Source organism: Saccostrea cucullata, unplaced genomic scaffold (genome assembly GCF_032062105.1).
Source record: "Saccostrea cucullata isolate Sc308-1 unplaced genomic scaffold, CSIRO_AGI_Scuc_v1 ctg897, whole genome shotgun sequence".
In the NCBI taxonomy this organism is placed as follows: domain Eukaryota; kingdom Metazoa; phylum Mollusca; class Bivalvia; order Ostreida; family Ostreidae; genus Saccostrea; species Saccostrea cuccullata.
In genome coordinates this window covers 210,889-282,977 of record NW_026929693.1, presented here as the reverse complement: position 1 = coordinate 282,977, position 72,089 = coordinate 210,889, and the positions used below count along the sequence as shown (strand labels likewise).

General features: G+C 32.1%; 1 protein-coding gene across 1 annotated transcript; it reads right to left on the bottom strand.

Moving 5' to 3' along the window:
* Positions 1–51,917: 51,917 nt before the first annotated feature.
* Positions 51,918–56,135, bottom strand: LOC134281840 (WAP four-disulfide core domain protein 2-like). Its single transcript, XM_062764279.1, has 3 exons — positions 56,043–56,135; positions 53,402–53,704; positions 51,918–52,349 (listed from the first exon to the last, which is right to left on the bottom strand). Exons 2-3 carry the CDS (start codon positions 53,697–53,699, stop codon positions 52,009–52,011), a joined length of 639 nt encoding a protein of 212 aa, XP_062620263.1. The 5' UTR covers positions 53,700–53,704; positions 56,043–56,135; the 3' UTR covers positions 51,918–52,008.
* Between the last annotated feature and the right edge of the window lie 15,954 nt (positions 56,136–72,089).

The following is a 72,089-nucleotide window of genomic DNA, read 5'->3' as shown; positions in this document are numbered from 1 at the left end:
ATGGGTACTCATTAATTGACATTTTATCTTTTTTTGTGATAGAAATTTATTTTCATGCCTGCTGCACTATATTATAACTTTTCACATAACGGGTATTCTGTTTTCATTTGCATTTTGGATAAAAGATGCAAAAGTTCAGATTTATCTTATTTTAGCATTTTAAAAGTACAAACTAGTGTTTCAGTCCATATACCTATAGACCTAAAATGTATATGTCTTTAATACAAGGTACTACGAACATAAATGTATTTATAGAAGCACAAACGTTTGAAAGCTATATATTTGGTCAGATTTTAAGGCACCGGTTTCATTTACTTTATTCAAACAAATTACCAGGGATGGGGTAATTGAAAAAAAGTAATTGTAATTGACTGTAATTAATTACATTTTTAAAAAGTAATTAGATGTAATTTGTAATTGAACATTACACATTACTTGTAATTGTAATTTGATTAATTACACTGAAAAAATACCATGTTATTTCAATTACATGTTCCATTACATTCTATTACTTAAATTAGATAATACACATGCATGATATACCCGGTATTGTCACCACGACCTCCCCATTATACTGTTTATTATTTTATTGCAAAACGTATCCTCAGTCTTTCAATTATACAGAAGACAGTTTATTTTATAATTATAATGTAGTTTCTTTCTATAATCATTAGATAGAATTTGATTTTTTTGTTTTATGTTTATCTTAATTTTGCACCCCCCGTCTTTAATATATAGGTCTATTCAGCTATGAAACACACATAATTTATTATTTTTCAATCTCTGTTTTTTCATCAATGTAGAGTAGGAATGTGCGTGTCAAGAAAAAAAAAGAAAAGGAATGTGTGTGTCATTAACGAAGTTCTCTCTTGTTGGTATTAAGAGCGGTATTAAGAGATAATTGCCCTCCAGATCATAGCTGTAAATAGCAATCAAAACAAATCACCCCCCCCCCCCCCAAAGATGTATTCATTCCATGATTATGCTGACAAAACCAATTCATGGGAATACTTATTTCAATTAAAACTGCTCCGCTAGTTTGAAAAAAGAAAAACTTTCTATTTGATAATTATGTCAACATCCAAACAGAATTTTATGAATGAATTTTGCATCTGAAAAAGAGATGTTTGTACAAGTACATGTACTATATAAATATGAAATAAAAATGTTCAACATAAGTAGCAATTTAGGATGTTAAGGTTACCTTTAAAAGAAATATTAAATTTGAGGGGTTATAGTTGCGACTTATTTTACTCTATTAAAAACAAATATCATAACCAATGCAATTTGTGTACATGTTGGTTTTGTGTGGAGGCAATTGCATCAAACTGATCTTGAATTTACTGTTTACTGTTTTGTAAATAAAAGTTATGATTTATGATTTAAACCACAAAGATACACAATGCCTGCTAGCATATTATTTCTTGTATTGTTTGTGCAGAGGCTGCGCTCATATACAAGTGAATGATCCCTGTTCTGTATATTCATAAGATTATAAAAATTTCCAAAAATTGATTTATTGCTTTTGTAAAGTAAATGTAATTTAATTAATTACATGTCTTAGAAAGCCTGTGATTTAATTGTAATTTAATTGAAGAAAAAGTCAATGTAATTGTAATTTAATTAGTTACTTTTTAAAGTAATGGACCCCATCCCTGTATTTTACCATATTCGTTAATTGACATTTTCTTTAAAAAAAATTATAATTTTCTTTTATTTTCCGTTCCTTGCCATAACGATTTCAGTTGTAGATATGTTTATTTTTTTTAACTCGTACTATTATTAACGGAAAAGATTTACACATTTTTAATTTTTGTATAATCAGTAATCAAAACGTAAGCCCTTTATATCACTCAAATCAAGATTCAGTTTCATTTAAACGGAAATGAGAGTAGATTTTATAATTAAATTTACAATAACTACTATGCTAGCAGATTCCGGATACTCTTTATTACGGACACAACCTTATACCTATTGTAACTCTAAACGAGAAAGTTTTAACTCTGGTGCAAATATTTTATAGGTTTATTGTTTTATAATTCAAAAGTACAGATCAGGAAAAGAAATGCGTTTATATATAATTTTGTTTGATAGCAAATTATATATATTTTACATCTTTTTACATTAGTTTCAAACACCTGTAGGTTTTTTGCAGTCACAATTAAAAAGAGAAATCTTTATGCATGCGAACAACCTGACTCGATACCCAGATAAATAATAACGAATATTTATTCAGGCATTTTTTCGGTACAAATATTGTAATACATGTAAACCTAATTTAAAAAAAAATTAATCTAAAAAAAGTTTTAGTAATGATTTTTTTTCTGTAGGGCCAAAATATGAGACATGCCCTTGGCCTACATATGCAGACTTTCTACAGATGGGACCTACTTGCAATTCTGACTGGATATGTCACGGGTCACAGAAATGTTGTCAAAATTCTGTCTTTGACCGAAGATGTCAAATTCGAATTGAATATCAAAACCCGGTAGATGCAATTCGTTCCTCATGATGTCCTTTCCAACCAATAAGTAAGGCATGCAATAATGACACCGTTTGCCCTGGGAGCGGGAAATGCTGTAAAAGATTTTCATCTGGTCAAGTGGACACTTGTTCTTTTTTTGCCTCTTTTTCTAGTGATGTAGATGGTTCAAATGGTCCCTTCGGCGGTTCAAATGGTCCTGTACGTAGTTCATATGGTCCTTTAGCCGGTTTATATGGTCCTGTAGGCGGTTCATATGGTCCTGTAGGTGGTTCATAAGATCCTGTAATTGGTTCTAATGGTCCTATAGGTGGTTCGGTTGTAGTTAGTCCTCTTCTCCCAGTACTCCCTCAAGGCTCCTTCAAAAAAAATATTGAATATATGCTCCCCATTTCTGATCTCTGATACATGTAGCATAAAATATCTGTTGCAAATAGATTATTCTCTGTTTTATTTTATGTTATTTTTATATATGACTTACAAAAGCAAGAAGATTTTTAATATGAAGTATAGGTGTTGTTTATCCGTTTATCTGTTTCCAACCTTGTATGTCTTTATGATTTTTTTTTTCTAAAATCAAAAAAAAAACAAAAAAACTCTTGTCTAATTCTAAATATCAAAATTGTGTGTAGAAAAAAATTAATAAATGAAATGCCTGGTCCTCATCAACCAGAAATAAATATTAGAGCGGGGAAATTCGATTAGATAATTTCAAAATCATTTTCATAATTTTTCCTTCTAAATGTTATTAAGAAAAATGGAGGTTATATACGTTGTGCACAAAATTAATTTTTGTAAATATAATTTTTATTTTATATTCTACCTTTTTTACAGTGAAAGACTGCAATCCATCACACTGTGAATTACAACGAACTTTATTCGGTAATAACCAATATTTGCCCCAGAAATCAAACTTTCATGGAGATATATTTAATAAAGTTCTTAAACAGAGGAGTATATGCTGACTTCAAAGCACTGAATATTTTCTTAAGTAATGAAGCCATATGTATGTAATGACGTCACAAACATGACGTAAATTTCAGTTTTTTATGACTTTTACAGAAAAATGTACATATTTCGTCGATATTTTGGGTAATAGTCACCGAGCGCATGTGTGTTCAGGATCAATATTTTGATATAATGTGTAGAATGATAATATCAATAAATTATGTCAATATTGTTCCTGAACAAGCTTGCGCTGTATAAATTTTAAAGCTAAAACAGTTGAAATTTTGTCCATTTTGTCCTCTTTCTGAAAAAGGATATAAAATCGGACTGGTTTGGGACGTCATAAAAACAAAAATTGTGAATACACTGCTTTGACACTACAATATTTTCTGTTAATTTATATTTCTCATACAATTTATTAAATTCAGCACATTTCAGGAAGTTTTCAAAATTTGACTTTGGTGGGGGCAAATATATGCAATATACCGCATATAGTTCTTTTGCTTCCATTTTACTATTTTCCCTGTTTCTCTCCACTGTGCGATCCGACACCCTGTCTATTACAACACAAAGTCCTTCTTCCACTGCATTTCGGATTAGACAGTTTATCGTATTTGCAGAAAAAAAAAAATATACCTTTATAACTGTAATACATATTTTGAATAAGCCATAAACTAAGGACAGCCTTTCCCCATGGATGTAATTACTATGTCGATAGTGTTGGAAATCTCTTCAGTCCACATTGTAACAATTAATGTAAGTGTGATTGGATTATCATTAATTGAATTTTCAGGAACTCATTTATCTTGATAAATGTGTACAAATTATTATATGATACTACAGAGGGGTTTCTAAGATATACAATAAATTGTACAGTCGTTTGTTGAACGAGTTCGACTGACACAACCAATTTTCGTCACAAGTGACCTACATAGTGACGTCATTTTTACATTGTGACGTCACAAACAAGGAGAAAAACTTTATTCGGCATGTGCTATTTATATACATTGTGTATGGCATTGTGTGTACTGCATTCCATTTTAATCTGAATTGTGGTTTTGTAGGTATAGAGATAGTTCGCGAACTTTTTGATCACCCACCCTTCGTACATCTGTCTTTTTGAACAAAATTTTGAAGCAGATTTGTACATTTTAAAATCTTACCTCTGGGCAACCGGATTTCCCTTAACGAACATCTATCTCTATTCCAACAAATTCAATAATCTGTGTAGGAAGAACAGTTTTTTCTGCTGCAAGGGGAATTCCAATGTATGCACAAAGATCAAGGAAACTTTTAAATTTCTCTAAACATAAAGTTTGGGATTGCTCAATAAAAAGAAAATCATCCAGTATAACTACAGCTGTGATCCCTAACCTGTTCTTCGCGATCCATTCTTTTGCAGTACTAAACTGCTCAAAAATTTTACAACATGTTCTGCAACCCATTGGAAAACAACTATCATAGAAATAATTGTCCTTCCACATAAAACCCAATAGCTCATAATCCGTTGCTGAAACAGGTAGAATTCTAAAGGCTGAGCGAATGTCTGTTTTGCAACAGAATGAAGTTTCCCTAATTTGTTTAATATACCCTAAGCGTCATTTATACCTGCATACTGAACGGCAGCTGCCTCATCGGATATACCCGCATTAACCGAACCTTCAATTTTGTTGGGTTAGGATAAGTGATGAATAATTTGATACTCATTTGGTGTTTTCTTAGGTGCTATACCTAGTGAAGAAATTTTCTAAGATTTGAAAAGAGGGTTAGAAAAGGTCCTGTTATGCGGCCAGCACTGAGTTCTCTAGAAATAGTTTGACCAACAATATCTTTCTTTTCAAGAGCTGACTTAAGATTTGGATTGTACTGAAAGCCCCTTTCCCCTTCATATTCTAACTTGAAACCATTTCTGAATTCATCTAAATAAATACAATGTCCTGGATTTATCGTAGCCTACCAAATATTGGGCTAATTTATCAGGGTTCTGGAGTATTCAGGCTTTTTTTGTAGGCTGAGACCCGGTTGACTGTTTATTAGGTGAAGACTTTTTTTCTTTATTTCTCCAACACTGGGTTTTGGGGTGGGATTTAAAGCAGGTTGAACAGATGTAAGGGTATTTACAAAGGCTACTGCAGGACTTTCCTTCATTAAATTTAAAACAATGTGGACGAAAAAACTGGTTCTTAGCATTATTAGCATGATGAGTTACAGGTGCCCCAAATTTTTTCATTAAAGCCCGACTATACAGGACCTGATCTACTTGTCTCCATGATAATGAGATATCCCCTTGCCTGGCCTTTCTAAAAGTAACATCGTAGTGAAACCAGTCCCCCCCATCTTTTTGTATGGACCGGATCAAGTGCATATATACTGTCAGAGCTTCTGGTAGATCTTCATCATTCGGACTGCCCTGCCGTACTAAGGTACCGAAGACACTGAATGCGTCAGTCCATTTTTCAATCGTTATGTACTTTTTTCTTTTTATTGGAACTTAGACCAATCCTTTACAGAGAGATGGAAATCAACAAATTCCAGATCAGTGGGAGGGTATAAAATGTCACTCATCTGGACGAATTCATTGGCTAATATCTTTTCTTTGATTTTGCTCGAAACGTACGTATATAGGAGTCTACCAAGAGGTTTGTATTTAGACGTACTTTCAACTTTACCCTGTAATTGTTGAGTCAGGTTCACAAAAGTAGCTGCTGGTACAGTGGCTGGAACGTTATTGTTGACAACTTACACGAACGATTCCGCACGATTAACGCACGATTAAACCTGATACACGAACGATCCTTCACGTTCACGATTCTACACGTTACACGATCTTACACGATTGCTAACGCAAACGCACGATTCTTCACTCAAAATAGTTCAAAATATTTAGGATTCAATATTTTCAAAACGAAATACGGCTAAATACTTATTTAAAATTTCAAAGAATTAGCAATATTATTTCATAGACTTTGAAGAAAAAAACGGAAAATGATATTTCTGTAACTAAATATATGCAAGACTTAATATTTTAGATTAAAAATAATTATTTCTACGGTAAATCTCCGATAAAAAAAATGGATTTTGTTTGTTCTATTAGACGATGTACATGCATGTCGGTCGTATAATTTGATTGAATTGGATATCATGATATATGCAGAAAGGGGGATAGGATTGAACAAAAATGGCAGCATGGAATGACTTAGATTATAATTACAAATTTTATCCTTATGTTTCCAATGATTCAATGTCTGATAAACTTGCTAATTATTCAACATTTTTATTTGCAGAAATTTAAAATTAATTAATTACAAATAGGCTCAAGAGCTTAACACAGATAATCAAAACTCCCGAAAATCATGCCATGTCCATGTATATTTGTCGACTAACTAGTCATGTAAGCATTGAGAAATGTTTATTTCTTTGTCAAAAAATATATATATATATTTATTTTTAATGTATTGATTTCAAGATTATCTTGACCACAATAAGAAGTAAATAATAAATAAAATCAGATTTTTCAAAGTACGGTTTATCACAATATTGATCACGCTCTTTGACGAGAACTTAATATTGTACGACTTACTTTATTGCTTGTTTACGGGTGATAATTAGTTCGTTCTGCATTCTATTATATAAATTGCGCTTTTTCATTTTATTTGGATTTTAATTAATAAAACAATAACAAAATAAAAACAAACAAGGGAAATGCTCTCTTTACAAATAACAGTCCGATAAAAACTTACAAAACGAAATTTACACGATTCTAAACGCACGATCTCGCACGATTGAAAACGCACACGATTGAGTCTGATACACGAACGATCTTGCACGTTAAACGAACGATCACTCACGATACACGAACGATTCTACACCATTGGCTTGTCAACAATAACGTTCCAGGCACTGTAGTTGCTGTTCACTTGATTCAGGGATAAGGACTGGTGCTGCACTGGTAATCTGTGTTCCACCTTGACTGTGGGGTTGAACATGTAAACGTTGAAGTGATTCAAGTGTTGAACTTGAAGTGGACAGGGTTCATTCACAACTTCTCCTGCGTTTAAATTGTTTCTTTTGGCATGGCGGTTTGCTGTCCACTTAGTGTTTGTGTTGTGATGGTTTCTTGTGGTCCGATCGAACGTAGAACACCAACTTTTTTCAGTTCCGACAAGATGTTTGCTGTTATGGATTGAGTCGAAGTTTGCATAACATTAGAGTCATTTTGCTCTGCGTCATTTGATGTCCTTTGTCTCTTTGCTGCTCTCTGTCCAGTGCTTGATGATGAAGGGTTCTTCTTTTTAGGACCTATTATGTTGTTCTAAAATAACAAAATACAAATAAAGAAAATACATGCTAAGAATATTCATTAGCATGCCAACATACATGCTTTTAACATTAAGCATGCCAATTTTTTTTTAAATAAAATGCCATGATATATTTACCAATCTTGGCACCAGAAAATTTATAACAGGTGTAAACTTCCTGCCTTAAAGATTTTAAATTATTACATGTACCAACATACATGCCAATAAACTTGTGTTATATTCTTAACAACAAATTTGAAATTTGCTTTATACATGCTTTTAAAAGCATGCCAGAGCCTGCATAATTAATTATTCAACCTCACAGGCATAAAATTATAGATGTAAATTTCTAAACAATTAGATAAATATACACATCTTACATGCTGAATATGCAGCATGCCACTGTACCAAAGGAAACATTTTCCTGGTATTGCTAAATAATGTCACCATTCAGTGAAATTACAAAATATATAAAATTATGAAATATAGAACAGACTTACATGCTTCACTAACAAAGCATGCTACTAATAGTTTAATATTTTTAACCTTTAATTAGGCATCAAGTGCTTATATTATAAACAATTTACATTGTTTACATGCTTAATTCTCAGCATGCTACAGCACAAAATGTAGTGTGCACTTGCTCATGTCATAGCTACTATTCACATACAACATGATAATGAAATAGGCCTGTAATCAGAAATGACCAAAAATGTCTAACCAATCTACACGATCTATTTAAAACATAGAATGCAACCTTAAATTGAAATAACACATTAAATGCATCAAGAAAAAGAAGTGCCATCACATTTTATATCTATCAATGATAACAGATAAGCATGAACCAGAAGTAATCCATTATTATTATTATTATTTTTTATAATGGTTTTACAAGGTCCATAATATCATATTGCAAAGCTGGAACCAATGACAAATGTTTTCAAATTTAAACATGTTTTGTTGTACTTAATTACTCTATTATATACAACAATGAACATGCAAACAATACCTTATAGCCTGGAGAATCGCCAGTCTTAGGCTCCTGTAGAACTTCCTATTTTCTATTTCAGACAGATGTACAGCATCTACACTAAGAATGGCCAATGGACTATTCATTAATCGCAAATGTCGCCAATATCCCAATTGCAACTTAGGGTGAATTTCTAACATGTCTTTTAACATTGGATTGACAATATCAAGTCGACAAGAGTACATCTCCACTGTCACACATCGTGGATTTGAACGAATGAAAAGTTCACAAACAACTATTTGCTTAAGGACAGATGATACAAACAAAAAATGGATGTCTGGATTTGTATATATTTTTTGGTGTAATTTCATTGCAAATGATGCAAATAATGAATTTCTAGAAAATAAAGAAATTTTAAACCTTCTCTGATGTTCAAAAGCCCTTCTGAATCCATCCTTATTAATGTAATCAGTGATTTTCACTTTTAATTCCATTTTTGTGCAAATTTGAATAAAAACATTAAAAACTACGCGGTGAAAGTTATTCAATTTGCACATTTAAACATGACCCAACTTGCTATTTTCAAAATCTTTGACAAAAGTTTGTTTGTATCATCTGTCCTTAATGCAACTGTATTAATTTTGTATACCAGCGATTCGACCCATTCCACAAGCCTGCAAGCAAAAACTTCTGGTTTTAACTTTCTTTTGCACAGGTCATTGCCACCCAGTTGAAGCATAATAACACTCGGATGAAAATGCTGGATCTTTTGAAACAACGCATCATCGACACAGAGTTTATCTAAAGTTGCACCGCCCATTCTGTAGAATTTATTGGATCGTGCAAACGTCAAAGTCACTTCCAAAATTATTATTACACCCTGCATACCGTCCTAATGATTGTTCTAAGCGACGGATAAAACTGCGTCCGACCAATAAAACCTTCGCCATTTCACAAATAGAACGCACTGAATGTTTACATAACAATGGCGGTCACACACTATCGAACTCAGGTCAAAACAAACAAAATTGTAAGCATTTATCTGGAAATTAGCTCTCAAAAACCACAAATCGCCTCTCAATTGTTTCAGAAATCAAAAAACTTAAAACACAAGACGAAATCTTCATCAAAATAAATTTAAAAAAAAAACTGGTTAAAATGAATACAAATATCTTTGTTTTCCTCCAGGCAAAGGCAAGTACAGAAAGGACGCTATCTCTTCGCCAATGAAATCTCAGGGAAGTTGGGAGGCTACATACGGGTTACTGATTCAACAAAATATGAGGCCCACCAAGGGTGAGAAATGTAAATCATGGAAATTCGTTGTCATAAAATAATTTATTTACATAAATTGCATTTATCAGAATCATTTTTTTAACTTAATTGGTTAAAAAGCTTCCCATGCAAAGTATAAATTGAATAATTAGTGGATAAAAACTTCCAATTTCACGCCTAATAGCACTGGGCAAAAATATTAGGAATTAAAGACGGTGGACCAATACAAACACATTCCAACCAATGTTGTGGAGAGACTTTGTGACCTTTTGCTTTCCTATAACTATATAAGACACAAAATCTTGGTTGGAAGCATGATTGGCTCTTCACAGAATCGGATAGCAGGTAAGTGCAATTTGAAATTTCAAAATCTATCAATAAAGTTTATTGCTTTACCTTTCCGAATGAGCAGGTAATGAATGTTGAAAAATGTGTTTATGCAAATTGAAAGGGCTTAAGGATCTTTAAAGAATTATTATTGAATCTTAATTTTAAGAATGCAAAGATTCACTGAAAGATTTAAAACAAAAGTATTGGAATTATTAAGAAACAAAACGAAATGATTCTTATCGTTACTAAGAAGATAATCACGTTCAAACATTGTACAAAAATTTCAACCAAATTTGGCATAAAGCATCTATGGGTAAAGGGGAACAAAAATTGTGAATTTCATGATCCCTACCCCCCTGGGGCCTGTGGGGTGGGGCCAAAACCACTAAAATTAGTGCAATCTTTAAAAATCTTCTTCTTTACTTCTGGACATCAAGCAGTCAAACTGTTTGCATGATTGTAATCAGCAATGAGTCCTCTACCAAAATTGTGAAATTCATGGCCCTGGGGTCAGGGGTTCTAGTGCTAGGGCGGGGCTAAATAAGTAGGTAGTGAAAATGCATTATTTCTTTGAAAATCTTCTTCTCTGCTCCTGGGTATTAAATAAACCAACTAAGTACATAGTTATGATGAGCAAGAGTGCCTCTACCAAAATTGTGAATTTTATGGCCCCAGGGTCAGGGGTTCTGGTGTTAGGGCGGGGCTCTATTGATTATATAGTGAAAATACATGAATTCTTTGAAAATCTTCTTCTCTGCTCCTGGATTTTAAATAAACTAACTAAGTACATAGTTATGATGAACAAGAGTGCCTCTACCAAAATTGTGAATTTTATGGCCCCAGGGTCAGGGGTTCTGGTTTTAGGGCGGGGCTCTATTGATTATATAGTGAAAATACATGAATTCTTTGTAAATCTTCTTCTCTGCTCCTGGGTATTAAATAAACTAACTAAGTGCATAGTTATGATGAACAAGAGTGCCTCTACCAAAATTGTGAATTTGTTTGGCCCCAGGATCAGGGGTTCTGGTGTTAGGGCAGGGCTCTATTGATTATATAGTGAAAATACATGAATTCTCTGAAAATCTTCTTCTCTGCTCCTAGGTATTAAATAAACTTACTAAGTGCATAGTTATGATGAGCAAGAGTGCCTCTACCAAAATTGTGAATTTTATAGCCCCAGGGTCAGGGGTTCTGCTGTTAGGGCGGGGCTCTATTGATTATATAGTGAAAATACATGAATTCTTTGGAAATCATCTTTTCTGTTCCTGGGTATTAAATAAACCAACTAAGTACATAGTTATGATGAGCAAGAGTGCCTCTACCAAAATAATGAATTTTATTGCCCCAGGGACAGGGGTTCTGGTGTTAGGGTGGGACTGTATTGATTATATAGTGAAAATACATGAATTCTTTGAAAATCTTCTCCTCTGCTCCTAGGAAAGAAATAAACTAACTAAGTATTTATTAATGATGAGCAAGAATGCCTCTTCCATAATTGTGAATTTTATAGCCCCAGGGTCAGGGGTTCTGGTGTTAGGGCAGGGCTCTATTGATTATATAGTGAAAATACATTAAATCTTTGAAAATTTTCTTCGCTGCTCCAGGGTATTAAGCAGATGAACTACCAATATAGTTATGATGGACAAGGGCCCATATCTTCCACAATTGTGAATTTCAAGGCCCCAGGGTCAGGGGTACCATTGGGGGGGTGGGGGTTGTACTTGTATACTGAAAATGAATGAATGGTTTGAAATCTGCTCCTTGGTATTAATCAAATATCAAGGCCTAAGGGTCAGGGGTTCATGTATGGTAGGGGCACTACTGGTTATTGCTGAATATTACTGATTAGTTGAAATGCATTTTGTGTTCCCTTACCCTGCGTATGGGTATTAAGTAAACAAACTAAGCAACTGCTAAGTGTATTGTTATGATGATCAATGGTGCCTCTTTCAAAATTGTGAATGCCATAGCATCTGGCTTAAAACATGAATCAAATTCAATCACTGGAAAGTTGTTGCATAATGCTCAGGTGACCTATAGGGCCCATGGGCCTCTTGTTCTTTTTTAAATTTGTTGCGAATCTATTTATAAAATCTACCAAGATATTTAAAATCATGATGATGTATTTACAGTCAAAATGAACGCCTTGATTGTGTTAGTCTCTGTTCTGGTCTCCTGTAATGCGGGTTTGGATTCAATAAGAACATCCAATTACGAAGACGGGGAAGATGACGGAGCACATGGATTAGGTTTAGGAGTAAGAGTAGGGGGAGGACAAGTACTAGAAGAACAAGTAATAGGAGGACAAATACTAGGAGGAGGAGTAGTAGGAGGACAAGTAATAGGAGGAGGACTGGAAGGAGTACAAATACTAGAAGAAGGAATAGGAGGAGGACAAGTAATAGGAGAAGGACTGGAAGGAGTACAAATACTAGAAGAAGGAATAGGAGGAGGGCAAATACTAGTAGAAGGAGTTAGAGGAGGACTGGGAGAAGGGCAAATACTAGTAGAAGGAGTTGCAGATAGACAAGTAATAGGAAGAGTACTAGGAGGAGGACGTGTAATAGGACGAGGACTGTTCGATTGAGGTCCTTTTTACCCATCAAGCCAGCCTTCCTTTAATTTATAAATTTTGTCAAATCAATGTTTTTACCATTTTCAATGCATTGCCTATGTAAAATGTTGATGAAATGGGCCTATATTATTTTTAACCATACGTTTTCTCCAAACACCATTCATTTCATAATGTTTATATATCAAATACATTGTTGAAACCTTATTTCCGATGACATGATTATACTTTGTCTGAAAATGCAAATATTATAACAAAACACAGAAATACCAGCACTGTTCTTTAATTTTGAGTTACTTCCCTTAACATCTAATAAATATTCATTATGATCAAGAGACCGGTTGTTTGTTTCTATTCTTTAATTTACTTTATTGGAAGCGGAAGGATAGATATCATCTTATTATGTTTTACTATTTAGAAAATGGATAGTAAAGGGATTTTTGCGACCTTGACCTTGTCAAATGACCTTGCGTCACACCATGACATACGCTGGTGATGAACATATCCCATTTGTGTGCTACTACCGTATTGACAAATTCACACATGTCCTTTCAAACAATGCATCCAGCCAGTACTTATCCTAAATGACCTTGATTCAAGGCCATGATACACTCTGCATGATTTAAGCTATACCCTTTTTTTCAATAGGCCTTGTCACAGCTAACATGTGTAAAACCAGGTATGAAAGAGCTACCGTTTCTCTATAAAAAGTTATGGTCAATTTTTTTATGATATGTTTAAATTTTGGAAAAGCCGGTTAAACTTCAAGGTCAAAGTTCATTATATACATGTACTAGTACGCACAGTCATGTGATTTTTGTGTAATATGAAAGTCCTACCTCTTCTTATTCAAAAGTTATGATCAAGGTTAAAATTGTGAAAAGTGAGCCAAGCCTCAAGGTCACGTTGTCAAAAGTCAGTGTATTTAGAAAAGTGTTGTCTCAGGTAATACACGGGGGTAAAATAAAAGCTCTATCATTTCTCATTCAAAAGGTATGACAATTGTTAATGTTTTTGAAAAGCAGGTCAAACTTCAAGGTCAAATGGTCAAAAATCATAGTGAATATTGAAAGGCGTTGTCACAAGTAATGCATGTTTATAAAATGGAAGCTTTCGAAAGTTATGGTCAATTTAAATTGATATTATTTTTCAAGTCGGACAAGCTCCAAGATCAAGGTCACAGTGTCAAAAATCACAGTATATTTGGAAATCACATGTTACAAATAGTGCACATGTGAAATGTGAAATTCCTATTTCAATTAATTCAATAATTATTATCAAGTTTACAGATCTCGTGACAGATGGACAGACTGGCTGTTGAATAATGTTTAATGTACCCTAAAAAAAATACATGAAATTTAAACATGATGAATTGAGAAATACGAATAATCAAGAAAAAAAATAGAAAATGTTAGAATATAAACGAAGTTTCCTTTATGAGATTTCCTGAAGACATATTAATACACATTATTCAAGTGCATGCATTATATATGTACGTTGGGGATTCAAGACGCGGAGACCGGTCACACAACTCTATCGTTACGAGGTAGGTGGTGTCGTAAAGGATTAAATTCGCCTGGTTCCACCTCTGATTTTTTAAAAAGAAGTCTGTCTTTGCGCTGCTAGTGATTTTTATTGTTTAAACTGTCTTTTGGGCTGAAATATTGTTCATTTTCTGGGTATTTCTGCGTATGCTCAAAGGCCGTCAGTACCACGTGCATCGTACATGTATAAAATTAAATGTCGAGTCTTTCACTTTCACATAAAGGAGTATTCCACTTAAGTATAGTAGCGTGGTCCCTTTTTTCGCTCTTATTTTACAGAATATACTTGAGGATATGGTATTATTTATATTTTCATGGAGTATAACATAGTATTTCTAATTGAAATGTTGTAGAATCATTATTAATGTCTTTGAGTATTAAGAAATATAAGCCAATTTTCAACACCTACCGCACATACAAATTCCGGAACGTTTTCTTTCGAACAGAGTGCGGTTTCTCTATTACATACAAATGGGCGGAGGCATTTAAATTAGGTTCTATATAAAGGATGACATTGTGAGCTGTAGCGTGAAATAAGAAATAATAAACAATACTAGTATATGATGGGTCAAAATAATCTTCAATAAGCTTGAATTTTATTTTGCATTATTCGTATTCTTCTTAACTTGGTGTGAGTGAGGGGTCTTCTTTTTGTTTTTGAGGTAAATTTGGTCAGAGTTTGGAAAAACCCTAATCACGTTAATTTTGTTTTCTCTATCATTGTTGAATAAAATGTCAAAATATTTTAAACACTAGTCTATATTAATTTTCTTTAAAATGATGAAAAAGTACAAGCTATCAAATAATAATTTACGACATTTCCTTTGTAAAGGGGTAGCTTAGAAAAAAATAAAAAAAAGATCGAATAGATACCCAAACAAAAGTTTGATATAGCAAAAGAAAAAGAGGAAACTCTCCCAAACTTGAAAAAAAAATGATTATGTAGGAGTGGGAGTCTAACTATCACTCATTTTGATTTAAAAAATCAAACATTAACATTAATGTGCGTTCATTCGTATCGAAACAGGGTAAAAAAGTTTCTTTGGGGGGGGTGAAAAAAAAGATATTTTTCTCACGCACCCACCCCCTGATACTACCTGCCTGACAAGTATATTTATTTCTTAATTTTGCTCTTAATTCTGCTATAAATATTCCGATTTAGTTATCGATTAATACAAAGCTTGTGCAAATACATGTAATAAAAATGTGTATACAGTTGTTGGAATAATAGAAACAATTGTTATATATGCCTGCTATGAGAAATATCAGCCTGATTGTGTAGTAGAAAATTAAAAAAAAAATACAGGTATATGCAGTTTTGTCGATTTTGTCATTTAATTGAATGACATAAAGTAAAATGTATATAACAAATCATTAAGATTGATTTATTATACTTCACAAGGATTTTCTCTTATAATAAATATTACAAGATTGGTTAATGAAATTTAAACTCAATAGTCATTTTCTTCGTTGCATTAATACATTCGAAGTTTTTCCGAGTTTATATGCACTCTTAAACGTGGCAAGAGTGTAAGATTGCTTTGAATAATGAAGTGGTCAGTATAGTGCATTTGTTCAGACTGAATAAATGTGAAGAAATTGTTACGTCTTAGACATTTTTGGCTTGTTTGTTTCTTTTTTCGCAAGAAAGTGATTCGTGTGCTTTTGCAATGCCCAGGAAAATTGCGATTACATTGATGAGAAATAAAATATGTTCCGGATAATCATCAGACTTTAGCATTAGTGGTAGTCTATAGAGAACCTTGTTTTGAATTTTAAAAAATGAAAGCTGGTGACTGCACTTTTCCAATACGAGCTACAACTGTCGCTTCTTACAGAAAACACGCTTTCCAAAGGTATTCACCTGTGACGGTATGAAATCACGTGACATATTATCTATTCTTAGCAGGTCAACAAGAGGTTAATTAAACAATAAAATGCTTTCTTTGTTTGTTGTTACTGGAATGAACGGAAGCAGCTGTTGCAGAAAAAATACATAACCCGCTTAAGCGGGTTATGTAAATTTTTTCTGCAATAGCTGCGACCGTTCATTCCAGTAATAACAAACAAAGAAAGACATTTTATTGTTTATATTTATATCTGTTTAAATTATCATTTTAAGTAGGATTAAAAATATTAATTATTCTGTTAATGATGCGAACGTCTTTGTACGTTTCATTGATGGAACGGCCACTGATCAAGAAATCTGTACAGGTGATATGCCTAATGTAGTTTATGCAGTGATGAACGCAACGGGTTTTCTTAAGAAATAAAGAAGAAAATATTCATTGGATGTAGATATTCCTATGTAAATGTACTCACCGAACAGATTCAAAATCATGATATTTTTTAGTAGAAAATATAGAGTGCAAGGTTGTTCAACAAAGATATTTTCAGACAAGTTGTATAAATATAATATACACATTCTATTTTGATCTCAACTCTGAACAAATCTGCGCTCGATGTTTACGAAACCTGTGAAGTGGGTACCTGTCACAAATTTCTTTTGATATTCATGAAAATCAAGGGACCCCACCTTCAAAACATAGCTTGGCGTGTTGTCTGTTGCAATTATTTTATATTTCTAAACGTTGGCGCAAATACTACAGACATAAGAGAATAATAAAATTTACTTTTTAAGTGTCCTAATGAAAGTTTAAGTTTTGACGAGTACCCAGGGACCACAGATAATGCCTTATTGAGACTTGTTCTTTAGCTATATTGTCAGGCAGGAGAGCTACAGTGCCACCCATTAAAAACTGTATGTATTAATTGTGCACCAAAGAAATGCGCTGAAGCTATATATTTCAATATATCCGTGTTTTTTCAACTGCAGCACTCTAAAATTATTACTTACCGTGTGTCTCTAGCACACTCCTTCAATATAATTTTTCTACAGCAAAACATTCCTTACAGCATTTTCTAATAGCCCTCCTGAGCCTGAATTTGAGACATCGTAAATATCGTCTAATTGTTCTTCCAATTTGCGTGGATTATATAACATAATTATAGGTTATGGATTAATCATGGAATAATTTCAACATCAGCCCTGACCAGTACGCACCTAAACAAACATGATACCAATTGGCATTCTCGACTCTGAAGGAAATCATTGTATCATTTCAGGGAAATTTCAGGAAATTTAATTATCGCTTTTAGTCCAGTAAACACGAAAGAATGGCTTGGAATATTTGTATGCAACTACACAGCTTTCTCAGCAGCAATTTTGCGTTTTTTAGAAAAAAATTTGATAATTCATTTTTTTCTCTCGTATTCTGAAAACTCGGAATGTATATATTTTGGGCGCTGTTCTGTGTAAAACAGCATGTACTTAGTTACAATCACCCACCCGTAAAATCGTGTTATTGTGATATTCTTTTTATTCGAGGAAATAAAAGAAATATATAAGCATATCATTCGGTACAATACAATTATTAATTCTGTAGCAAATAATGCAAAACTCAAAGTTGCTTAATTTAATTTTCGATTTTCATGAGAATTGAATACGTCACTTCCAATTACAATTTACTGTGTGCATTTCTCATGTTTATTTGTATTTCCTAATTTAAACAACATCGCAATTTTTTCTGATATAAAGCAATTAGAATAACTTGATATAGGCCCATATACACGTAACGCTTGTTATTACTTCAAAGTGCAGAAGGAGACGGGGCCTAGAAAAATCCTCGAACTATATGTGTACCTTTCCAATAATAGAATCATCCGTATCAAAGAAACCTGAGCGGCCGAGAAAAGCGTCAAATCGCAGTAATTCATTCATTCCTCAAAGAATAGAATCCGATATTTAACATCTATAATTCTTTGAATGCACATACATGTTCAAGAAAATCTTTGTGTTTGGGTCTAGAACTACCTTTACGATTTACGCAAATAACATATTTTCTTGATTTTAATCAGTGGGATTCGAAACCGCGACGAAAGGCTCAACTCCGTACTTCACGACTCTATGGCAGCCACTCTAACCACTGCGCCACGGACTACTACAGTATGGGCAATATGAAAAAGAAAGGTTGGTTACATCGAATACGCAAAACGTCAGAAAGACCCAGTTATGGAAATGCAGAATAAAAATATTATTCTTATAAAGACGAGATAAATATCTAAGTATAACAGTGAGATAATTTTTTTACACCAGGTTTTAGCAAATTAGGTTATCGTTATAACAAAGAAAAGAAATTCAATATTTTTATGTTTAGTTAATTTTAAGGTAGATCGCGGGTTTGCTGACGTCACAATAGGATTTGACGTAGAAAGCTTACTATGTTGGCAGTTACTGTAGGAAACTACAAGTAATCAAAATATATCTTGAGCAGTATGCAGTATAAAAATGGACCATACAGTAAGATTTGTTTGGTCTGTATAATACTTATTTATATATGTATATATATAGCATAAAGGATGGATCGATGATTAAATTAAGGGTGTTTCTTATGCTGGGAAATGCAAGATGATTTTTTCAAATAAAACGCAATAATTCACAAGACTTTGTACATAGAATTGCCATTCAATTTTCTGTATGGTGAAATATTAACTATCACGTTAATTAAAAAAAGAAATTGTATATTTGTACCACAATCGAAAAACCGTCAAAACATTTCCGCAAAGAAATTTCAGGAGAAGTTTGTGAATTGGTGGGTATAATAGGAATTGACATCCTTCCTCTACAGAGAATGTCAGAAGTGCACGAAACCAATGGCAAAGGGCCGACCCGTTGTTTTCAAATAATAGTTTTGTACAGTGTATATAATGAAAGGAAAAAGAAACGCATATTAAACTTTTGAATTAAATTAAAACTATTATTTCGATTATGTTTTCCAGTATTGTTATCATACATTTTAATACATTTTTAATCAACAAGTTACCAATTGAAAATCTTGTGTGACTTTGTCTGATAATTCCTGAGTTATTGAAATTGATATGTCGACACCCTCAAAAATTAAAACAAAAATTCTCATAAAGTCCCTTGCGCATCAGTAACATACTTGATTTTCCTATGCACTGAGTTCACCAGAGCATTTATCTTTCTCATAGGATTATTATTCAACTCCTTCCAATTGTAGTCTTAACGGCAGAGAGTAGCTTTATTATTCCAAAGCCAACAAATCCCCCGCCCAGTGAATCCCAAGAATTTACGATTTAGGATAGAATGTACAGAATCCAGCTAGTTTGGTACACATGAATTTTTGAAGACAGTCTCCACAAACACTGGCTACATTTTCCCAGTGTGAACATGCTAAAAACATTATAGTCCAGACAAAATGTCATAAACCTCAAACAAATTGCAACAGATTTTTTTCTCTTTATTTATAATTAGTAAATTGTATTCTTATTAACATAGAAAAATATATAAAGGCAAAAGATGTCTTTTTTATAAAATAAATATTTATTAGTTGGAAAGAATATGTATTGCAGAAATGTGCTAATATATGTAACAAGGGAGACAATTTTAACCACTGTAAACAAACATCTTTTCATTTTAAACAAGCATAATGAAATTAATAATTCAATTTGTAAACATGAATTTATATTTCACTTATTTATTGAAGATATAAGATTTGAGAATTTTATATACGAGGGCTGTTCAATAAATAATGTCCTGAACTGTATGACATGCAATACAGATATCATATGACATTAACCTTGACTTTCTCTCATTATTGAATCTTGAATGAATTTAGAACAGTTTATGTGACCACTCTTCATCACATAGTTTCATCGTGAGAAGCTGGGAAAAAGGGGCTATTCGAGACACTGCAATATAAATGAACGGTAAGGAATCAGTAAACAAGAGTGAAAATAAAAGCTTCATTAAAGCTGCTGTAAAACTTGTTAAAAATCCCAGAAATATGCACTGAAATATGTGACATTTACAGCAACCAATGCCTGTTTTATAGACAAATGAGCAGGTGGATTTCAAAGATGAAAAAATTATATAATGGGCATCAAAAATGGGTTCCGTCCTTGCCAACAAAAATTATAACAACTTATGTACTGTTCGCAAAATTTCAACAAATAATACTTGATGATGTATAATTGACTTAAGACACATAACAAATTTGATAGACATCATATCGGTAGTAGTTTACACTGTTTTTAAGAAACGTTTGACGATAAAAAAAAAAAAAGCTTGGTACTCAGAGGTCACCCTATATTTTGAAAAATGAGTGAAAACGACAGCGTGTACGAAAGTCTTTACAAATATTCTAAAATACCCGGTATCAGTATTTGTCGTTATCTACGTTTGTTTTATATTCAAACAGATATTGGAGCATGAATCTATTGCTTTAAATCCTCAAAATAAAATTTACCATAAGATGTACTTGATCAAAATGGCGAAGGTCTGACAAGAGCAAAGGTATGCAAGAGCACAAAACAGATGTATATGCAGTTTTCTTAAATATTAGTGGTATTGTTGATCAAATTCGTATTCGGGGAGACAGTTTAATTTCTGGAGAAGTCTAGAAAGCATTTTTTTTTTTTTGCAAAAAATTGAAAGGTTTATTAGACGAAGGACCCAGAATCAGAAATCCACTACATTGAATTTCTTCATGACAGCGTCCAAACCCGCATGCCCTGAAGAGTAAAGGGGTTTTCGAGATAAACAGAAAGTGTTTTCATATTAATAATATTCGAAAGATCTTTGACCTTTTGACTTGTTTCTGTTTCCAAATTTAAAAAAAAACACCTCTCAGGAGGAAGAAACAAGTCCAGAAAATCATTGGGTCTGCCATTTTCCAATATACTAAGGGTCATACCCAAAAATGAGTTCTAAAAACAATCAGTGTTCTAATTAAAAGAGATTAATAAGTAATATCATGAAGACTAAATCATTGAAAAGCGTCTTTTGATTCCATCTGAGCACCGAGGACATTATTTATTGAACAGCCCTCGTATGTCTAAATGTAGTGTTAACTTCTCCTTTACCAGAGGGGAAATAATCTATGGAGAGTCGTTAGTGATTTTATTGCAACATAGAAATATTTTGTTATCTAAAAGTTAAACTTTTGTTGTTTGACTTTGTTAAAAGATTTTTTTTTTCTTGTTTAGAATATTGATTCTATTAGTAAGATCTAGTTTACTACATGTAGTAAAAATACATGCAACATAGATTAGAACATCTTTAAAAAAATGTTTGTTCACCCTCTCCCGATCGACTGACTGAAATGGCCCGTCTCAAAACTTATTGTTCTTCATTCCAGGACATGAAACTTTTTTATACCTCTTATCTCATCAACAAATATGTTGAAATTTTCTGGGAAAAGGATTTTACAAATAATTTTACCCTGAGTCTGGAGAAGCATTATTTGTTTATTAAATTGTTTATTTGCATTAAACAAGCATTATTTTAAAGATGGCCTTATTCTTGACCTGTGTGTGTGTGTATTTAGTTTTGCAATGTTGCTTATTATTTAAGGTTATTTTCCTGTATTTGTAATTTGAAAACATATTTCTTAAACATTATAAATCACTTTGATTCACATTTGGCTTCTGGTTATTTCTGAACATAACCCTGGAGCCAAGTAGGGTCACACAAGGGATTTAATTTTGTGGGAAGTCTTTGAAATAGGCCGCGCGCATTGTAAGATGTTCATATATTTTTAAAAAAAACATTTACTATTATGTAATAGAGTGGTGCAATTCAGCTTTTTAAAAACTACGCAATATTTTCTACTTATCCAAATTACAGCAGACTGAGGGATTTTTCGTTTATAGGTCTCATCCAAAGGGCCCAGATCGGTTGATAGTATGTTGTTTCATGCCCCACTCGAGAACTTTTAAATAAAAAAAATTATTCAAATACACATTTATTTCATATATAGGAAACGTTATTAAAAATACAATTTTCCTATCACAATAAGTAGAATCTATGATTTAAAACTGCATAGAAAATTTTATTTGTCCTGAGAAAGACTCAATGCCATAGATAAATAGCGCTAGTTTGTTTGATTGTTGTTTAACATCCCTCTTAAATATTTTTACTACTTTGGAGACGCCACTATGCACTTACAAGTGGAGATTTGCAAATTTTATCCTTTACGCGGACCTCGGTTTATAGGTCTCATCCAAATGACCCAAATTGCTTGATTGTGTGATGTTTTACGCCCCGCTTGAGAACTTTTTACTTAAATAATAAACAATAACTTCACCATGTACCGAAGGGCTTCAAATTTAGACTTTTACTTGGTGCTAAGGGCCATTGAGAATGTCACGACTACATGTAACATGAAACGCTCTCATCCGGAAAACCTTCAACGTTTACCTCAAAGTGCCAAGAGCTTAATTAATAATGTGATATCCCCCCACCACACACACAATTACAAAGTAAATCCAAAAGAATATAAAAACTAGCAATGGACATTATATTGAATACAGTGAGAAGCAATTCGGATACTATATTGAGGTTAACATTTAGGAGAGGAACCAGTTCCAGTTTCAAGATAATTATTAATGCATTTTTTGGGATTCCAGAGTCAGTGGATTTTATAGTTTTTTTTTCTTTTATATCTTTAACGTTTCAAATAAAAGCAATGGGGATCTGTCTTTAATTCTTCGTTCAGGTTTTACTTAACTATAGATATAACATATCTCGAATGAATGTCCCATGCATATGCATTGCTATAAAGGTAGATATGCCGGGGAGAGCCCCCTACCTCTGAAATTTTTAGAGTTAAAAGGTTCCTCCTGTATGTAATGTCCATGAACCCATTCTCAAGGACTCATTGAAATGTAAAGAAGTCATATACCTTATAAAAATAGACCTTCCCATCCTCTGAAAGAGGTTTTGAAATTTGAGGTAATTTTCAATAGGGATAAGTATCGTCAAAAATTTCGTATCACGATATATTACGATTTTTCCCCAAAATATCACGATGATATCTTTACAAGCAATTTTTACAATGATTTTAGATGACATTATTTTTCTTTAAAATGAAAAACAAATTTTCACTTTTTTGAAATTTTTATCTCCATATTTTTATCTTTCAATAGGGATAAGTATCGTCAAAAATTCCGCATCACGATATATTACGATTTTTCCCCAAAATATCACGATAATTTTCACTTTTTTGAAATTTTTATCTCCATAAAAATTATCATGGTTGGATGGTAAGGTGCCGTTTTTGCACCTTTTACAATTTTTTAGGCTTTCCTTAATTCTTATTTGAAAGGTTGAATAAATAATTGAATAATTTCTGGACTTAGTGATATGTACCTAAATACCGGCATTTAGGTCTCCGCATCAAAATACGTATTACACCCCCCCCCCCCAAAAAAAAGAGATATACCGGTATATCCATAAAATCGCATATCCCTTGTAATAAATTCAATTTTATTTATAATCTATTTTAAGTTCTTATCACTTGTTTGTTAATTTATTTTTGCTTGTCAAAAAATTATGAGACTTAACATCCGTGAGATTTTATGCCCCTGCCCCCCACCCCCACCCCCTCCGAAAATAAATGGATGTCTGTGCTTACATTATCACCTATAACTTTTTAAAAACTATCTAAGGTCCTCACTAATACTATACTAATTCATTCACCTACTATAACTACATATTTTTGTACCTGAACAAAGCCGTACTAAGGAATTGGAAAGGTTTTATTTTTCTATTATTTCTGTTGTCATGGGAACAAGAATCCATAGCAACTAATGAAATAATCACCTGTTTCAGTTTGCAGACGCATTTCTGCATAACTGTCAGAAAATTTCAAAATCATATTCTTAGCAAAACTATTTTTATGCATTGATGGAATGTCTATTGAAAAGGAGATTTACTGGCATTTTTAACAAATATTGGGTTTTTTGATAATCGTCGAAAATGAAGTTTGGACAAATATATTCTTCTACAGTTTTGATATATAAAAAGGCAAATTATAAATAACAAAATTCCACTGGTATAATTTCTGTTGTAATTTGTTTGAGGTTTGGGTGTTTTTGAGCTAGATTGACTGGACTATTACGCATACGACGCGAACATGCGCCGGTGAGAGTAAATTCGACGTAAAGTTGCCAAGCTCTCGGATCAAATTAGAGCAGAGGGTTTCTGTAATTTTAGCTTGAAATAAAAATAGCATGATTGTTTGCTGTAAAAATATCGGTTTACGCGACGCTATATATTTCATGGTTGAGTAGTTTTGACCAGCGATTTTAGTACAAAGTAACCAAAATACACATCTGATCAATTTTCATATTTTCGGCCACATAGTCAAACTTTTTTTCCTTTTTTTCGCAAATTATGTTCTTATGCGTTTCTTTTTCCTTTAAAAGTATATATTGTTGTGTTTGTGATGTGTGTGTGTGTAGGGGGGAGGGGGGGGGGGCGAGACAAGAGATTTAAATATGTAAGATTTTATTATACGGATATAACATAGTTTAAAATACATTTCCAAATGTTCTGAAATCCGATTAGTTGATTCTCCCTTGTCTACATGTACAGCTATTGGTTAATTTTTTCTGCACTGCTGGGTTTACTGGTAGAAGAAAAATCAATTGATTTTTCTCTTTTTGTTTTATACCAATAGACAAAAGTATTTGTAAATTATGACACAATGTTTACCTGAACATTATCAATAAAAAATCTTATTCTATTCTTGACCCACAGACTTACGAAAATAATGACGATGTACTGGTGTAATTTTTGTTGGAAAATTACAATGATTGTGCAAGAAATAGACCTAGAGAACCCATTATTATTTCCATAGATTGATTTTCTTAATTTATCATATTATTTGTGTTGAGTAAAATGAAAATTCGTCTGCTTCATTTAAATTTTACAAGTATGAATTTGAAATGCATATGCCGTCCTGAATGGCGCATTTTAGAAATAACGCCACCTGGTCTCATTAGCATATTGACTTTGAAATACGAATTCAGTATAGCCACGCATATAAATCTAAAAAAAAAACAAAAACAGGAAAAAAATCGAAAGGAGTAGATTTAGCAGACAAATTTTCAGAATATATTTTTGGGCAGAAAGTACACCCAAGTAAGAATTCCCGGCACCCGAATAAAAATACGAAAACGCGGCAGAAAGAATACCGTATAAGCAGAATTTTTAGCGAGGATTTAATTTTGGCATTATTAGCGAGGATTTCGAGATCGCTAAAATTGTATATCGCTAAAAATTATTCGCGTTTTATTTGTAATAGGTTCTTTAATGTGCATTTTAAAATCGCTAAAATAACATCTCGCTAAAAATAAATTACCAGTTTTTAATAACAAAACGCTAAACGCTAAATTTGCGTTTCGCTAAAATTTCCATTTATACGGTAACCCTCATTTAAAAAATGTACTGATAGTTTTGCCATGATAACAAGAAATACTCATGACATCACCATTTATTAATTTTGGAAAAAATACATACATACGAGGGTTGTCCAAAAAGTTCGTGGACAATGACGTTCTTGTGAAAATAAATGGTTCTATGTAAATATTTTGTATATAAAAATATTTCTTATGAAAAAACAAATCAGAATGATTAGATTTTTTTTAAGGAACGTAATTTTTTGTAAAAATCGGAGTCTTTGAAGGTCGCGAATAGTGCGCACGGACCAGTCTGACGTTATAATGCTAATTTCATTATATCGTCAAACATTTGGATATTGACTTAACACATGTTCATGGACGCACACTTCATTTTTTTATGGCGCAACACACTTCCAAGTGCTAGCAATAATCTTTAAGTATAGATTATAATTTATTTGATTTTTAAAATTCAAAACAATGCACAAAAATTTACGAGCATCATCTAAATAAACAATTTGTGCACACAAACTGCACAGCCCAGTCCGACACTGCGCTAGATTTATAACAATGTCATGAATAGAATTCTCCATTTTCAGTAAATTACATGTGTTTTTAAATTCTTCTAGTGTCTTCGAATTTGTACACACAGTTGAAAAATCGTATATACCAATCTGAAATTGATACACTTAATATATTTCAATAATTTCGAATTGTTTTAACAGATATTCTGTCTCTTAAGTTGTTTCAACCGTATAGAAACTTATTTTTTGATCGGACGCTGCCCCCTGCGGACGGCCGACGTCGCTTTTTTTGTCGAGTTTTGACACATATCTGTGAAGGTTTTTGTTTAGTATTTGTACTGTCTATTTAGTAAGCGAAACTTAAGATATCATAAAATGATTATAGCCTTTTTATTTGTGTTACATAAATTTTTTGTTAATGTTTGACTTGTCTTATATAGAAAATAATTATTTTAATCCGAACACTTTTTATCAGAGTCTATGTCATTTTTACCTTGGTCCGTGCGCACTATCTGCTACCTTTAAAGACCCCGATTTTTACAAGAATATCACTTTCCATCAACAAAAATTTAATCATTCTGATTTGTTTTTTCATAAGAAATATTTTGATATACAAAAAATTCATATAGAACCATTTATTTTCACAAAAACGTCATTGTCCACGAACTTTTTGGACAACCCTCGTATATGTTTATCACTATATACGCAAACTCTACAACCATCGATAGAAAAATGAGTTTTGTGCTTTTCTTAGGGGGTCAGCTTTATTTCTTGTCTATAAAATAAAATTGGTAGCAAGTTTTGAATAATTAACAAGTTTTGTAGAATGGTTGGTGATACCCTGAATGCATATCAGTGTCAGTTACATGTGTATTGGTTATATTGGTTCTGATTAATTTACTATTATGAGTTTAAGTGCACATTCAATGTCAAAAGAAACTTAATGGATATTTATTTCCGATTGTTTAAAACTTAGAGGATTTGTACTGTTTATATGATTTTTAAATCACTGACTGGTTTTTATCTTCACATCCTTCATATTGAAGATTGCATGATATTATTATTTTGATTAACGAACATCTTGTTTAGAAACATTCAATTGCCAAATGTTATTACTTTCTTAGCTCCACTCGTAATGTGAAAGACATCATATACGACCTCAGTCAGATGTTGTATGCTGTGAAATGACAACTTTTCCTGGGGTCAATACATGTATTTCGTGGTTTGAGGAAAATCTACAAGTTCGTGGGGATTCGATTTCGTGGATGAAGTCTTTTTGAATAGTCATGCCATGCATATGATATTTTGCTTTTCGTTGTGGACATGAATTCTATATATGGTCTCTTCATACCTCGAAAACAACGAAAGTTAAACCCCCACGAAAATGAGTTTTTTCACAGTATTAAACTTCAAAAAGCAAAACATGCTGGCACAATCAAGCCAGGATCTCAGTCAATGTATAAATCCATTTACAATATTACATGGATTAAAAACTACTGAGTTCCAGAAAATCTCATCAAAATAAGTGTATAAGGAAAAAGAAGCGGGCATTGAAAAACAATGACGTTGTCGAACGTCATTAAACTAAACAGCGACAGCGCCGGGTTATCATGTAATGTCATTTTCAAATTACAATACTTTGGCAAATAACGAACGTATCAAGCTAATAGATAAACGTAATGCTATTATATCAGGAAAAACTTAAGATAAAAATTAAGCCGATTTTTCAATAAATACAATGCAACTGAATGATAACTGAAAGGTCACTGAAATGTATCTGCCATTCAGTCGGATGAATGGTAACTGACTGCAGCTGATCACGGAAATGTCAGCGGAACGGATTTTTTCAGTCTCCTCTCAATGACCATTCAGTGGGCATTCTGGTACCATTCCGTCGACCGAATGGTGTAATTTCATTCTGTGGATACAAATTATAGTCCATTTACCTTTGTTTAGATAAAATAGATTTTATTGAGACTTTTGAAAGGTATGAAATAATGTATGTTTTCGCCAAAAAAGATATGAAATAGTTATCTTGTCTCTGACAATGTTCCCATCATATCTAAAAACAAAATGACGTCCCGACACTCTTTTTTCGACAGACTACGCAAAAATTCTTTGGGTTGGTGAGTGGTTTAATTTACAGAATTATATTTCTTTCATAAATCCAGTGCTGTAATATTTTTATTTTGTGCAAATTTTTTCAATAACTAAATGATTTTATGACTAAAGCAGTCCTTAAACTATGGTACATGTAATGGTAAGAACGAAAGCCTATAAACTTTATATTTCAATCTAAATTACAAGTTTTTTCTTTCTTTTTTTTTTTTTTTTTTTGTTTCTTGGAAAGCAGCTTTTAAGAATTTAAATTAAGATAAGCACCTTTTACCAGATTCAACTTCCTTAAAACAAATTGTTTAAACAGCATCCCATGCAAGTTCAAAATTTAATAATTATTTCATAAAAAAAAACTTCCCTTTTAACGCCTAATGATTTTGGGCAAAAAAAAAATATTAAAGAAGTAAAGACAGCAGACAATACAAAACACATCACAACAAATGTACATGTTGTGAAAGGAGTTTGCGACCTTTTGCTATCTTGGATCTATTAAAGACACACGATTTTTGGTTGGAACTATTCTTGTAAATTACGATACAGAATCGGATAACAGGTAAGTTCAATCTCAACTTTGAAGATGGAGAAAAACATTTTAAAGTATATTAATAGAGAAAGAAACAATTAAAACGTTTACAAAAAAAGTTTATCCCTTAACTTTCCGAATGATTATCGTAAATGCTCTCGGATAAGTCGGTCAGCTTATAACATGTATAAATCGGTTGTATTTTTTGAAGGTTTTGGAGAGAATTTCCATGGACCTGTTTTTAAGTTGGTACAACTTTTTGTCAGAATTCTGAAACTTTTAAATCAATGTTCTGATTTTAATCAATATTTTGTTTTAAAATGATGTCGATACTTTAAAATTATTAAAAAAAACAACCTTGTAATGACAATTAAACTATTATAAGCAAAACCAAAGAATTGTTGTCCCCCACTTTTTGTGTCTTTGTCTGTTAGATGTCATTTTTATGGCAAAAGGGAATTCTTTTCTTTACAGATAACAAGGGTCTGGTATTTGTACTGAACAAAAAGTCCTCAAAATCAAACAAAGTCATGGTATTTATGAAATCACTAGTTTTGAACAGTTTGTTAAATAACACATTCCTTAAGGCGCAGCATATTTATGATCAAGAAAATTCTGTAGCAGATGATCTTTCTTGACAGCAGTTCACTCGTTTGAGTGCCTACTTCCAGATTAGCCAGTAGTTCGTAGGGCTGATGCAACTAGAAGTGTAATGTAATCGTAAGATTGAGTGGAGAGTTTTCGCTTGTTATATTTGTTGTTTGGATAATTGTAGTTAATGTAGATATGTTTACATAATACGCTAACAAAATGAGTGTATATAAGTTATATAATGCTCCGGTAAATATCTGTATGATGTACAACTACTCCGTATGAATATATGTTCAAGCATGTTAGGCAGATCTAATCTTCCCATCTGAAGTTTTTTTATAATTGATCTAGAATACTCCTTAACACAAACACCTGCTGCTTTCATTAGCTGCAGCTGGTGTGCTTGAAAAAACTATTTTTAGAATCCAGATTTGCTGTTGAAATCTTTAAACTAATTACTCTATAACACTGACCACCGCAGGTCTGTAGTGCTGCTTTTCATAATAATATGTACGGAAGCCCATTAGTGCAAACCGGTATTTATAAAGGAAAAGCAATATACACTTTATTTTTTAACCGAACATGGAGACATACGAGGGCCGTTCAAAAATTACGCGGACTTGTTGCACAGAAGAAATATTTGACGACATAATCGGGCAAAATTTCATAAGTAATATAAAAGAATCTATACTAATATGGTCTTCAAAATTTCATATCAAAATGTTGTAAATTGGTATTAATTTTGAGTGATTTTTCAGGACATACCATTAAGTCACGGCGCAGGAAAAATCTTCGACGTCACAGGCATTATAAAAAATATGTGATTGAGCTTTCATTTTCTCAACATTTTCCCTTGAGTATCTGTATAGTTTGAGTTACCCTATCTACTCAACATGAAAACACCATTTCTTGTCAAGCCTAAAATCTATTAAACAAGTAAAGAATATTCTTTTTTTTTGTTTTAAAACCAAAAACTACTTATCAGATAAAGTTTGATATTGGTGACTCTCAATCGTTCTTTACAGTCCGGATAAAGTTAACTTTTCGTCTATAATCTTCCCGTCCTCCCATATAGCCTTTTTACAGAGGTCTAACTGTTTAAAATTTCAATTTACTATTTGTGGGCGAATGTCACGAGTAGCCTAGTTTACTACATGCTTTATTATGAATATTTTGGATCTATGTTGCCGATATCTCGAGCATTACACATATTTTAACAAAAGTGTGGTGCGCTGTCAATTCAGGAGACGTCATTTTCACAGTCGTTTTCACGGGAATCGCATCAGAGAAAAATCACTATATTTCTGCTAGTACTTCAAATATTAAGTCCGAAATAAAATACATAATAATAGAACAATTTAAAGGTATATTTCAGAAAATTGTTGAAAAATATCGCGAATTTTAGAAAATCAATGAGTTAAATTTTTACATCCGCATGATTTTGCTTCAAATTTTTGTCGTGCGCCGTACCTCTCCATCAACGATATCAACATACCGATAATTTTAGTAGAATTTTTTTTTTAAATACAGAAATTTTGCCCAAAATTTATTGGAATTGGAAAGGTACATATTTCTGTGAAATTTTATAACTATATGACGTCTGTAAGAGTAAATAATAGCACAGTCCGCGTGATTTTTGAACGGCCCTCGTATAATATTCCATCTTCTCAAAATGCAAAATAAACTGAATATAAGGTATGGTGTCCAAATGTATAGAAAAAAAGCTCAATTAACTTAAGCGAGTCAACTCACATGCCCTTCAGGCCTTTGATGTTTATTTTGTAGGAAAATTTGCGGAAAGAGTATTGTGTTTCTACCAAGTTCATCATGGCTGCATAACGTATGGCTATCAATAGCCATGGATGGTCAGTTGGACAGAACCGACAGAGCTTTCATTCGAACCAATAAAGCAGTTTTTCAGTTGCACCAGTATCACCAGTATCACCAGAGGAACTGTGGTATCATTTTATGAGTGAGCATAATCAGTTTGTAGAAATGTTCAGATTATGAATTATTAATCATTTTGTCATCATTTTTTTTTTGTTTACCGGTCACGGTAGCCTAGTGGTAGTGCATTCGCTTTGTGAACGGGTGGCCCGGGTTCGATTCTCATTCGGGGCACTGATTCAAATCTACGTCGTTAACATAGGTAGTGACTGTTCCTTCGCCAATTGCTCGGCATTAGGAGTACAATCCATGGGTCTTTCGGATATAACCTTGTCATGGTAGGCGTTGGCACAATAAAGAACCCTCACTGCTCCATGAGTGCCGAGTATAGGTCTAAATGTGAAGCCTTCACCGGTATACGGTGACATCTCTATATGATTGTTTCTATTTATAGATACATGTACCTTTTTCGATTCAAAATCAAACTACATGTATGTAATCATTTTTGGACCACTGTTATATTTTCATAGTTGCAAGTTTGTTGCATGACAATATTTTATTTGTTCAATACTTTTATTCTAAACAAGATTGTCAGAAAATTTTAAAAATAAAACAAGCTAGCAGAGTTAAAGACTGTTTTTTCCCGAGATACTTTCAAGGTGTAATGTTGTAAGATATATCTCTTACATAATTTATACATGTATTATAAAATCATTAAAAAAACATAGGAAAAATGCACAGAGAAAAAATAATAAAATCGTAGACAAGAAACACGCACTGTGAGACTCGAACTCACGATCATTATGAGTTCAATCCAGCAATTTTTTTTTCTCTCTTTTATTGATCAATCAAACAAATAGTACAATACATATTATATCACAGTCAATATCCACTATATGTTATCAATACATCGTTAACAACAAATTAAAAAATGAATAACAAGGTTCCTTCTGTTTCTTTTAAAATAGGATTTTTCCTCAAAAATTTCTTACAAAACATCTTTTTGTTGTTTTCTACTATACAAAGTTGATAATAATTATAATAAATGTAATGCCTTATTAAGTATTTGCAAAACCTTATCAATTCTAATTTTTGATTGCTTTGTAAAATCACATGTCTCCTTCTATAAATAGTAAATCTACACATCGATATGAAAAAATTGACAAAAAAAGTGTTAACATTCTTAATACTGCTAGGAAATGTTGTTAACATAAGTTCCTCAATGGCTAATGTGTTATATATATCCTCACAGTCCTTCAACAACGACTCTAAATGATATATTATAAAATTGTTTTTAAAATCTTGTGTGTCTTTGCATTTTACAAACGTGTGCATTAAATCTTCACATTCTATATTACATAGTGGACATCTATTGGAATCTGTTTTACCAATTTTAAACAATTTTTCATACGTAAAAATTCCATTATGAAAAATTTTAAAATCAAGTTCAATAATATCAGGAGGTATACACCTTTCTTTCAATACAATCCATCTATTATCAAGTTTTACTATATCCTCTATTTTCAATTTCTCTTTTCAATACTCGTTTGACACTGGAGGTTGAAACAATTTTGTATTAATATCTTATAAAATATTTTAACAGTACATGAGGAAAATACATATTTTTGATTTTGCACTCTAAGCGAAAAATTTGGTAAAAACATATTCTTCCTGTAAACATTATTTTGAATAACATCTTTCCACTCTTCTGGAATAATAGACAATAAAGTTGAGTAGTCATTTTGAATTATTTTTGCATTAATCTCTGAATTATATTCATGTATCATTTCAACAATGAAAGATGCAGGTAAAAATCCAGGTATTACTTCATAGGAAATGTCTCTAATATGTGTAATACCAGCATTGATAAAGTGCTTCCACATCAATGTTTTGTTTTTATTGACAATTTTTGGACTTAAAAAACAAACAGTAATTAAACACATCATTTATATTTTCATCATAATCAATATCATCCCTCAAAGCATACCATGCACTAAACATTTCAGAATAAAAAGATGGTAAAAATTTTAATTCTCTTTGACTCAATCGTAAAAGAAATATTTCAGCTCCTCTTTTTAAATCACAGATTTTTGTTAAAAAATAACTAAATATATCTTTCCATACATGTTGTTTAGTACAACACATATACTTTGCTAAAAATTTAAGTCTGAAAGAAAGCATTTTCAAATAAATATCGTCTATTTTTAAACCACCGTTTTGCTTTTCTCCAATTGCTGTTTTATATGACACTAAATGTGCACCATAATTCCATAAAAAAATTGATGCATTCTTTCTGAATGGTATCTCTAGCCCAAAATGGAATCGATATTACAGATAATAGATACCATAATTTAGACATAAGTAATGTATTTATAACAGTGACTCTTCCTTGTATTGTTAACATTTTCTGTCTCCAAAAATTAAGGATTTGCTTAATGGTTTGCACTTTGTTTCTCCAATTCAAATTTTCACATTCTGATTTGTTTCTACCAAAATAAACACCTAAAATCTTCATAACATTTGTTTCTGTAATTTCAAATAACTTTTTATCATCTACTAAAAGTTTTCCAGTCCCTAAACACATGATTTCAGACTTTTGTACATTAATTTTTGCACCAGATGCTCTTCCATACAAATCAAAAATTTTCAATATTTCAAAAATAGATTTCTTATTACAAACAGACATTGTTGTATCATCAGCATGTTGAAAAATCAATGCAGTTTTATCAGACATAGGAATGTGTATACCTTTATTTTATAAAGCTGTTACATTTAATTGCACAACTAAGAGGTCCTGCACATAGTACATACAACAAAGCATATATTGGACAACCTTGTCTTACAGAGTTTTTGACTGGAAAGTATTTTGTTAGATGGCCATTGCTTTTAACACTGCTATGAATATCTGTGTAAAATATTCTTACGCATTTCCTAAAGCTTTCTCCAAAACCAAACACTTTTAACACATCTAATAAATATTCGTGACTATCTCTATCAAAAGCTTTTTCTTGATCAATTTTTAAAATATAACCTTCAATTTCATCCATTTCAGACATTTCTATAATATCTCTTATACTAGATAAAGAGTCTGCAATGTCTTTACCAATTATACAACATGTCTGACCCTCAGAAACAATATTTGGTAACACAAGTTTGAGTCTATTAGACATGATTCTTGCTATTATTTTGTAATCTACATTCAATAAGCTAATTGGTCTCCAATTTTTTAACAATCTTTTATCACCCTTTTTCTTATATATTAATGTAATAACACCCATTTTCATAGAATGTGATAAAGTTTCCCTATTTCTCTAAAAAGTTTGTACAATATGTTTTTCAACTGAGGTAAAAATGTTCTATAAAATTCAACCGTTAAACCATCAGGGCCAGGACTTTTATTGTTGGCCATTTCTTTTATAGCTTGTTCTATTTCACTGACATCAATGTCTCTATCACACGTTTCCGTGTCATTTTCATCAAGTGTTGTTTTCACAAATGACGACAATTTCTTATTAATTTCACATTCAATTTTCACACATGAATATAACTTAGAATAGAAATTGTATTGCATGTCTAAAACAGAATCTAAACCTTTCTTTACTTCTCCCGAATCACTTACCAATTCTTTTATTGTATTTGCCTCTTGTCTGCTCTTCTATAAATTCGAAAAATATTTCGTACACCTGTCAGACTCGTTTGCCCATTTTTGTTGATAGCGGAACGTTTAAACGTCGAGATTCAACTTTTCATATTTCAAAATATATGTATAAAAAAGTTAAGACATTCTTAAGTCACCTCTACCGACCCCTATGTTTTCTTAAGATTATCAAATGTAAGCACGCTTCTAGTCAGGATCTAAAGTTTAAGACTGTGCTTAAGTCCTACATAAGTATGGTCTTAGACTTATAAGTACCCTTTATATTACGACCGTCTGGTCTAAAAAAAAAAATTTGATGTCAGTTTCAGAGTACTTCTGTGTACAATCAGAATATTTTTGAACAAAAAAAAAATTTAAATGACCAATGACAAGGTAAGTTAATTTTATAATTCCATTTTTATTGAAATTGCAGCTGTCGATGATATCAACAAAAGGTCCAGACATTAATTTAGCTTGAAGAAAAAAACTTTAAACCTTGATCATAAAAAGTAAGTACTTTGGATTTTATATAACACTGGTATATTACAAAACCTTTCTATCGATACATGTACCAACATGCACGGTTATGGTTATAGTGAGGAGGCGTTGCCTTATTTATATGGGAAATGTTTACTATGACGTGACACAAAAATATGAGTTTTCAAAATGCAGCAAAATGAAATTATTTTCTATTTTAAATTGCTGGAAAGCTCTAGCCTAAATAAAAGCTTACTCTTACATGTAGTTTATCGTTTGTTAAAGCCCACTCAGCAAAATATAAACGATTCATTGATTACAATGCACTTGTCAATGTGACGTCATCTCGTAGAAGTTGACGCAGTTTGTACACAGTGAGAGGCTGACGAAGTCACATTTTGTACAATGAAGAATGTCTTGTTATCAAATTAAATTTTATTTGCAGTAAAATTAAAGGCCGTTATCTTGGACGCGATGGCAAATTTACGATTTTATTTAAATACTATCCGTATATTCTCCAGTCAAGCGATGCGGGACGAGGGGGTCCACCTCGTGTATTTGTATGCAAATTCATAGAAAAAGTAAAAGAAGGGTCCTAATAAATCGATTTATTGCAAGGGCATACCCTCAGTGAATCCTGCCAAGTTTTTACTCATAAACTTAAGAAGCATTAAGATATTTATTTGAAAAGTGTTGCGTAATTTTATAAATTAATTATACCAATATTTAATGTAGTTGACCAGCAAAATATCCAACCTGCCGCCTAACAAATGTATTTTAGCAATTAAATAGTAAAATTTATATAGGTACCAAGCACTTTTCACATAGTACATATACCGCTGAAAAGAATTCTAAATTAAAGCTATATGAGCTGTATGTTTGACATCGAAAAATTTTGTTGCAAATTTGTAATCAACTATTTCAATGACAGAAAAATAGAACATTTATAAACTTCTGTTGTTCATATTTGCAATGGAAGAATTTTTCATAAGCTTTGATTGAGGCAAAAATGAATTATTGTGCTTTCTTATATAATGCTGTATATTTGACTATACAGAAATATTTCTTCTGACACAATTTGAAACTTTATTTTGGTCCTATTGATCACAAGGCTTTAAATTACATACAAATTAATCATAAAAACACATTTTACCAGCAAAATAAAATTCCCAAAAATGCAGCTCATATTGCTTTAAAGAAAGATTTTTAACTTAGTAATATGCTCTTGCATTATTGAAATTTTTAGATGACCTCAACACTCCAAGTATATTTGCTAAACTCACTCCAAAATCACGTGACAAGTCTAAATAAAAAATTAAGAGGCAGTCCACCGAAAAACCAGGCAATGGGTGGCACATCGCATGTAATGGATTTTAATCATTTTTTGCATGTAGACTTATTAAAGCAAGTGTTTACACATGACAACACCAAAAATATTTTTAGTGCTCCTCTACTCCTATTTTTGGTAAATGCTTAATTTTAAGTGCAAAAAGGTCAACATGAGGGAAAAAAAATTACTACGTTTTTATTTTGTTTTATATGTCACAAATACCCAAAAGCTGGATGTGTCGATGAATATTATTTATAGCATAGGCTCTTATCTTTTATTTTATTAAGGAATAAGACTCCAATTTATGTTTCTTTAGAAAAAATTATATGGTCCAAATTTGAGTTGAGCAAGTAAGTTTTTAAATTCATTATCCAATTTCATTACGTTATAAAACCCAACACATTACAATGACAGTTTTTTTTTCACATGTTACTATGAATACAAAGTACAAATTTTTGAGTCACTCAATAAAATCAGTGGGCACCGGTCTATTGAAATAAAGAAAAGGACTCAAATTTACCTCTTTTTTTATTTTCCCAAACAAAACTGATCCCGACTGGAATTATATAAAGAAGAAAATACTATAATTGTAATGTTAAATTTGGCTCTTTTGTTGTAATATGATTAAAAAAATTACTTGATTGATTTTTTTTTTTACATGTAATATAGATGTCAGGTGACTTTAGTTTGATAAATTTATCAATTTTGCATTATTTTCAATGAGGATCGGTTTTAACTTAAATTTAGAAATATTTCCTAAATTTGGCTCTTCAGTTTAATCTATCTGAAAAATATGCTTGTCTTCTATTTCTTTTCAGTCAGTTTACTGTTTTTAAATGAGTGCAACCATAGCTTTAAATGTATAAGATTACATGTAAAACATCTGTTTGATTTCTTGATACTCGGTATTTAAAAATAAGTATTAAATTGTACATGCATGCATTAGGCCTATGCAACAGCAGAGAGCAGGCAGCGTTCTAGCTTCATTATTTTTCTTATTTCCAAGTAAAATTTCTTTTTTTCATTTTCTCAGGAATTAAAGAGTTAAATTCTATCAGTGGCAAAATTAAACTTGCCTAAATACAGACAATATTTTTCTTGCAATTTCGACTTTATCGAAGTTTTTTTTTACCTGTCATCTGTAAAGCCTTTTCCCCTATATTTTCCTTTTTACAGAATTAAATTTTATATAAATAAGAAAATAAGTTATTTCATATATAGTATCATTTTTTAAGCGCTGATAAATCGCAAGAAAAAACAGGGCGGGGGGGGGGGGGGGTCATGACATCATTATTCTTAAGAATTGGTTTCATGAACGTGAAAACATTTTAGAATTGGTCAACATAGTCTTGTGTTTAAACTCCATATTAAATGTCAGTGTGTGATTGTTTCAATCGCCAAATAAAAAAAAATAAATAATATTAAAAAAATGAAATGTTTCACTAAACCACCTTCCGTTTTATTTCCAAATTATAGTGGGGAGTTCAGCAGTAATTTAACTAAATAAATCTATATATTTATCTATGCAGGCAAATCAAAATAAACTAGAGGTACTGTGAGCAATGAGTTCACTAAATGATACCCCCCCCCCGCATCCCATATGGTTATAATAGCAAAGTCCATGTTTTGCTGTGGCCGGGAAGCCCAAAATATGTGTCGGATCAAAAAGTAAAATAGAAGGTGCACAATGGCAATATGTAATAAAAATAATGCGAAAGTTTCATTAATTTTCACTCAGTGGTATAATGGGAGTTGCGGATAAGAGATGGGTACCCGAAAGCGTAACAGACGGACGGACGGACGGACAGCTAGACGGACGGACGGACGGACATACCAACTACAATATACCCTCCCATTTTTCAAGCGGGGGGTATAAATATTATTTAACATTTAGACTAATGACTAATGCACTCTGAAGAGTAATTAAACAGAAAAAGATAAATCATTTTTTAAAAATATTTTTCTTTAATACACTTTACGCAAAGAATTTACGAACTCCTCTGGAAAACTTGAAACTATTTCATTGTGACGCATTATTAGTCAGATATATGACGTCACTGATACATCAATGAAAACGTGAATTCAACCTGAATAATAGAGCCAATTTTAATCTTAATATTACGTTTGGAGGCAAAAATGAATTATATTTTGAAAATAAATTAGTTATTTTTTGTTTAATAATTTTCTTTAGTGTATCGATTCTTAATATTTCACTAGGATTTCGATAAGATTTACCGATGCCACGGGAGATAACTCTTGCATCGCAAAATTTCATAAAAAACGTCTATATATTTTGCCAGAAAACTACTATCAAAAGTGTTTCTCCCACCGATTTTGTTTTTTAAACAAAAAAGTGAAATATTTCTAGATTTAGTTACATTTGTAAGTGTGAAGTATAGTCCTATTAAAAATGTATTAGAAATTACACTTCTTTGTTTCTGACCTACATTCAATGGTTTATCCCGGGGAATTCAAAAACACAAGGATATTTTACTAAATAAGCAATTTTCAAACAAATCTTCAATTACATTATTCCTTTTGGACTACATTGATATTGTTTTTAATAAAATATCAAATATTCCTCACATTCGATGTGCCGCCTATTAATACAATACTGCCTGGTTTTTTGGTGGACTGCCTCTTAAATATCCTCGACGTGTAGATTTGAATCACATCACATTTTTCAGTAAAGTCCTAACGACAATCACCCATCCTTTTAAAGTATGCATTTTTTTTTTTAAAATCGCCGATATTTCCATTTGTCACCTTAACTGTCCTGCGTTTTGACTTTAACCTAGCTTGGTTGACTAGCATTTAACTATCCTCAACCCTCGCCATAAGCTGCCATAAAGGGGTATCAGTGTTTCACAAAGAGAGATCAGGTAAGTTTAATGCTTTACTTGTTTCTCTTTTCAATGAAAAAACACAAAACAATTATATCGTTTTGATTGCTAAAAATCAATAATGAGAAATTGTTATAATATTCTATTTATAAATTTCCCAAAATAATTGAAGAAAAAGATAAGATACCGTTGTATGTTGTAATTGTAGTAAGCTTTTATTTTATTTAATTTCAGGTGAAGACTTCAAGCATAGTTCGATCTGTACAGCATTTTCAAAGTACTTTTAACCTCCACCTGCACCAAAGAAGACGGAAGGATAAGATTCGAGAAAGTACAAGTATCAAGTTGACCAGATGAAAATCGTTTACAGCATTTCCCGCTTCCAGGACAAAGGGTGTCATCATTGCATGCTCTCCATGTTGAGTGGGAAGGAGGAATCATAAGGAAATTATTACATCTACCGGGTTTTTGATATTCATTTGGTATTTGACATCTCATTCCATAGTTCCAATTCCAGCAACATTTTTGTGACCCGTGACAATCCTCGTCAACAGAGCAATGAGGTCCCATTTGTAGAAAATCTGTTTCACCAGCCCAGGGACAAGTCCCATACTTAACCTCTACAAGATAAAAGAAATCATAATTGAAACATCTTTTAAGATTAATTAATCAAAATAAGAGTTATCGTTTATCACAATATTTATCAATTAAGGAATGAAGCCAAAATAAATTTTAATACGAGATTCTGATTAGAGAGAGAAAGAAGATGAAGTTAAGGAGAAAAAAAAAACTTCATTGCAGAAAAGTTCAATGGCTAGTCGAAAAGAATAAACTGCCCAAAGTTATGTAAGATCGTATAACATAGATTATAATAAGCTTTATTCCTTATAATTTGATATCAGTGTAGGCATTTAACAATTTTCCCTACAGAAATGGCTTCAAATTAAGCATATTTTCAAAGATAACGTCTGGCAGAGAAATAATTTTTTACGTGACTCATTGTCACGTAGGCAACTTATCGTATATCCGTTTTTTATACCCCCGCTTGAAAAGCGTTTTTTTTAATTCCGTCCGGGGTCCGTCTGTTACGCTTTGGGGTACCCATCTCTTATCCGCAACTCCTCTTATACCACTGAGTGAAATTTAATGAAACTTTCAGAGAATCTTTATTACATATTGCCATTGTGCACCTCCTATTTTACTTTTTGATCTGACATATATTTTGGATTTTTCAGAGCAAAACATGGACACTGCCATTTTATTCATATGGGAGGCGGGGGGTATCATTTAGTGACCTCATTGCTCACAGTACCTCTATTTTCTTTTGCGTGTTTGAAATTTTGCGAAAAGGGGGGTTAAGAACAGTTTATATGCGTAAGTTATTTTTTTACGATTGAAGATTTTTGTGTTTAAATGGTAATGCTTTTATGTAAGATTATAGCTGACATAATTTTTGCGTGTTTTATATTTTGCGAATTAAATATGATTGCAAAAAATGTGAAAAAAATATAATCGTGAAAAAACCCGGATATCCGCTACGTTATACGATTTAAACTAAATCTTTATACAATCAAATGACGTGCTACAACTACAATTGAATTGTTCATGTTCTTTTATCTATCATGTCAGGTTGTTTTATGTACATGTATATGAATGAAGATTTCTCTTCTGAATGGTGTAACAAATCTGCAGTTTTTTTTTTTTTTTGAAAAAAAGGAACAAAAAAATGAAATTTTATATGATATGTTATCAACCAAATTTATGCACCACCTTTTAACCATCTTCCTCCTCCTGCTACTTCAATTCCTCCTAGCCGTTCTCCTAAACCTCCTCCTCTTCCTCCAAAACCTCCATCTCTTCCTCCAAGCAATCTTCCTTCTAAAAGTCCCACTAATCCTCCTACCTTTACTCCGCCATATCCCCCATCGCCGTTCCTACCAGCATAACAGGATACCAGAACAGAGGCTAACACAATCAAGGCGTTCATTTTGACTGACAAAAAAAATAGTATCATTTTTTTATAATCTTTATACGTTTTTAATAATTTCGGATCAATATGAAACATAGTAAAATTACCTTGTCTAGGTAGGCAACTGTATTTAAGACGATTAAAAATTGAATATGGAAGAAAAAAATGAATGCCACGGTTCACATTTACTTTATGAATAATATCTGTATGTGATAATTATTTTTTTTGGGTAGATATAATTCCGAGACGTTTTTGTTAGGTATAACTCCAAGAATTTTGTCTTTAATATCTCGGTTAATTTTTGCTTTCCTTAAACTTAGATTTAAGGATAATTCTGCAAAGATATTTAAATTTTTACAATTTACTTAAACGAATCTTTTCACATTTTCTTCTTATTATTTATTATTATTCATACATTTATTTCATCATTCGGAAAAGATAAAGTTAAGGAAAACTCTTTTGGTAGACTTTTAAAATGTTTCCCTCATTTTTAAAGTTCAGATTGCACTTACCTGCGATCCGATTCTTTGTAGTAACAAGAATGCTTCCAATCAAAAATCCCGAGTCTTTTATAGTTCTAGGATGGCAACAGGTGACAAACTCTCATTATAACATTGGTTGGGTGTGTTTCTATTGGTCTACCATCCTTATTTCCTTTCATGTCTTGCCCCATATCATTAAATCAGAATTCTTTTCATGAACACAATTCACAATTCATGACGTTGCATCAATATATATGCAGATTTGAGGTTTTTTTCTGGAAAAGCAATAGCCCTAACTTAAAATTTTTAATGGAAAGTGATGAAGTGATGATTCAAGTAACCATTTTTAGATATAATGGTTATGAAAAAATATGAGAAATCGAAACTGATGCACATTACAAGGCCATGGACGCAACATAATACCTTCTCTACGATTCCTGGCATTCAAAACACATCAAGAACAATATTCCATATAATTTAGCCAGACGACTCTTTACCATAATATCAAACAAGGATATTTTAAATTGTATACTTAATGAGTTACGGGAGTTATTACAACAAAGGCATTATCCTTCCTTACTGATTGAAAAAGGAATGACAACGCCAAGCTACATGCCAGAAACAGCTTACCTCAGATAAAAGAAAAACCGGAAAAAATCTTATTCCCTACGTATCTACACACAACCCAAAAAGTCAAGAATTCTTCCAAGTCATCAAAACTAACATGAATATTTTAGAGAATGATCCAAGAATGAAAGACGTATTTAGTGAATTTCAGTTAATCAAAAGTATACGACAGGTCCACTCCTCAAAGAAGATTTTAACACAAGCCAAATTTAACAACACAGAAGAAACAGCACCGAAGATTTGGAAGCTGTCTCTTTTTACAGGAAACCCAACAGTTTAGTTTTTAAAAACGGAAGGAAATTCATCATTCATTCTTCTTTTTCCTGCGAGAGTTCCAATTTGATCAGATGTATTTCACTACATGTTCAGGATGCGGTGAGCATTTTATTGGATGTGATGAGCATTATATTGGCCAAACCGCAGGATCCGATTACCTTCTATTTTTTTTAAATTGAAATTATTTATTCCACAGTTAATCTAACAGATAGAGATTTCATAATTTGAAATTATTTATTCCATACTTAATTTAAAAGAAAGAAATTTCAGAATTTCGGAGTCCCGGTTTCTAAAAGATATAAGCTAAAGAAAAGAAAAAAAAACGAATATATTCAGTGTGCTGAAAAAAATCTTGAATAAAATTCAGGATATTTATTATACATGTTGTTTTCTAACAATAAAAATTATACACTTACAAGAGAAATCTCGATAACTACATTCAATTAAGTTTAAATTTTTTAAAAAAAAATGTTAAGAATACTTTTTTAATTAATTGAGTATTCCTGTTATCTAATTATTACCATACTTTCGATTAATTGTTCATCCTTCATCTTTTCAGAATAAAAGTGAGAAAAGTAAGTGAAAAATTATCAGGTAACCAAAATACAACATTCTGTACTACGTAGTTACATAGAGATATGACTAAAACTCATTAGTCTATTCCATGTAAAAATAATTTATTCTTCATATTTAATCCAAACAAGCAACCTGCGCACCACACCTTAAATTCTATTTCAATGGGAGAGGGCTCCAACTTTTCGGAATATTTTTCTTTCAAATGCCTGCATATGGTTTTTTTGATCTTCTGGCAACAAAAAGCGTGGAGGTTCGGAGAACATCAGTCCAGCAGTCCAAATCAAAAATCGGATATAAGAAGAAAAATATTCTCTTCCCTTTCATGTATTTTTATACAGATGATTCAAAAATTGCATATAGATATTTTTATAGCTAAAATTTGCCGGAATCTTTCGTAATTTGAAAGTGAAACCTCGCATTTTACTTGTTGGGCGAGTGTTACGTTGAATTTTGACCCGAGTTGAAAACTGACCCGTGGGTCATTTTTCAACGTTGAATACTGAGACCAAAGGTATTGAATTCAGACCCTAGTCCGCTGAAAACTGAGTAGGGTCGTGGAATTTTGATCATGAAACTCTTTCTAAATTCAACAGCATAAAAAGACATACTTATGACTAGGTTTTCACAATTTTTAACAGTGATTTAATCCATAGGCGTTGGGAACAGGTGGTGTGGGGGCTAGAATATCGATGGGCACTAATTGTGCACATTTATTGGCCGACCTGTTTTTATATTTCTATGAAGCAGAATCAGAATATATTTTAAAAATCTTTTCATGGCAAGAAAAAATATTTCCTGTGGGGTTCAACTCATCATTTAGATACACCGTTGACGTATGATCAAGTAACAATAGTTACTTTAGTTCATATGTCGACTTGATATATCCCAGTGTACTTTAAATTAAGATCACCACTGAATGTGCCACAACTGTTTCATGTTTGGAAGTTTTACTGACTATGGAAAATGATGGCCAACTGAAACTATACTGTATAAGAAAAGAAATTATTTCTTCTTCATCTTTTCCAAAGTGAACGTTCCTTATTTGTAAAGTAATATTTCGCTATCACCTGTTTATGGTTTGGCGGTAATAGCGTTGCATTATTGTACTTTTTTGTTATTCTTATTCAAAAATGTTGTTTTTCTTTTTCTAAATCATGTCATTCCTGTTCGAAAAAATATGATTCCTAATCGATTAATTGTTATTCTTGTGCGAAAAAAAAATGTTCGGGAATTCATCACCTTTAAGTTGTTGTTCTATCCGAAAATATGTGATTTCTTTTCAATATTTTTGTCATTTCTATTCGAAAGTAAAATGGTGTATATTCGATAATCATGTTAAACATGTCATTCCTATTTAATTGAGTTTACAACCAGTTCTAGTTTTGTCATATCTCCCAGAATGCAATTATTAAAAAAAAATTTTAAAAAAATCACATAGGAGAAATAAAATTATGCAATAAGATAAGAAGTTTATCGAATAGTAATCGTATTTTTTCGAATAGAAATGGATGGTAGTAGGTTTTCGAACAACAACTTTATTGCATATAGTCGAAATAATTATCGAATAAGAAAGATAAAATTACCGAATAGGAATAATAATTTTTTTTATGTTTTCCTTCCTCCATCACTCCCCTATGTTTACTTCTTTGTATCTAAAGCTTTCACGATGAAGATTCATATAATAACTGAATGTAAAAAAATCTATTGTACACTCTGTAAATATGAAAGCAAAAATAAATTCTATAAATTAAAAAAAAAATAGCGAATAGGAATCGCATGTTTTCAAATATGAATGACATCGAATAAGAAAAGAATGACATATTATGATATAGGAATCATATTGTCATTTTCCTCCATTGGGTATAGCAATTTATCGAATACAAATTACAATTGCAAATTATCGAATAGGAATAACACCTAATCGAATAAGAATGATATGTTTAGAAAAATAATAATGTTATTCTCAAGGTTATGCTCCAAAACGATCAATTTTTAAGCCGAGACAGGCTACTGACATATAAGTTTCACTTTGTTACAGAGATTTTACCTACTTTGTTTAAAGTCAGCATTACTTACATGCTATGGTTGCTATATTGATCTTTTTCACAAATATAACCTATCATTGGATTCATTTTGGCATGTGTTCATTCGAACTTTTTTTTTTATACTGAATTTGACTTGATGGGGATGTTCTGCCCACTTGATCAATACATGTATATATCGGGCTCACTTTCTAGAAATCAGATTTCCAGGATTTTTGTTTTATGCCCTATTCATAGTGTTGTGGTTATTTATGGATGCTATGGATTTTAAAAAGTATTGTCAAAAAATAAAGTTTGCATGCTTGAAGATAACTAAAATCGTGTACTTATCAAAATGTACATATATATTCGGGATGATGGTTTTATTTTTATCATTCTTGAAAAGAGAAAAATTGAAACCGAAATATAAATATATAGATAATGATAAATTCCCTAAAACAACTTCCCAGTTTAAAAAATAATTGTTCAAACTCTGAGGTGTGGTCAATATTTAACAGGGTCAATTTTAAACTTAATGGGGTTATCAGGGATAAGAAAAAAAAATTATCAAGCTGTTAAAAAAATGACCCCGGGTATAAATTCTTTTGGTCTCACTTTCAACGGAGAAAAAACATCCGCAGTTCAATATTCAACGTTGAAAAATGAACCCCGGGTCAATTTTCAACTCGGGTCAATATTCAACGTTACTGGGATTTGCATTAGGTACACAGAGGAAAGCAAAACGGGGAAACTCCATCTAGCGATCAGAAGGGACAGAGATTGAACATCATGTAAAATGTACTTATTTTATTAAAAATATTAGACGTAAAATATCTATGCTGCATCCCCCCTCTCTCTATCTGCAAAAATAAAAGAGGGATTCCAACCCCGGAACCTCCCCTCTGGATCTGCCTATGATGTCGCATCATATTTGCTAGCACGTTTTGACTTTGACTTTTGTTTTGTTATCAGCCAAAAATTTGAGTTGGATGTTTATAATTTAAATTTAGATAAAAAGATTAATTCCCTTTCGCATTAAACATAATTATACTACATGTTTGATGCATGACCATATTTTTAATGAACATTTTTCCAGTACTATAGCATGTTTTCGTCGATAAATTGTTATTGAAATTATTATTGAAATATGTAGATAGGCAACTAAACTATAACTGGGTTTATGTAAGATGCATGGTTCTGAAAAATACCAAAAAGAAACCACGGTTGGCCACCAAAGAGTGTCTTGTCATTAAATTTTGTGTTGATTTGATTTGAAATAGCATCAGAGACAATATAATTATTTAAGTGATTATTAAACATTAGCATGTGGCATTTTAAATGTCCCATTATAATCTATACAACAGAAAATTGTCCATACATTTATAGCCATTCAATTTCATTGGATTCGATGTCATATTAACCTGATGGTCAGTGCGCGTGCAATGTCGAACATACGAGTACGTACATGTATCATTACAAACAAAACCTTAAAATAAAATATATTATTATAATAAAACTTTCTTTACACGTTTAAACTAAGTTTTTTTTAATAGTGGGTAAGCTCGTAGAATATTATTATCATAAATATCTTTGTGGCAGTATAATGGTTGATAAGAAGTCACACTGTTTTTTTTAAAACCATTTGACAATGAAAAATGAAATACTAGTAGCTACGTGAAATATATGGAGATAACGATCCAAAACAGGAGCAGGGCGAACACGGACCTCCGAAACATCAGAGGTGGGATCAGGTGTCATTGAAGAATGAACATCCCCTGCCGACCGGTCACATCCACCTTGTGTTACATGTTATGATCGTGACATAACGGAAAATCCGTCGTTCATTCTATGTGAAAATAATTGAATAACAATCAGTATGAATATGCGTTAGTCAGCATTTGACTCAATGATAAATTGTATTTGCTGAAAAGGCCGTTGTATCTACCATAGAACTTACGAAATGATGCTTTTAAACGAGAAAGCTGATATTCTTGTTTCATCAACTTGTTTGTGAATAATTTACCTCGTTTTAAAAATTATACATATGCAGAGCATGCTCTTGCGTATCGAATCGACTGAGAGATATAAACTCCGGATCTGTGTGGAGGTGATTAATGTATATTGCTGCAAAAATAAGGGAAGTTGACGATTGAAAAATTAAGTCATCACGTTTATCATGAACTTTGTTTGTTAGATAACCATTAACGTTTTTTAGATGTGTCAGACTCTGTGATATTTTTTATTTCAAGCTCACCAGGATATATTGTATCGACATAAGAATGGAAATTACCATGATTATTAATTTACAGTACGTCGTCGATATATATAAACGTCCAGTTGAAGGTCACTGCGAGTGTTTTCCTCTTTTCACGCATAAGATTTTGCACAAATTCTGCTAAAAACGGGACGCAATTAGTACCCATCGGAATTCAAATAGATTGTTGGAAAACATGGGGGTCGTAAATAATACATGTTTTTGACTTAACTGGGGCCATAAGTATCTTTTTGGCACAATCCTAGGATCAGTCCACGTATTTCTTATGTATGTCTTATACATATAAACCGTAACATAAAACGAACTTAGCGAGGTCTTAGCTAAGTCAATTTAAGTTGACAATATACTCTTCAATCAAACTATTTTTCCAATTTTATACCTGATATTACATATTCTGTCATACTTTTTTATTATATATAAAATCAACGTCTTTTCGAAATTTAAGTAAGGTCATTATATTTCGTATGAAAATTCTGTTTAAATGATTCTTAAAATAAAAAAAAATCCAGATAAACAGATATGCATAATGTGGCAAGTGTTCAATGTAAATGTACATGTATGACGATTGTTTATCACTCGAGGCTGTGATGTTTTCAGTCCATCTTTTGTTGTTATTTTTGTGTTTGACAGATGTTCATTCACTTTGTCATTCTTGTCGACATGGTACGTAAACTCAACATCTATTTACATGAACTTGAAATTGAAACTCTGATTAACAAATTAACAAAAGTACAAAACAATATAGACATTTTGACTTCTTCCCCTTCCCATGTATCAAGGAAACTGATAACAGGCCAAGATATTGGAATAAGTGATCAGTCTCCCCCCCCCCCACCTCCCCCGATGAAATAGTAAAGTCCTTATTCCGCTTAGAAATATTCCTTTTCTTTCATGCATGCCATGAATAGTGGAACGTTTAAACGTCGAGATTCAACTTTTCATATTTCAAAATATATGTATAAAAAAGCTTACTCTTTCATGTAGTTTTGTCGTTTGTTAAAGCCCACTCAGCACAATATAAACGATTCATTGATCACAATGCACTCGTCAATGTGACGTCATCTCGTGGAAGTTGACGCAGTTTGTACACAGTGAGAGGCTGACGAAGTCACATTTTGTACAATGAAGAATGTCTTGTTATCAAATTAAATTTTATTTGCAGTAAAATTAAAGGCCGTTATCTTGGACGCGATGGCAAATTACGATTTTATTTAAATACTATCCGTATATTCTCCAGTCAAGCGATGCGGGACGAGGGGTCCACCTCGTGTATTTGTATGCAAATTCATAGAAAAAGTAATAGAAGGGTCCTAATAAATCGATTTATTACAAGGGCATACCCTCAATGAATCCTGCCAAGTTTTTACACATAAACTTAAGAAGCATTAAACAACAATTATTAGAATAATAATTGTATTTATATATTTAATGCGATAATTTGTTTGGAGGTTTCCGGAAACATTTACGTTGGTAAATTGTGAAAATTCTCAGATCCACGCCTTGCCTGAGGGATTAATTGTAATAGAATGTGTAAGGTCACGTGGTTAGCTCAGCGAGTCATTCACACTCGCGCGCTCACCAACGCTAACATGAAGCATGTCTATTTTGAAGACCCACCTCCACCCCAGCATTCCTATCCCTTAATATGATCATTAATGTCTTGTAAAATTTATATTATATTATAGTTTTTACTCAATTGTTTTACTGCTTCTATGTATTTGGTTTTGATTACGATCTTTTTGCAAGCTTTTTCTTCTGAAGTTTTGATTGTGTCTTTGATGTACCATCTTTTTGCCAACTTTTTCTTGTGATGTTTGCCTATTTTGTTTTGATGTGCCATCTATTTGCTAACTTTTTAATATGATGTTTTGATTGTCTTGTCTTACAGATACTTTTTTCTAGTCATTTTTGGGGGATCAGACATTATCATATTTTACGTAACTGATAAGCAAAGCTTGTGAATCTGATCCCCCTTCTTGTTTGTTAAATTGTTCACATTTATATCGTCATTTTAATAAATGACATTATTCATCAACATGAAAGTGTTTTATTTGACTTTTACAAAATTAGCAAAAACAAGCTGCGGTGATCTTGCCTATAAGCATTAGAAGACATAAAGATATTTATTTGAAAAGTGCTGCGTAATTTTATAGATTAATTATACCAATATTTAATGTAGTTGACCAGCAAAATATCCAACCTGCCGTCTAACAAATGTAATTTTAGCAATTTAATAGTAAAATATAGGTACCCAGCACTTTTCACAAAGTACATATACCGTTGAAAAGAATTCTAAATTAAAGAAAGATTTTTAACTTAGTAATATGCCCTTGCATTATTGAAATTTATAGATGACCTCAACACTCCAAATATATTTGCTAAACTTGGCACATCGCATGTAATGGATTTTAATTATTTTTTGCATGTAGACTTATTAAAGCAAGTGTTTACACATGACAACATCAAAATCTTTTTTAGTGCTCCTCTAGTCCTATTTTTGGTCAATGCTTAATTTTAAGTGCAAAAAGTTCAACATGAGTGTAAAAAAAATTACTACGTTTTTATTTTGTTTTATATGTCACAAATACCCAAAAGCTGGATGTGTCGATGAATATCATTTATAGCATAGGCTCTTATCTTTTATTTTATTAATGAAAAAGACTCCAATTTATATTTCTTTAGAAAAAATTATATGGTCCAAATTTGAGTTGAGCAAGTAAGTTTTTAAATTCAGTATCCAATTTTCATTACGTTATAAAACCCAATACATTACAAGCACAGAATTTTTTTCATATGTTACTATGAATACAAAGTACAAACTTTTGAGTCACTCAATAAAATAAGTGGGAACAGGTATATTGAAATAAAGAAAAGGACTCAAATTTATCTATCTTTTTTTTTTTTATTTTTCCAAACAAAACCGATCCCGACTGGAATTATATAAAGAAGAAAATACTAAATGTTAAATTTGGCTCTTTTGTTGTAATATGATTTAAAAAAATTACTTGATTTATTTTTTTTACATGTAATATAGGTGGCAGGTGCCTTTAGTTTGATAAAATTAATAATTTTGCATTATTTTCAATCAGGATCGGTTTTAACTTAAATTTAGAAATATTTCCTAAATTTGGCTTTTCATTTTAATTTATCAGAAAAATATGCTTGTCTTCTGTTTCTTTTCAGTCAGTTTACTGTTTTTAAATGAGAGTAACCATAGATTTAAATGTATAAGATTACATGTAAACATCTGTTTGATTTCTTGATACTCGGTATTTAAAAACAAGTATTAAATTGTACATGCATGCATTAGGCCTATGCAACAGCTGAGAGCAGACAGCCCAAAATTTTGGAAGCCCAAAATATGTGTCGGATCAAAAAGTACAATAGGATGTGCACAATGGCAATATGTAATAAAGATTATGTGAAAGTTTCATTAATTTTCACTCAGTGGTATAAGAGGAGTTGCGAATAAGAGATGGGTACCCCAAAGCGTAACAGACAGACGAACGGACGGACAGCTACACGGACGGACGGACATACCAACTACAATATACCCTCCCACTTTTCAAGCGGGGGGTATAAATATTATTGTTTTTAATAAAATATCAAATGTTCCTCACATTCAATATGCCGCCTATTAATACAATACTGCGTGGTTTTTCGGTGGACTGCCTCTTAAATATCCTCGACATGTAGATTTGAACCACATCACATTTTCAGTAAAGTCCTAAAGAGAATCACCCACCCTTATAAAGTATGCATTTTATTTTTTTTAAAAATTGCCGATATTTCCATTTGTCACCTTAACTGTCCTGCGTTTTGACTTTAAACTAGCTTGGTTGACTAGTTATAGCATTTAACTATCCTCAACCCTCGCCATAAGCTGCCATGAAGGAGCATCAGTGTTTCACAAAGAGAGTATAGGTAAGTTTAATGCTTTATTTGTTTCTCTTTTCAATGAAAAAACACAAAATAATTATATCGTTTTGATTGTTAAAAATCAATAATGAGAAATTGTAATAATATTCTATTTATAAATTTCCCCAAATAATTGAAAAAAAAGATAAGATACCGTAGTATGTTGTAATTGTAGTAAGCTTTTATTTTATTTAATTTTAGATGAAGACTTCAAGCATAGATCGATCTGTGTAGCATTTTCAAAGTACTTTTAACCTGAACCTGCACCAAAGAAGACGGGAGGAAAAGATTTGCAGGAAGTACAAGTGTCGAGTTGACCAGATGAAAATCGTTTACAGCATTTCCCGCTTCCAGGACAAAGGGTGTCATCATTGCATGCTTTTCGTACTTGGTAGGAAGGAGGCATTATCAGTACACCATTGCATTTACCCGGTTTTTGATATTGAATAGGGATTTGACATACCCTAGAGCCCTTTTGTTGATTATAACAGCATTTCTGTGATCCGTGACAATATTTGTCGTGAGCGCAATAAGGACCAAGTTGTTGATCATCTGTTTCGTAAATACTAGGACAAGTCCCGTATTTTTGAGCTACAAAAAACCATAATTATTACTAAAGGAAATTAAAGACACCAAAAGGGATATGTTTTCAGACATGGTACACATCAAATTAAATAGCCCGTATTAATATTTTAATTTCAATATGATGAACAGGTTGTATACATACATAAAGATTGTTCTAAATATTTTGTAAAACTGAAATTATCAGTCAAGGTAGTCAAAACAGACAAAAAAAAACAAGATGTGTTTGCGAAACACTTATGCTCCCAAATGACAGCTTAAAGCAAGCGTTAAAGTTTCTTAAATGCAAGTCCAACTCCAAGCTGTCAAAAGGAATACACCTGTAAAATATAAAACTCTCTAGTACTAAATGTTTAAATGTTATGGCCGAGTTTATAGGTTTTTTTAAATGGATCAATCTTTAAGGTCAAAGTCAAGGGGTAAAGATGTTTTATTCATTTGAGGCCTTGTCAGAAGGAATAAACATGTGTAGAATGAAAGTTCTTGCACCAACTTTTCAAAAAATTATGGCCAAGGTTTAATTTGGGGAAATTTTGGTAAAAGTGAGTCAAACTCCGATGTCAAGAGACCAAAGTGGTGGTATGCTATGTAAGGTCTTGTCACAATAAATACAACTGTGAAAGTCATAGTCCCACCCACTCAAAACTTATGGGCTACGTCAAAGTTTTTGTGGACAAACAGAGAGACAGAATGACAAAGAGTGCAAAAATTATATACCCAGGATCGTCGATTACGGGGGCAGAATAATGATTGATATTTTATTATGTCTTATAAAACGCTATGTCTTTCTGCTTATTTTTATTTCACTAATATTGCACAGTAGTAAAAGATTTTACATGTGAACTTTTTATGTAGAGGATAAGACCTTTGAACTTAGAAGTAGATAAAGTGATAACGTAAACTTCATTTATATCTTATTATGTTACATAAAATTAGTAGCAAACGAAATTGTCGAATCGGAACGATGGATAAAATTGAAAAAAAATGCATTTATCGTGAATACTTAATAATGTTGACAAAATATCATTTCTGTAGGTAATTCCACCCAGTGACCCTCAAACCTAATGGTCCTAGAGGTAATGTGCCGAATATCCCTCCTACTCCTCCAAATCCTCCTCCTGCACTTCCTAATGGTCCTACTCCGAAAACACCATATTCTCCTAGTCCTCCTTCCAGTACCTGTCCACCTCCTACTCCCCCTAGTCCTCCTCGTGCTCCTCCTCCTTGTACTGCTCCTCTTAATCCTTCATATACCCCACCATGTCCCCCATCGTCGGAATGATGAGCTCCTTTTGAATCGTAACTACCATCCGCATTACAAGAGACCAGAACAGAGGCTAACACAATCAAGGCGTTCATTTTGACTATAAATATATCATCATTGTTATAATTACCGTATTTTTTTTTTGAATAAGACTGTCTTTTATATCATGTATTTTACTTTCATTATGTACGTTTCTATTGAGAAAAATCTAGAACATCTGTTACATTTTTAAAATGTTTTATCTAAAAGAATCCAACTTAAGATACAAACAATAAATTGATTGATTGATTGTATACTGTTTAACGTCCCTCTCCAGAATATTTCACTGATATGGAGACGTCACCATTGCCGGTGAAGGGCTGCAAATTTAGGCCTATGCTCGGCACTTACGGCCTTTGAGCAGGGAGGGATCTTTATCGTGCCACAACTGCTGTGACACGGGGCCTCGGCTTACACGGTCTCATCCGAAGGACCGCCCCATTTAGTCGCCTTTTACGACAAGCAAGGGGTACTGAGGACCTAAAAAAATTCTTATCTGCCAATAAGATTAGTTACATTAGTATTTTTTTCAATATTTATTTCAAAGTAAATGTAATAAAGAAATTAAATTTGTGCTAAATGAAAAATTACACTAGTCTATTGAAAATGTCCCACGAAACTTTGCAGCAGAAAAAATTCATACATATTTAAATCTTTTCAATAAATTATTGAACTTCTAAAGTTGTATTTTTGCATTTCGCGTTTTCGCCGAATCGTCATGGTCAAACATTAAGCTGTTTGACCAAACAAATATCAGTTTTAAAATAAGAAAGGCATCCTATTTAGCAAAGATATTTGAATTTTTGAGGAACAAAGGACAAAATATGGTAACCTCTGCATCTGACTCCTTATTTGATGTAAAAATTAGAAGACATTTAAAACTGTGATAGATTGTAGTTAAGAGCTTAAATAGATGCTCGTTTTTAAATCAGCACTAATTTGATTCAGAGCTTCAATGATTTAAATGAGGCCACAAGAGGGTGCACAAATAGGACGTTTTCTCAATTCTGCTGGAATTTGTCAAATTTGAGACTTTTTTTTACTTCGAGTACATAGAGCACAAGCTGAGATTTTTACACACAATGTACATCTGATATTAATGTATGAAATATATAAATTTTGTAGATAAGCAAGCTTGTACCTTATGTTTTCTGAAAGAAAATGTGCCGTAAAATTGATCAAAATTTGCAAAAGATGAAATAATTCGGAAATTGACATATTTTCTTACCTTCCTGTGACCTTTGTGTATTCCACCATTTTGTGGCAGGGGTGATAAGTGGTTTTCAATTTATAAACTGTTGCATTATTCTAATGGACACCCTAAACCAGGGGCCAAAAAGGGGTCTTACCCTATCTCGTCGTTTGTTTGTCTCATTTATCCTTTAGAAGCTCTATCGTAATTATGAAATAAACAGGTCTAATCCAAAGACTATTTCTACCTACATAGCTACTTATAGCTACCTACTAGGTATTTAATTAAACATACTCCAGGTAGCTATTTTACCTACTTTTTGCATTATTTGCATTTTCTGGCCGAATGCTAGAACAGCTCAATATGATAGGCATCAAATTTCTTAATATGGTCACATTGATTAATGATATCAAAAAAAAAAAAATGGAAAACGTGATTACTCTGCAACTTATCAATTTTGCATAAAAGCACCACCCAGTTTCATTTTCTGGCAGCTAAGATTGAAAATGAAGTCCAAAATTACAAACCTTTTTTATGCTTATCTCCAAGCAATCTTAGACAAAAATGTTTAAGGATGATTTTGAAGCCTTTCCTCTTTAATCTCCGCCCTCAAAAAGTTTTCAAATTAACAAGCTGCATTTTTTTCCGTGCAAGTGCACGAGATTAAAAACAACAAATTTGACCTGTTTTAAAGGTGTGATGTAATTATTATTTAATCTTGTTTTCAAAGACATTTCAAATTAGGTAGAAATAGCTAGAAGTAGCTACTTTAAGTAGGTTTCAATACTTAGGTAGCTATTTAAAGCTACGAAGGTAGAAATAGTCTTTTTGATTGGACCTGACAAAGAATGACCTTAAATGACCCTAAATACATGTAACTAATCTTTATTCAATTTTTGAACGTGATAATCTTTTAAGTTACGATAAAAATTTCGTTTTTATTTGTCAGATTTCCAATACATTTTATTAAATTTCTCGAAGTATAAATGCATTCCTAAAAATTAGATTCAATGAGCATTCCTAAAATTTAGATTCAATGATAATTCTACAAAGATAAAGTTTGGACTTAAAGTCATTATGTGCAAACCACATGAATATTTTTTTTTAATTTATTAGTTATCATTCGGAATAGTTACTGAAAAAAAATTTTTTTGTAGACGTTTCTTAAATGTTTTCATCCAATCTTAAAAGTTCAAATAGCACTTACCTGCGATCCGATTCTGTGTAGTAACAAGAATGTTTCCAACCAAAACACATGAGTCTTTTATAGTATATGATGGCTAAAGATCACAAACTCTCATCACAACTAATGTTGTGATGTTTTTGTATTGGTCTACCATCCTTATTTCCTTATATTTTGCCAAATATCATTAGGCGTAGAATGGGAAGTTTTTATAAAAAAAAAAAAAAAAAAAAAACTTACTGTAGAATCTAGAGAAAGGTTAACTGAAATACTCAATCATTTTGACAGAGGTCGAAAGAATAAAAAAAAAGTTCATCTTGCTGACAAAGACTGAATGCAAATTCGAAAAAGGTGCATTCCCGGGAAATAAAAACAAAAATCGCGAAAGAGTTTCTTTGATTCAGAAGTTTACAGTTGGTAAGAGAATGCAACTCTTATCCATATTGTGCAACAATTGCTTTGTCATATCAACACACAGAAAATGAAAATAAATGTTTATAATTTAAATTTAGATTAAAGAATTTTATATATACGAGTGTTGATCCAAAAGTTCGTGGAATTTCTTTCTAAAATTTTATCGTGATTTGATGAAAGCAAACAATAGGCATATTTATGATAAAGAGTCATAATGTAACAATATTGAAAAATTTCACCACGTTCCAATTACCAATAAGGTCATACGAGCTTTCTGAAAATGAATCGTTGTGAAACCCGTAGGAGACTTCGACGTTATGTCAAATAAGACATGTCACGTCACGTTATAGAAGCATCTCACCCTAATGTCCAAATCGAATGCTTAATTCTACAAAATGCTGCCCTTTTCTAAATTTTTTTTCTCACGAAAAGCCTGGGTATCCTCTCGCATCAACTGATGTTCATTTTTCACTCATATATCAAAATACTCTCCATCTTTCCATATGATGTTCCAATTTCAGTAGCAATGTTTGGAACAGCACGTCAGCCGACAACGTCCATTAACGCGTTTAAATTGTCAAGGGGGGATAAACACTTAAAACAGAACCCTCAAAAGGCAGCCACACCTTTATGCAACGTCTATGGACGTTCTATATTCCTTGCATTTCTTACGCAACTGGAAAACCAGTGATCAAATGCATTTTCCCCCCAGCCTATGTCAATAATCTACGCGTTTAAGATACAGGGATCCCGGGATTTTCACAAAACGTATGACTTGACAGAAATTTGACGTTGTCTAACAACCTAGAGATGAACAATAAATTATCAATTAATAAACTAAATATCCACATTTCAAGTATAAAGAATTAAAATGATATTCATGATATTGATGTCTCCCCCGCATTTCCAAACATCCGTTTCTATGGCAATTGCAATAGAGTTACTATCACAAATATTTAAAATATTTCTAATTTAAAATATTCAACAAGTGTCTATATTCTCATGTGTAATTTTCAACCAGTTTCACTTATAAATAAATAAAATATGAAGAAATTCCACGAACTGTTGGATCCACCTTCGTAGACTTAAGAAAGATTACTAGTATGATTCTGTAAAGTACTAAAACGGAAAGAGCAGTCGGCCACCTAAAGAGTTTCCGGACAATTAATTTTAAGTTGTACATGTATATTTCAAACTAATGTAAAAGGTGAAGAGGAATACCAGTTACTGGTTTATGAAAATTTTATAAACAATACAAATTTTTCTCCAATGAAGCAATTCGGAAAGTTAACATCCATAAAAATTAAGAATCATTTAACAGATCTAGAGAAATCTATTGCGTGTTTTTCTTTGTTATAACGAGAATCTACTAGTATTTTGCTATAACCCAGTTTGAAAGAAATAACTATCTCCTGGTTATTACTAATATATAATAATCTTGTAATTATAAAATTAATTTTTTTTTTAATTTTCCAAAACTGGGTCTTTCTGGCTGTCGTACACACATGTATTCAATGTAAAAGACGCTTTAATGTTAATTTTGCCTATAAATGAGGAATTTCAATAAAAGAAGGACCTATGTTATACTCTTGAATCTTTTATAGCCATGGCTTCAGCAAACTCTAACGTAGATTTATTTTCTCCTGATTGAAAGACCTAGGAAATTTTACTTCCCTTTTTTTAGCATTTGAAACGAGTCCCAACATTTCGATTTACCAACAACTTTAATTCTAAGACCAACTTACTGTGGTACATGTAAGTACCTACGAGGGTTGTCCAAAAAATTCGTGTATTCGATGTATTTTTAATTTAGGGATAAGTACACGTTTCAATTTCACCAGTGATCTTCTTCTGTAGCATTTTCCATGATTATGACAAATGATGTCATCACTGCATGCTATTCGCGTTGGATATAAAGAAAGGTAAAGAAAATTACTATTGCAACTACAAAATGATTGATATTGAGTTAGGATTTGACACTTTTGTCTATTGTACACATTGTTTGGACAACATTTCTGTGATCCACGATAAAAGTCTTAACAAAATTATTGCAGAAATTAAATATTGAGATGCACAGAATTAACGTTTAAGAAAAAAATATTTGAGAAATTTGACTAGCACATGTAAATTATGTTGCCACTTAATGAATATATTCTTTTTTTATCTTCACTTGTATATGATTATCTAGGGAACTTGATGGGGTTATATATAGAGTACTTACCAGTGTAAGTATATAAGAGGGGTGATCAAAAAGTTCGCGCATTAATTGAATAACTTTGAAAAAAAGTTATACAGGGTTTCAGTGGTGATTTTTTTTCATATTAGTGCTCTCCGATTTCAACGCGCATCTGCAACCGTTCTGTTCATGCGCAGATCACGTGATAGAGGCGGTCACGTGACATGCGACACGTTCTGTTACAGAAGCATAAAAGTTAATCCGACTCATATTTCTTACCATGCAAGTTATTTTTCATACCAAAAACAGTCAATTTGTCAGAAATCGCCACATTTCGGCTATAGTATGAGTAGATAATGATATCCTTTTCCAGATTGAGCATTAGTGACCATCAAAACACAAGTCCTCTGTCTTTGGAGCGTTTTTTATGCAATGTAAAAAAGTATTTGTGTCTTATTTTTATCATATATGATATGTTAAAAGTCTAAAGTAAACGATATTTTAGGGATTTACTAATTTTATCATTAAGATATTCAGCTATTTTAATCTAACTGTAAGTTGGCGATCTTTCATATCACATTGCTTAAGGTATGTCACTCGTGAAATTTGTTAAATCAAGGATTTTTTCAGAAGTATATTTTTGATAAGTATCATATAGTATGACTCAAAATCGCAGACAAAATGAAAGGGGGGCAGTGTGCATCTTACTGAGCTACCGTAACGGTACAATGAAGTTGACCTTTTTGCACTTAAATTTTAACTCTTTGGTTAATTACATTAACTATTATCATATTTTATCAGATGTTATGATTGCAGAAAATCTTATCATATTTTACGTAAAATAGTTTGATTAATATTTATCATTGAACAAATCTTGCAAATTAATGCGTGTAAATTATTGTGTGACCTTCTTGCACTAAAAAGTAACATATTTGGGGTATTAAGAATCTAAAAAGGCAATAAAATATTTTTTTATATCAAACTTTTTACGTATTAAGTGCTAATCGGTCAAAATGAGTGAGCAGTTTAAAATAACGAAAGAAAAAGTTGGGGTCAGTGATGTTCATTTTGAAATATTGGTCAAACATGTGAATTTCAGGCAAAAAACTGTGTACAATTTATCTTGACTTCTTTTCTCGGCAAAGTTTGTTGATGGAAGATATTAAATTTATTCTAAAAATATTAATTGAGACCTTTATTACATATTCTATAAAGATTTAATAAATGTGCAGATTTGAAGAATTTTTCTACTAAGTATCCTTCCACCAAAAGAAAAAGTCCCTCATAAATCTTGCTTCTTCGTGGATTTTCGAGGAGTTTTTTCCATTGAATATTGAATAATTTACATTGTTGAATTTTAATATGTTATAAAAATTGAAATATGATAAATAGTTTTGAAGTAAGAGGTTCTGCGTAAATTTTTCTAATAAGCTGACGATTGACATACCTTAACAAAGGTCCCATTTCTTTTCCAGCGTGCTTTCACTGAGCAACAGAACCAACATCAGTTTTAAATATTTCCCTTCCATCATTAAAACAATCACATCAATTAATGACAAAACTCATGGCAAGTCTTTTGTCTTCATAAAATGTTTAAAGCGAGCGCAGCGAGGCGGCGCGAAGCGCCGCCCGCATAGCGAGCTCTTAAAGCAACGCCTGTGCGAAGAGAAAATTCGGACTTCTGCACATTCATTCGATAGAATTTTTTGATGCAGTAATTTGGACCCACAATGCATCATTTTAGCTACGTTCTCGCGAGAATCACGGCAAATGTTCAACAAAAAGTTTACATGCCTTGATATAATGGACATATATTGAAGATAAATAGAAAACAAAACGTTCTTCATTAACTTTCAGCACTGTTCAGGCTTTTTCTCGGTATATTGCGACTTATATACGTCATGTGACGTCAGAGTCTAGACGCACCGAATGTCACGTGCGGTTTGACGAGCCCGATCTAAATCAAAACAATAGAAGAGTTTGCGCTCGCTCTAACGGTCGCACCGTCAACATATTAAATTATTATATGCTTCTGCAAAGGAATTTCCCAGATAAACGTTTAACTTTACAGCCGTTCGTTGCTCGAATACAACTGAGTCAACCATTTTTTTTTGTCACAAATGATCTACATATTGACGTCATTTTCACATTGTGGCGTCAGTAACATGGGGCAAAACATATCATTACATATGCTATTTATAGAAAATGTGTTTGACACTATGTGTGCTAAATTTCATTTTGATCTGGATGGTGTTTTTTTTATTATAGGGATAGTTTGCAAGCTTTTAGATCACCCCTAGTGTATAGGACGTCAATATTGGCATAATACGAATAAAATGAATTAATTTAATGTCGTCGATATAACTAAAGGTAGAAATGAAGACCACCGCAATGGCAAAAAATCTTTAATTCTTTGAAGCATTTTCGAATGACATAATAACGCTTTTTATATGGCGCCATGAGTTCAACAAAGGAAAAGCACCATTTAAGTTGTGTATTAAGGCCCTCTTGAACAAAATAATAGGATCAATTCGAAAAACATACAACAGCCTTTGAGAAACGTTATAACGTTTTCTTAATGCATATCAAAGACTTTTTCAAGCATAGTTTTTGAGAAGTATTAAAGAGTTTTGAAGGGCATAATTATGCTCTTTCGTATAGACACGATGACCATTCTTTTTACGGTCTATACCTTGTTTGTTTTTTTAATAAAAAGCTTATTAAATTCATTTTTTTTTAACTTTATTCATAGAAAGCGTTCTTAGCAACTAACTTCAAGGATTGGTGATAATTCCATTATTAGAATACAGGGTGTTTTAGAAAACATGCAATCATTTACTTTCCTCACCATATTGTTATGCAAACAGGAACATATTTGAGAATTATATCAAATTATGCTACTGGGCTAAAGTTTTTATCAATACCAAAACTTTAGAAAATAATTATCATTTTAATTAATTATGACCGCCAGACGTCATATTTCACATCACTGAAAAAAGAGAGTTCGACATTTTTAATGTTGAATTTAATAGAAAGTTCAGTTGATTTCAGTAATGCATGAAAATAAGGTTTACAGAATGCAAAGAACTTACTAATAGCTATATAAAGTGGAAGATGTATAAATCTGTAAAATTTTGTAGCTAATGGAAAAGTTAAAACTTGATCAAAGAAAAGGGGAAAAATGAAGAAAAAAAAACAATTAGAACACATGAAATCATTTTGAAGATTACTGTCTAAAGAGGCATTGTTCCAGAGACTCGCATGAAATCCTCTTGCAAAATAAATGAGTTTGTGAACAAATTGAGTAAGTAAAGTGTAGATCAGATGCTGAGATACGTTTTGAATCTTAAACCTTGGACTTGTTAGAACAAATGTTAGCAGGACCATTCATCTCTTTAAAATCCATTAAACTGGGCTTCACACTCACCTGACTTAACTCCCATTGACTTTTATCTATTTAATTGTAAAAGTGTTTAACCCCACCCACCCATCCCCCAGAAAAGAAAGAAATGAACTCAGAATAGTTTTAAATAAAACCTAATTCATTTCCAATCCAAAAGACTCTTTGCAATAATAATGAGAAGTTTCTTGCATCGGATAGATTTATTCTTTCAGCAAAAATGACGCCATTTAGAGCATATTTTTAACTAAGTGACGTATTTTCATAAGAATAAATCTTGAAGTTGTGACTCTTAATTAGATATGTTGATACATGGAACTGGTCAACACACCAGTAAAATCTAATCAATCAATACGGTTGCACGTTTTCTGAAACACCCTGTATGTGACTTTGTGTAAATGAAACATATGGAGATAACGAATAGTATTCAAAATAAAATAAAACAATACAAAATAGGGGCAGAGGAAACACAGACCTCCAAAACATCAGAGGTGAGATCAGTTGACATGGAGGAGTGAGCATATCCCCTGCCGACCGATCACCCCCGCTTTGTTTTCCTTGTCGTGATCGGGAAATACGGAAAAATCCGTCAATTCAGTGTATAAATAATGGACTAACAATTAGTATAAAAACGTCAGTCAGCATTTAACTCAACGATAAATTGTATTTTTTGACGAGGTCATTGTATCGACAAAAGAACATACCAAATGATGTATTTCAACGAGCTTGCTGATATTCTTGTTTTATCCACTGGTTTGTCGAAACTTTACCTTGTTTTAGACATTGTTTACACGTAGAGCATGCTCTTGTGTATCGAATTAACTGAGATATGTAAACTCCATATGCAGGTTATGAAGTATATTGCTGCAAAAGAATGGAAATTGTTAATTGACATTGCGTCGTCGATATATCTAAATGTCGAGTTAAGGGGAAGAAGGACCTTTAGCTGAAAAAAATACCTGTCGTTTAATTTTTTTTCATATTTTGTACATATCTTATTTAATATGTCACACATACTATAAAGCAAATATATCAATAGGTTTCTAGACTTATTTCTGAGATATTGGGTGACAAATACCATGCCCCACAGTGTCTGAGCGGAGTTTTGATTCTCCGTGTTTCTGGGCCCATTACTCGGTCGATAATTGAATTTTTTCGGCATAGATAAAAAATATTTCAGCGAAAATGTGTCTTTTAAAATATTTCATAATATGAATAAGGTTGAAAGTTAAAAAATGGAAGATTCTTTCGTCACACCGCATCTGGAGACGGAAAATTACGTACTTTTTAAGACAACTTAAATAACAAAAAAATTAATTTGCAAAAAATCCTATCATTAAATATTTGAAAATTTACGTTGAAATTCAAGTTTGTCATGTTATTGATTTATAGTAAAAATATCGATTAGTGAAGCTGAGCTCAATATTGCACAGCACGTAGTTAAACAAGACATGAAATGAGAAAAACGTGTCATGTGTTTACATTTCTCGAGTACGGAAAAACCAACTACGACGTCACACATTTGCGAAATCAGCGAAATAAGACATACCTACAAAATATTTCCGTCAACAACAATGTAAAACTATTTTGTGTGTTCTCAAATTAAAAAAATACCCCACCATGTACTGATCATGACCCGTTTTTATGATATCATACTACCCATGTTTCACTGTTTATAATCTTACTGCACTAAGAGATCCACTATGACGTCAACGACTAGTTGGATGCGCAGTGTGGGGAAACAGAAGAGTGGATCAATTTTTTTCCGTAATTTGATAATATTTGCAAGAAAATATGAATGTTTTAAATATTCTTTTACAAGATGGTGAATGCTAACAAAAGTCAAAAAATTATACAAGAACTGTGGTTTCAATCTTGTTTTGTACATGTTTAATCAGAGATTATGACGTAATTAAGCTGAGTCATGTGACCATACATCCTACGTCCCCTTAAAGGCAACAACGAGTGTTTACTCGTTTTTATGTATAAAATTTTGGATAAATTCTGCTTCATATGAATACAGAAATAGGTCTGATAATGAAGGATGCTATTGGTACCAATGGAAATTCTAATATATTATTGGAAGACCTGATCTCCAAAAACCACATAGATATTGTCAATCAGAAACTGAAGCATCGTTTTGATGTCAACTTCAGAATACTTGTGTGTACAATCAAAACGTTTTTAACAAAATAAGTTTGCAAATGACCAATGACAAGGTAAGTCGAATTTACGAATTCCATTCTTATTGAAAAAGCAGCTATCAAAGATATCAAAAGGCCTGGACTTTTATTTAACAAACTGTTTACGTGATTTTAACTGAATATGAAATTAATATCTGCCAAAATGTTTGTCATTTAATAAGATAAGGTTTAGAACAAGTTATATGAATTTTACAGAGTTAAAAATATAATCAACGTGTTTAACATTTTTTCGAATATTAAATAATGTGTATGAATTAAAGTTGGGGAAAAATCAGGGGCAAAGAATAAACTATTTTATGGACAAAATAACTTCAAATTTGTTTCATAGTTATTTTATAAAAAATTATTTTGAGTTAACAAAAATGTAATATTTGAAAGAAATTCGACAATTCGTTATACCGTCGAGTTCAGAAATAGTTTTGATAAGTCCTTATAGAGATTCCGTACGATATGATATATCCCTGTGAACTTGAAATAAAAAATAATAAACACAAAGTCCGACAAATCAGTTTTATTTTGGGATATATAACACTGTACTAGAAAAAAAGCATTAATGGTTATATAACATACAACAAAGCTTTATGATAAACATTTTGACTTTGACATTTCAATCGTCAACTTCCCTTTACTTATGCAGCAATATACCTTTTACAAAAAATACCAAATTGATTGATTGATTGACTGTATATTGCTTAACGTCCCTCTCGAGAATTTTTTACTCATAAAGAGACGCCACCACTTGCCGATGGAGAGCTGCAAATTTTGTCCTATACTCGGCACTCAGGGCCATTGAGCAGGGAGGGATCTTTTTCGTGCCAGCACCTACTGCGACACGGAACCTCGCCTTATACGGTCTCATTCGAAGGACTGTACTCCACGTCCCACAGTGGGATTCGAACTCCCGACGTACGGATAGACTCCTTACTTCGCGACTCTAGAGCAGACGCTCTAACCACTGCGCCACGCGGGCGACAATACCAAATTGAAAATTTAGCCATATTTTTTAAACAGTTAGTGCTAAGGATTTCAAACTTCAAATGAGCGTATTCTATGTGACAAAACCTTTCTTTAGGTACCACCAAACGAGTCCTTTTGATGTATGACCAAAGAGATTGACCCACTTTTAAAAAGATTTTAACCTTGATCATTACGTAAGGGTTAATGTACGAGTAGCGCCCAATTCCTTAAAAGTAATGGAGCAGAGGCCCCGAAGGGGCCGAGGCCCATTACTTTTAAGGAATGGAGCGCTACGAGTATATTAACCCGCGTAAAATCCGCCTTTCTGAATGCTTGTTTTTATTGTTTGTTAATATATAATAAAGAATATTTATATGATACATTGTAAATACTTTTTACATATTAGTAGTAGTATTTATATATAATATAGAAAGAAAAACTAAAAAAAGTGTACTGAATTTAATCTAAACCAAAGTCTTCCAACTGCCTCGTTAGCTCAGTGAAATGAGCATCGGACTGCTATGGTGAGGGTACCGGGTTCGATTCTCATCATGGGTGATCTAATTTTCTTAATGTGAAACTAACCTTTAACATTTTCCAAAACTCTTCTCTAAAATTTTCTAAGTTCTTTTCTTGGTAGAGGCACGGAAAGGAGAATAAGACCATAACAAATTTCGTTTTCAATGTAATTTGCAACTCTCCATTCCTTCAAAGTAATGGAGCGCTCAAACAAAGGAATGACGTCACAGGTGGATTTTACATTTGAATAGTAAGTACTCAGGATTTCATATTGCACAAGTAAATATTACTTATGACAAAACCTTTCTACCAATACACGTACCAGCAATTTTTGTCTTTTGACGTTAACCAAGCTCGAAGGCTGACTTCCATTTAAAAATCCTCAACCCTCGCCATAAGCTGCCATACAGAGGCATCAGTGTTTCTCAAACACTTCTTGTTTATAAAAAATTACAACAAATATATACATTATACTTACTTCTATATTTTATGTAGAAGGTAATTTGTGGAAATTGATTGAAGTTTTTGGTATTCTATCCTCCACAAGCAGATCTAAAAAAAAATTAATTTATGCTGTGATACCATCATTGCTCATCACCTAAAAGCAGTTCGAGGGTCATACTGTTAAACGAGTAATACATATATTTTCTTTTTGTTATATTGGTTTTTCCGCTTTCACAACAAATCTGAAGGAAATCTTTTTTTTAAAAAGTTACCATTTTGGATTTCTTTTTTGACAAAAACAGTTCAGATAAGTTTTATGCTTTATTTGATTTTAATGAAGAAGTACAAAATAATAATATTGTTTTTATTGTTCAAAACACATAATATTACTTTATGTATAAATGTCCTTAAATAATTGAAAAAAAGGATACCTTAGAAGAGTGAGCAATTGTAATCATAGTTAACTCTTTTTTTATTTTCATTTTATCTTATTGACTTTAGGTGAAGACTTAATGCAAAGGTCGATGCTTTATCATTGTTTTCATTTAATATATTAAAGAGTTTTTAAAATTTTTAGAAATGTATTGACGTTTGTGCATGGGAGGTAGAGGATTATTTATTTATATACACAATATCACATTCCTTAACTTGAGTCAAATATAAATACCGACAGTCTATAGTGCAATATAGTAAAAATTAGATCCGCTTTAACTTGATCTTTAACTTGATTGCTAGTTGAAGAGGATCAAAATATTTAATTCCTAGTTATTTTGAAAATGCTGACTGATAAACCATATTTAATGTTTTTAGAAAGTTTTTTTCCTAGACCGGTTTTACAAAAAGACGTTTAAAATTCCTCACGAGAATTCAAAGTCCAGGCTTTTTGATATCATTGACAGCTGCTTTTTCAATAAAAATGGAACTCGTAAATTTACTTCCTTTATCATTGGTCATTTGCAAAATTATTTTGTTAAAACACATTCTGATGGCATACACAAGTACTATGAAGTTGACATAAAAAAGATGCTTGAGTTTTTGATTGAAAATATCTAAGTACGAGGGGTTATCAAAAAGTTCGTGGACTGGCACAATTAAATTAAAACCGCTTTAGGTATAGTAGCGAATTTAAAAGCATTTAGTTATCATCATCTTTTCTATCTATAGAAGAAACCACAAATCATAGATTTTATTTTTAACAAAATTAATAATGTTTTTGTAAGCAATGGTTTGTCTAGGCGGCGCAACCTCGAAAATGACGTTTTTTCGCCCTCGGTATTACTGAGGAAAACTCCTTTATAATGAACATCTGACATCAAAAAATCCCATTAATTCAGGTTTGTGAAGGGACAGTTTTAGTCCGTAAAATTTGCAGTTTTTACATCATTCAGTAAGTTCTATTAGATTTTATCGTACATTTTGTATGGAGTGTCCAAACAATTAAGGGCTTTAAATTGACGTCAAAAGGGCGGGGGGGGTTCTTTTTCCAACATTTTATAAAGTTTTGCGCCTGAAAAAACTGTTATACACCTAGAAAATGTTAAATCTTGGTACAGGGAAATAAAATGCATCCACAGAACTTGTTTTTAATGCCAAAATAGATTCCGAGAGAAAAGGAATGAACAGTTAATTTCGATTTGTACTCAAGGTATGAAAAGTCAATCATGTCAAAAAATGAGGTTGGTTATTTGTGGTAGATATTGAACTCAAAAAGCAGACTGTGCTGGCACAATCAAGCAAGAAACTCTCCCAATATATAAATCCATATGCAATATTATATGCATTGAAAGCAGCCTTTCATGACAGTGTAGATGCATACCAACAAGACGGGTTTAAGTCCTTATTCAACTCCAGGAAACTTCATTAAAATAAGTGTATGGGGTAGAAGAATCAGACTTTGAAAAATATGACGTTTTGGGACGTCATAAAATTAAACGACGACAGCGCCGGGTAATCATATAATGTCAATTTTATTTTATAATAATTTGGCAAATAATGAACGTATGAAGCTTAAAATTCTAAAATCTCTTTATTTTTTGTTGTTTTATGTTCCTTATAAATTTTGAAAGCACAGACCACGTAGTATTAATTTCATCGCCTCAGTCCACGAACTTTTTGATAACCCCTCGTATGTGGTTTTTGGAGACCAGGTCTTCCAAAAATCTCTTGGAATTCTTATAATTACCAATGGTGCTCCGTTATTAGCAGACCTATTTTTGTATTCATATGAAGCAGAATTTGTGCAATATCTTATGCGTGAAAAGAAGAAAACACTTGCTGTGCCCTTCAACTTAACATTTAGATATGTCGACGACGTATTGTCAATTAACAATGGTAATTTCCAATCCTATGTCGATACGATATATCCTGGTGAGGTTGAGATAAAAGATACCACAGAGTATGACACTTCTGTTTCATACTTGGATATTTTGCTTGAAAAAGACGACAATGGTAATCTAACAACCAAGATCTATGATAAACGTGATGACTTTAACTGTTCTATCGTCAACTTCCCTTACTTATGCAGCAATATACCTTCATCACCTGCATATGGCGTACATATATCTCAGAGATTCGATACGCAAGAGCATGCTCTACGTATGAACAATTTCTAAAACAAGGTAAATTATTGATAAACAAGTTGATGAAACGGGAATATCAAAAGTCATCATTTAATAGGTTCTTTGGTCGATACAATGACCTTGTAAGCAAAAACAATTTATCATTGAGTCAAATGCTGACTGACATTTTCATACTAATTGTTAGTCATTATTTATACACTGAATTGAAAAAAAATGAATACACGGATTTTCACATTATTTCCCGATCATGACAAGGAGCAGACGGTGGTTATGACCGGTCAGCAGGAGGTGCTTACTCCTCCATGACACCTGATCCCACCTTAGCTGCAGAACTGTAGCTCTTCGAAAAAAATATATTGACAGACCGGAGAGCTACAGTGCCATCCATTAAAAAACTGTATTTTATTGCACACAAAAGGTGCACACCTGATTCTGGATTAATTCAATCAAATTCTTGTCTCAGTTGCAAAAAAATCTAGATTTCGAAGAATTCCTTACTCATCTATCAACTACTTTCGTAATTGACATCTGCACGAAGTGCATTGTACCGAATTATCAGGCAAACCAAAATGGCAATATAAATAATCGAAATTTTCGATAATCTCAATTTCAGGGCCAGAAGGGCCATTGGCAACAATTATAAGGAATGTTTTGTTGTAGAAACAGTACGAGAATATGATAAGAACATACGATTAGTAATATTTTGAGATGACAGTTTTAAAAACATGGGAAATGATTCAAAAACAGCGCACTTTTTTGTGCGCAATAAATGTACAGTTTTTTCAACGGGTGGCACTGTAGCTCTCCGGTCTGTCAAAATATTTTTCTCGGAGATCTGAAGTTCTCGCTAATCTCACCTCTGATATTTTAGATGTCCGTGTTTACTCTGCTCCTATTTTGTATTGCTTTATGGACTTTGATATCGAATACTGTTTACTATCTCCATATTTTCCAAAAAATTAATTAATACATTCTTGATTCATATATTTACGAGAAATAAATGAATGTTTCAGCTACAGAATCTCTATATTTTGATTAGATGTGTTTTATGCTATATTTTCTAGGATGTTTTACATTACATTTTAATAATAAAACTTTGAAAATTTACTGCGTATAGTTAAAACTATTTAAAAATTATATTTTTCTCAAGACTCTTCATTTTATATTCATTGACATAATGCATACAATGTATTAGTCTCCCTAGTCTTTTAACCTTCGTGAGAAATCTGACAAACTATCAATCTTCATAAATCAGGAGTTCATCTGTAAGTTACACAGATTCCCATCACAACATCGGTTGGGATGTGTTTCTGTATCTTGTCTTGTTTGTATTGGTCTACCGTCTTTAATTCCTTATATTTTTTACCAATATCATTAGACGTTAAATGAGAAGTTTTTATCCATTATTTATTCAATTTTGATTGGATGCTTTTTAAACAATTAATTAAAAAATGTTGAATCTGGTAAAATGTCTATGAAATTCTCAATCAATTTGACAGATGTCAAAAGAACATTAATACAAACATATTTTAAGTTAATTTTTATGACAAAGATTAAATTAAAATTCTAGAAACGTGCTTTCCAAGAAAATAAAAAAACCGAAAATCTGCATAAAATTTCATTTAATTAGAATTCTTTGCAGGAGTTTATAATTTGAAGTGGATTGCAATTTTGATTCATGATTGTGCATCAATCAGGTTTTATTATCAACAAAAGATGAAAATAAAATGTTAATAATTTATATTGAGAAAAAAATAATTTTTTAGGCTTTTGAACTAACCATGTAGTTAAAAATAAGTTTAAAATGTTTTCGTCATAAAATTATTTATTGACAAGATTTACACAAACATGAAGTGTTACTGAATCTATGAAAGAAGTATGAAATGAATACTATTTATATAATAGTGTTGTGTTTTGCATGCACTATGCCTAAATAGAAGTCGGAGTTTGACATCCGGCTCGTGCACCATGTGTCAAACCCTGAATACTATTTTGGCAAAGTGTATGCAAAACACAACACTATTGTTATTATCATGCTGACTGTTGCATAAAAACGACAATCTTATCTCCATTTCCAATTAGGGAATAACTATCTTCTAATTTGGTATTTGCGACCGTTAATGCTGATTTAACGGTCGCAAACTGAGTTTTACCGGTGACGCGTAAGCGGAGCCGGTAAAACGGATGTTTGCGACCGTTAAATCAGCATTAACGGTCGCAAATACCAAATTAGAAGATTAACTATTCCCATTCTAATGCAATCCATGCATTTTGTTTGTTGTTTACGTCTTATTTTGTTGAATTTTGTTACATGAAATACGTCATGGAGTATTGTGTTTTTGCGTCGCTCTATTATGACGCCATAATGAAAAAGCTTTCACGCTCGTTAATGCTCGTTTTACTGCTTCAAACACCAGTGCATTAGCCAATCAAAACGTGTTTTACAAAACAATTGCATTAGAATGTTTCATCACCTCTTACAAACAGGTTAGTACACACCGATTATGACGTCACGTTATGCGAAATGAACGTCACAATATTCTTTTCTTTATTTTGAATGTTTCATGCAATACGGTACACTGTATAATGTATAGAGAGTTTCAAAGAATTTTAGTTAAGTAAAGGTAAAAATCTTGCAAGAACCTATTCAAGAAAAATTAATTTGTTTATTTTTTCTTTTAGAATGAAATATTTGAAACTAAGTATATATACGAGGGGTGATCAAAAAGTTCGCAAACTAATTGAATAACTTCAATACAAGAAACAATCTTTGGTTTTAATGTTGATTATATTTTAAAGTGATCCTCCCCGATTTTAATCACATCAACCACCTTTCTGCGCATGCGCGAATCACGTGATATTGGCGGTCACGTGACCCACACCATAGCGTTCTGTCACAAAAGTTGAAAGATTTTCCCGAGTTTTATATTTCTTTCCATGTGAGTTAATTTTTATGACAAGAACAGTTCATTTGTCAGAAATGGTCATATCTCGGCAACAGAATGGGTGGATAATAACATCCTTTCCAAAAATAAGCATGGCGACCATTAAAACACAAATCTTCTGTCTCAGGAGAGACCTTTATTCAAGGTGGATAGAGAATGGGTGCATCCTTTTTATCATGTCTAATATGTTTAAAATCTAAAGTAAACGATATCTTAGATATTTAATACTTATATCATTGTTCAAATATTCAACTATTTTTCAAAGTGCTAATTGGAGGTCTTTGATAGCAAATTGCTTAATTAAAAATACATATCTTTTCAAACTTGCTTTCACTGCGCAAGATGACAAGTATCATTTTTAACCATCAGCCTTCCTTCACTAAAACGATTAATCGAATCATTAATTGAATTTATAGGAACTCATTTATCTCTA

Coding starts and splice junctions, on each gene's coding strand:
- LOC134281840 (XM_062764279.1), bottom strand. CDS start 53,699: ATGAACGCCTTGATTGTGTTAGCCTCTGTTCTGGTCTCTTGTAATGCG. Junction 52,350..53,401: donor ATTACCTCTAGGACCATTAG/GTTTGAGGGTCA, acceptor GGTTTTTTGTAG/CTCAAAAATACGGGACTTGT.